The 71,272-nt window shown below is 43.3% G+C and overlaps 4 protein-coding genes across 5 annotated transcripts; 2 read left to right on the top strand and 2 right to left on the bottom strand.

The window, feature by feature from the left end:
* Positions 1–2,811: 2,811 nt before the first annotated feature.
* On the bottom strand, positions 2,812–6,021 carry LOC139415339 (ADP-ribosylation factor 6). Of its 2 annotated transcripts, none has more exons than XM_071163404.1 (2): positions 5,702–6,021; positions 2,812–5,528 (listed from the first exon to the last, which is right to left on the bottom strand). In XM_071163404.1, the coding sequence occupies exon 2, from the start codon at positions 4,722–4,724 to the stop codon at positions 4,197–4,199; it is 528 nt and encodes a 175-aa protein (XP_071019505.1). In that variant the 5' UTR covers positions 4,725–5,528; positions 5,702–6,021; the 3' UTR covers positions 2,812–4,196. The 2 variants fall into 2 exon arrangements, with proteins under 2 accessions (XP_071019505.1, XP_071019506.1); XM_071163405.1 differs by having other exon boundaries at positions 2,812–5,522.
* A 10,178-nt stretch (positions 6,022–16,199) lies between these two features.
* Positions 16,200–30,469, top strand: LOC139415338 (pre-mRNA-processing factor 39-like). The gene is made up of 15 exons (XM_071163403.1): positions 16,200–16,351; positions 21,529–21,677; positions 21,933–22,487; positions 22,636–22,761; positions 22,982–23,100; positions 24,095–24,262; positions 24,464–24,647; positions 25,153–25,260; positions 25,609–25,773; positions 26,255–26,381; positions 28,563–28,831; positions 28,981–29,165; positions 29,312–29,386; positions 29,546–29,648; positions 29,873–30,469. Exons 1-15 carry the CDS (start codon positions 16,339–16,341, stop codon positions 29,963–29,965), a joined length of 2,439 nt encoding a protein of 812 aa, XP_071019504.1. The 5' UTR covers positions 16,200–16,338; the 3' UTR covers positions 29,966–30,469.
* A 2,279-nt stretch (positions 30,470–32,748) lies between these two features.
* On the top strand, positions 32,749–34,896 carry LOC139415656 (ubiquitin-like FUBI-ribosomal protein eS30 fusion protein). The gene is made up of 5 exons (XM_071163769.1): positions 32,749–32,846; positions 33,518–33,599; positions 33,768–33,912; positions 34,409–34,464; positions 34,664–34,896. Exons 2-5 carry the CDS (start codon positions 33,525–33,527, stop codon positions 34,787–34,789), a joined length of 402 nt encoding a protein of 133 aa, XP_071019870.1. The 5' UTR covers positions 32,749–32,846; positions 33,518–33,524; the 3' UTR covers positions 34,790–34,896.
* Positions 34,897–36,565: 1,669 nt separating this feature from the next.
* On the bottom strand, positions 36,566–42,502 carry LOC139415336 (peptidyl-prolyl cis-trans isomerase FKBP3-like). The gene is made up of 7 exons (XM_071163402.1): positions 42,315–42,502; positions 38,529–38,630; positions 38,321–38,419; positions 37,991–38,126; positions 37,778–37,845; positions 37,409–37,506; positions 36,566–37,106 (listed from the first exon to the last, which is right to left on the bottom strand). The coding sequence occupies exons 1-7, from the start codon at positions 42,417–42,419 to the stop codon at positions 37,052–37,054; spliced, it is 663 nt and encodes a 220-aa protein (XP_071019503.1). The 5' UTR covers positions 42,420–42,502; the 3' UTR covers positions 36,566–37,051.
* Between the last annotated feature and the right edge of the window lie 28,770 nt (positions 42,503–71,272).

Raw genomic sequence — 71,272 nt, 5'->3', positions numbered from 1 at the left:
ATAAATCCTTCTCTCCTCTATTATTCTGACATTTCACATTCTTAAAAGAAAGTGGTGATCCTAACTGATCTAAGACAGGGAACGTTTACAAGGATTAAATGTCAGGAATTGTGAAACTTACAGATGTATTTGGCTAAGGTGTATGTAAACTTCCGACTTCAACTGTACATGCCTCAAATAACTTTCACTTCTAAACCCATCTTTAAGACATTAGAGGAAAGTGAGTTATTCAATAGTAGTTCCCCTAATCTTGCTGTAAAAAAATGTAGAACCAGAAAAGCAGGGAATATAGCTTCAATGTGTAAATGTGGCAGGTTTGTAACTAACTACATGTGTCTGCTAGCTTCACGAAGAGGTCTTTATCATGAAGGTCTAAGTCTTAAAGTTCAAAAGCCATACTGAACGCAGCAGAACACAAACGGTTGAGTTTAACGTGTGGCCACAGGTGAGAATGACAGCAGAGGATGTTCGCTATTGGTCGGTGCTATCCGGGATCCTTGGGATGTCCCAACACTGATGTTACCCCATTTGAAGTTGAAATGTAAAATGGTCAAGTCTAGGGGTTAAGATTAGGGTTTAGGATATGGACGTCCCAAGAATCCCAGATAGCACTAACTGTTAGCTAGCTATTGGCTATTTATTTTAGATCTGCCAGAGTGCAGTGACAGCTGTAGAGAGGCTTCTGAGCCTCTCTAATTAAACACTACATGGCTGAGTCTCCATAGTCTAGAATGGCTTCTTCTCCTCATCTCCTCTCTGTCTTTGCTGATGTGAGATGGACTGGTGAAAGCAGTGTCCCGCTCAGCATTCAACATGGTGCTTCTCCAATGTTTTCTGATTATTTCCAATGAAAATGAAGGTACAGAGAGGAAAAACGGAGCATAAGCCACATTAGTCGATTGAAACACAGCCCGAGTTCAACTCCCCTCGCTGTGTATGCTGCAATCTCTAGTTTGCATACCAAGCAAATGGAGACACTGCTTATTCAAACATTTGCCATACAGCGAGAGTGGAGATGTTTGACTTTTGTCTCTAGAATTGAGTTGCGTTTAAAGACCGTTGTAAAAGCATCCGTGGTGAAAGCAGATTTGATTTGATCTTTTATTGAACTAGGCAAGTCAGTTAAGAACAAATGCTTATCTTACAATGACGGCCTAACCCGGACGACGCTGGGCCAATTGTGCGCCGCCCTATGGCACTCCCGATCAAGGCTGGTTGTGATAAAACCCAGGATCGAACCAGGGTCTGTAGTGACACCTCTAGCACTGTGATGCGGTGCCTTTGAACCATCCCAAGTGGCGCAGCGGTCTTGAGGAGATAGCAGGCAGCTCCATTTGACCTCCCTGGTGTGGATTTCAGTCTAACTACACGTCCTTCGTCCAGCCTGCCCGGGTCACAGGGAAGTTGATTTCAACACAGCGATAGCCAGGTCAAACTCCAAACCAACAGACGCAGAACAAACAACACATTAGCCAACACTGTAGCCATGCCTCCATTTCATCAGAGAAAGGCATTCCTTCACAGAGACCCATAAGGGCTGGGCACTAGCTGCTGGATTATTGTGTGGTAATACATTTGCACAAACTGCATACGAAATGGCAAATATGTAATACCTTAACCTGCTCATCGTTTTTTCCCCTTTATCATAAAGGTCCCACTGAACGTTCATATACGCGCTCATCTATAAGCGCTAAACTGAAGCTTAACATTTGGCTGACTGCACGCTCTGGAACAACTGTGCCCCACCTCAAACAACGATCACACTGACATGCATGTCTCCCTCGAGCATTTTCTGCCTTCAGTCACTGATGTCATACCAATACTTCACCCTCCCTCTCTGTTTTTGGGGATGAACTTGTCCATAGACACTTATCTAATGTCAGTTTTCTTATTCCCCCACTCTAATGGTTAATGTTAGGATTTGGGAGCGGGTAAACTGATCCTAGATCTGTACCTAAGGGCATAGTCTACCCAGGGCAAGCTGCCAGCCAGGCTGGCTGGGGCCTTTTGTGTGGCTGACACCCCCTACGGGTCACATGAGCATGAAGGATGACATCACTCTCCAACCGAGACGCCAAGCAGGTTCTCATTGGTGTGAACACAAACGCATTACGGTACACTTGCCAAAACAGTAACTTACTTTGAGCAACTAAGGGCATGTTCAAATGTGACCAACCTTTTTCCCTTGCCTTATGTATTATTTACATTTGTGAATGTATACAATGGAAAATGTCAACGTACATACTCAAATTCACTGTGTTTTGTTTGTTCTTGAGGACAAGGCTTTGAGTGACCCATTAAAAAAAAAAAAGATTTTTAAATTTTTTATCTACCATCTCTGTACACAAGTAGACAGGTGTCAGTCAGTTCCATCCAGTCAATGTCTCTCAATCTGTGGCCATTTGAGGCTAATGGACAAGGTGGTGGGGTTCAATCTGTCAGCAGTCTTCTACGTTCAAACCAACACCAACTTAAGGACTAACTTTCTTCAACTTCAAGTGTGAAAATGTATTTTAGAAACGGAGTTTGACTATAACCCCTTACAAATTCACAAAAGAAAAACAGCTTGGGCATGATTTGCTTACACATCCCTAAATGTCAAAAAGCACTTTGGGTTAAATACACCAGAGACTCCTACTACAGTATTCTAATGGACTATGGGATACATAGAGGCCTTGAAAGTAAGGTCTAAGCTACCTGACAATCACAACCCGAAACCAGAGATCTCATCACTTATTCAAAGCCTGTGACTCATGCCATGAAAGAGCACAACGGAAACACACCAAACAGACTTCACAGTTCACACAACAATTTTTTTAACAGCCAAATTTTACTTCCTCTTTCGTGACATTCAAATAGTTTAAGCATGTACATGTTAACCAACTTGTGTTGCAGGCATCATATTGAAAAAGCTCCACTTCCATGTTGATCTGGATATCTTTATTATTTAGTCAGCATAGCAAATTGAACAAAAAAATAAAACAAAGCATTTATCTATACTGACCAGAAAGTACAGTCTTGCCTGAAACGAGCTGTACAGCTGATGTGAATGAGCAGCGCAAAGGCCCCAGTTACTGGAGAGCAGAGCACCATTGAAGTGGTATGGTGGTGGTGGTGGTGGGGGGGGGGGGGGGGGTTGAAAAGTAAACTTACTGGGGTCCAAGAGTCATTCAAGAGTGCACTTTTAGTCAAGGGGCCTATAGTATGTGTCTTCCCATCCTCTCATGGATAGGGTAGTCCCCCCCCACCTACAGTGCAGACTCAGCTATGAGTGTGCATTCCGCCATGCTGTCAGTCTGTTGGCGCACCTATAAACTCAGGGCTTCGCAAAAGCCAGCCAGAACTGCAAATGGAAGCGCTTGGAAGAAGAGGCAAAACGAGATCAGTGGTAAAAGATTCTGATCCGAAAACAGAACAAAAATACAACAATATCCATCCATGTCAGTTTCCATATATTCCAGCATCCATATAGTGTCTTTTTAGAAAACTTCCCTAGCAGACATCATGGATGGAATCACTGTTTAAGGAGTTACGTAGAAACACATTTTCTTCAATCTCAGCAATTTTTGGGATATTTTTTTTTTAAACAATCAATCAACAGTGAAAAAAGTACTTCTTCATTAGGTCCTTACATGTCCATAATACACCATCTTAATTCTTTAAAAAAAAAACATGGTGGCAGTTGAACTGATATGCTGATGCTGCCCCTTTGTTTCCAGCACAGATATGAATGGGTAACATCCTCAAAAGGGGCGTTTCCCATCTTTTGGGTGGAAGTTGGGACATGAGAATACTGTATGAAAAGGCTGTCTAATGTATCTATAGAACCCTGCCATCCCCCAAAACATCATACAAGAGATTTTGTTTTTGAATACACATCTTTCAAAGCTTCTGAAAGTAAAGTATTGAGTGACAAGAACGTGAGCGAAGTATATTACAGAGCCAAGGCGGGAAAAGGTATGAAAGAAAAGCCAGCCAAAACAATAGTATTTTTGTTTATAAAGAAAAATGTGGGTTATAGGGAAGTCATTATCAAAAGAAAAAAAGTAGAATCAAACTTTTCATTTAATCATCTGAGAAGTCATATTATTCATTAATTGCCTCAGCTTGTAATTTTTTTCCATCTCTTGTTCATTTCACTTCTTTTTTGCTTGTTGTAACTAAACAGTCCAGGCTGAACATAGAAGTGATGAACATTAAGATTTGTAATTGGAGGTGAGCCAGGTCAGACCCTCGTATAGTCCATCACCGGTGGTAGCACACGATGGCTGAACGTACCAATTCCTATCCCTGATCCGGGTCAGGCCCAGCTTCTCCTGGATCTCGTGGGGCTTCATGGCGTCGGGCAGGTCCTGCTTATTGGCGAAGATCAGGATGATGGCGTCTCGCATCTCCCGGTCGTTGATGATCCGGTGGAGCTCCTGGCGGGCCTCGTCTATCCGGTCCCTGTCGGCACAGTCCACCACGAAGATGAGACCCTGGGTGCCGGTGTAGTAGTGCCTCCACAGCGGCCGGATCTTGTCCTGGCCCCCCACGTCCCACACGTTGAACTTCACGTTTTTGTAGGTTACCGTCTCAACGTTGAAGCCAACAGTGGGAATGGTGGTGACGGACTGGCCCAGCTTCAGCTTGTAGAGGATGGTGGTCTTGCCAGCAGCATCAAGTCCAAGCATCAATATCCTCATCTCCTTGTTGCCAAAGATCTTTGAGAGCATTTTCCCCATATTGTAAGCTGTGCATGAACATCCACTTCCTTACAAAAAAATCTAAATTGCTTCCCTATGATTTCAAGAGAGCAGAAATTGATATTTTTTTTAAAGTTACAGGTTTCGTTTCTATTGCGGTAGCAGGTTGCCTGACAGCAGACGTCCACGTGACAGTCTATCAGCGGTAGGTTGACACAAGTATACTTTTTTTAAAAGACGGTGGCAGTTACAAACGACTGTTCCAGATACTCTTGTGTCTAGAATGGCGGGCAAGCAATGGACAATTATTCACTGAAAGATACAAATATTCCGTTACCTTAACAGCTGTCGGAAAATAACTAGGAACTATGAGAGGTGTGCAAAGGGAAATTGAAGTGGTTGAGAATTTGACGTCTAGGTGCCGGGAGAGGGTGGGGAAATATTTTCATAATCCACAACACTATAATTCAGTCCTTTTGATTCAAACGATTGGCCTAGCAACCCGATATCATTTGAATCTAAATGTCAGGTCCCAGTGCATACCTTGGTGTTTTCAATAATGTAGAAAGAAATACCAAAAATATAGCCTAATAGTTGCGTTTAAGAAAGTAGGCCCTCTCAAAAGCCCGTAGTAGTTCCGACTTCCTCCTTGTCTGCCGGCTGTCCCCTTGCCCTTATTCCAATCGGCGGATTCAAAATAACGTTTCTATTCGGGAGTTCATTGTACCGGAGACAAATAAGATCACCCACAGTCGTATCTTCGACGGGACAACCAGGTCTAGAATGCTCAAAAGGTAATTGATTCATCCGACTTTCCGTTCTTCCTCTCTCTTCTCTCTCTCCCTGTAACACAAGAGCAATTCAGAAAAGGGAGGGGTGTCAGACAGACAGAGCACAACTTTAATCGGCTACCCTTATGTCAAAAGTGCACTGTTCCAGCCTGAAAATAGCGCGCAATATCATTTAAAACGATTACACAAAAGGCGTCGCGTTGGAAAATGTGATAGGTAGCTTACCTACAACTGCGGCAACCCCCGGTCCCCAGGTTGATTCTCCCCGCTCTTGCCTCTCTCTTACAGTCGTTCAGTCAAAGCGGTGGCGGTGCTGTTACCGGAAAAGGTGCGGACCCAGATCACCCGCCACTTCCTCTCGATTGCTCATGCACTACGCCATTTGGCATGCGCACACCGAGAGACTTCAACAGCAAAACGATCGTATGATAGTTGAAATGGACGCCAGTTGTTGGGTATTATTACGAAAACAGTCCGGTTTAATTTTGTGTTGTGATTATCTGGTTCTGTGTTTACAAATCTAGAAACCAATCTGATCTCCCTTTGTCTACGTCATGTTCCGTGATAATGCGCCTCGTTATGACGTCATGGTTGTTCACTAGACTGTGAGTCTAAATAATGACACAAGTAATGCAAGATTTGTTGCAATGCCCAAATTAAGAGAATCAATGTCAGCTAACTACGTTTCCATCCAGTCTTTAACCGAGTAAAGTCAGACACACACACAAAAAAAAATCACTACAGCAGTGATGGAAAACGATAGGTTTGGTAGTTCATGCAGATTGCAGACAGATCATTTGTTCGTTTGACAAGGATCTTTGTGTTAAAATGAATGATGCGAGAAATGGTGGCAGAAACTTAGTCATGAGATATACAGCACCAGTCAAAAGTTTGAACACACCTGCTCATTCAAGGGTTATTTATTTATTTTCTACATTGTAGAATAGTAGTGAATACATCAAAACTATGAAGTAACACATATGGAGTCATGTAACCAAAAAAGTGTATATTTATATTTGAGATTGTGCAAAGCAGCCACCCTTTGCCTTAATGACAGCTTTGCACACTCTTGGCATTCTCTCAACCAGCTTCATGAGGTAGTCACCTTGAATGCATTACAATTAATAGGTGTGCCTTAATTTGTGGAATTTCTTTAGTTAATGAGTTTGAGCCAATCAGTAGTGTTGTGACAAGGTAGGGGTTGTACACAGAAGATAGCCTTCTGTGGTAAAATGGCAAGAACATCTCCATTAAGCAAAGAGAAATGACCGTCCATCATTACTTTAAAAACATGGTCAGTCAATTTGGAAAATTTCATGACCGTCGAAAGTTTAAGTGCAGTCGCAAAAGCCATATGATGAAACTGGCTCTCATGAGGACTTCGTGGTCAAACTCACCGTCAGTGATTTAAAATTCAAGGCACTTAACCAGCATGGCTACCACAGCATTCCGCAACGATACGCTATCCTATCTGTTTTGCGCTTAGTGGGACTATAATGAGCTTTTCAACAGGGCAATGACCCAACACACCTCCAGGCTGTGTAAGGGCTATTTGACCAAGAAGGAGAGTGATGGAATGCTGAATCAAAATACCTGACCTCAACCCAATCGAGAAGGTTTGGAATGAGTTGGACAGCAGAGTGAAGGGAAAGCAGCCAACAAGTGCTCAGCATATGTGGGAAGGTATTCAAGACTGTTGGAAAAGCATTCCAGGTGAAGCTGGTTGAGAGAATGCCATGAGTGTGCGGCGCTGTCAAGGCAAAGGGTGACTACTTTGAAGAATCTAAAATATATTTTGATTTGTAAAAATAAATTAAACCCTTGAATGAGTAGGTGTCCAAACTTTTGACTGTGTTACGTAGGCCTCTTGGAGGGAATGCAACACCCTGCTACATCTCAACTCCCCGTGCAGTGAATAATGTGATCGTAGATGCGGGGAAGGACGACAGAAGCAGAGAAAAATACAGTTTACAGGGAATTTATTATTCCTAAACACAGTAAAGTGGGGAAAGGGGGCTGGACAGAACCAAAGCAAAGAAAAGTTAGCACCCCCTCTCCTACCTTCACACTTCTTAGCCAACCTTTAGCACCACCTGGTGCCCTAACCAAAGTTCAGGGGGTGGTCTGCCCAAGTCTTACCTAGTGTGCAGAGACAGATTATATACTACTGGTTATGTAGGCCCGCAGGCCTCTTGCCTCAACACTCCCAAGGTGCGTTTCCCTTCCCCCCCGGGAACAAATGAAACAGAATGATTACCAAAACTTTAAGTGAAAAATGTCATTAACCAAAAACACTAAGTCCTATTCGCATACACATACCTCTGAAGGAGCGGCTACAAAAAGATATTAAACCACTTTTACTGCCTGCCGCCACAACAGCCAACACAAGACATAAAAAGAAGCTCTCTTCCAAGACAAAGCAACACTGGCTTTTATCAAGCTGGAGAAGGAGTTAGTAATTGAAGAGACAGCTGAACAGCTTGTTTCGGTTTCATGTCTGTGCGTTGTTGGTGTTTTATATTATGTTTTGCTTATTGATAAATCACTGACTCGCTTTCTGATTCTCAGCACACATCCTTACAAGGTTCAGTTTGCTTCTACCAGAACTTGGTTAGGAGAAGCGAACTTACATACTCCCTTAAAAACACCTTCGCTTGAAGAATGAGGGGGGAAGCAGCAATATTACTATTTGTCCCTCTTGAGACACTGTAGCAACAACATAGCTAGTGACACTTACTCAAATTAGTCAGAATTAAAAGATGAGCTATGCAGAAGTCATTCCACCATTTCCTGGTTGCAAAAAATAGTTTGCTTAATTTCAGTTGGTGACAAAACCGCTGTGAAATATACACTGCTCAAAAAAATTAAGGGAACACTTAAACAACACAATGTAACTCCAAGTCAATCACACTTCTGTGAAATCAAACTGTCCACTTAGGAAGCAACACTGACTGACTAATTTCACATGCTGTTGTGCAAATGGAATAGACAACAGGTGGAAATTATAGGCAATTAGCAAGACACCCCCAATAAAGGAGTGGTTCTGCAGGTGATAACCACAGATCACTTCTCAGTACCTATGCTTCCTGGCTGATGTTTTGGTCACTTTTGAATGCTGGCGGTGCTTTCACTCTAGTGGTAGCATGAGACGGAGTCTACATCCCACACAAGTGGCTCAGGTAGTGCAGCTCATCCAGGATGGCACATCAATGCATCTGTCAGCGTAGTGTCCAGAGCATGGAGGTGCTACCAAGAGACAGGCCAGTACATCAGGAGATGTGGAGGAGGCCAACAACCCAGCAGCAGGACCGCTACCTCCGCCTTTGTGCAAGGAGGAGCAGGAGGAGCACTGCCAGAGCCCTGCAAAATGACCTCCAGCAGGCCACAAATGTGCATGTGTCTGCTCAAACGGTCAGAAACAGACTCCATGAGGGTGGTATGAGGGCCCGACGTCCACAGGTGGGGGTTGTGCTTACAGCCCAACAACGTGCAGGACGTTTGGCATTTGCTAGAGAACACCAAGATTGGCAAATTCGCCACTGGCGCCCTGTGCTCTTCACAGATGAATGCAGGTTCACACTGAGCACATGTGACAGTCATGAGACGCCGTGGAGAACGTTCTGCTGCCTGCAACATCCTCCAGCATGACCAGTTTGGCGGTGGGTCAGTCATGGTGTGGGGTGGCATTTCTTTGGGGGGCCGCGCAGCCCTCCATGTGCTCGCCAGAGGTAGCCTGACTGCCATTAGGTACCGAGATGAGATCCTCAGACCCCGTGTGAGACCAAATGCTGGTGCGGTTGGCCCTGGGTTCTTCCTAATGCAAGACAATGCTAGACCTCATGTGGCTGGAGTGTGTCAGCAGTTCCTGCAAGAAGAAGGCATTGATGCTATGGACCGCCCGTTCCCCAGACCTGAATCCAATTGAGCACATCTGGGACATCATGTCTCGCTCCATCCACCAACGCCACGTTGCACCACAGACTGTCCAGGAGTTGGTGGATGCTTTAGTCCAGGTCTGGGAGGAGATCCCTCAGGAGACCGTCCGTCACCTCATCAGGAGCATGCCCAGGCGTTGTAGGGAGGTCATACAGGCACATGGAGGCCACACACACTACTGAGCTTCATTTCAACTTGTTTTAAGGACATTACATCAAAGTTGGATCAGCCTGTAGTGTGGTTTTCCACTTTAATTTTGAGTGTGACTCCAAATCCAGACCTCCATGGGTTGATAAATTTGATTTCCATTGATCATTTTTGTGTGATTTTGTTGTCAGCACATTCAACTATGTAAAGAAAAAAGTATTTAATAATAATATTTAATTCATTCAGATCTAGGATCTGTTATTTTAGTGTTCCCTTTATTTTTTTTGAGCAGTGTATTTTCCACAACCCAAAAAATATTGTATTTTTAGCTTTTGCAAACTGGTGTACAAAACCGAAAGTAAAAGATGCAGAAACTAAACTTAAGAACGGGAAGCATAGAAATAAAACAGATCTACTACTTCTTAGACTCACTTTCAATGAGAATGACAGATAACGCATTTCCATGTGAAGTTGGTCAGGTCGCCCAAAATGTTTTTGCAGCTCAAGACATTGTAACTTGAAAGTTTTTTCCAAAATGTTTGCAATTTTATATCCAAGATGTTTGGTACAGTATTTCCCAAGTGAAAAACTATATGAAAATTAGTAATCTCGATGAATGACAAACACTTAATTGAAGAATCCAGTCCATAGCCCACTCCTACTTGTAGTACTGTTGACCAATCTCTGACGAAAAGGCGTATACTACAGAAATTGTCTGAATATTTTTTGTGCGCACCACCAGCCAAAAAACAAACACCCGAACACCAAAACTAACAAAAAAGGTCAATTTTGTCACAACATACAGTTCCTTTGGAAAGTCAACCATATTTAGTTACGTTAGACTTATTCTAAAATTGATTTAATTGTTTTTTTCCCCCCCAATCTACACAAAATACGGCATAATGAAAGGTTTTTAGAAAAACGTTTTATAAAATAAAATAATCCTGAATTTCGTGGTATCCAATTGGTAGTTAGTCTTGCCTCATCGTTGCAACTCCCGTACGAATTTGGGAGAGGCGAAGGTCGAGAGCCGTGCGTCCTCCGAAACACAACCCAACCAAGCCGCACTGCTTCTTGACACAATGCCCTCGTCACCCGGAAGGCAGCCACACCAGGGTCGGAGGAAACACCGTACACCTGGCGACCGTGTCAGCGTGCACTGTGCCTGGCCCGCCACAGGAGTCGCTATTGCGCGATGGGACAAGGATATCCCTGCCGGCCAAACCCTCCCCTAACCCGGACGACGCTGGGCCAATTGTCTCCCGGTCTGGACTCAAACCCAGAATCTGTAGTGGCACAGTTGGCACTGTGATGCAGTGCCTTAGACCACCGCGCCACTCAGGAGGCCATTTTTAAAAATCTTTGCAAATTTATTACAAATAAAAAATGGTAATATACTCAGTACTTTGTTGAAGCAACTTTTGATGTGGTATTCGCTGGCAGTCTTCTTGGGTATGACGCAACAAGTTTGGCACACTTGTATTTGGTGAGTTTCTCCCATTCTTCTTCTCTGCAGATGCTCTCAAACTCTGTCAGGTTGGATAGGGAGCATTGCTGCACAGTTACTTTCAGGTATCTCCAGAGATGTTAGATCAGGTTCAAGTCCGGGCTCTGGCTGGGTCACTCAAGGACATTCAGAGACTTGTCCCGAAGCCACTCCTGTGTTGTCTTGGCTGTGTGCTTAGGGTCATTGTCCTGTTGGAAGGTGAACCCTTACTCCAGTCTGAGGTCCTGATTGCTCTGGAGCAGGTTTTCATCAAGATCGCTCTGTATTTTGCTCCGTTTATCTTTTCCTCGATCCTGACTAGTCGCCCAGCCCCTGAAAAACATCCCCACAGCATGATGCATGCCACCACCATGCTTCACTGTAGGGATGGTGCCAGGTTTCCTCCAGACGTGACGGTTGGCATTCAGGCCAAAGAATCTTGTTTCATAGTCTGATAGTCTTTAGGTGCCTTTTGGCAAACTCAAAGCGGGCTGTCATGTGCAGCCTCCTTTTACTGAGGAGTGGCTTCCGTCTGGCCCCTCTACCACAAAGGCCTGATTGGTGGAGTGCTGCAGAGATGGTTGTCCTTTTGGAAGTTTCTCCCATCTCCACAAAAGGAACTCTAGAGCTCTGTCAGAGTGACCATCGGGTTCTTGGTCACCTCCCTGACCAAGGCCCGTCTCCCTTGATTGCTTAGTTTGGCCGGGCGGCCAGCTCTAGAAAGATTTTGGTGGTTCCACACATCTTCCAATTCAGAATGATGGAGGCCCCTGTGTTCTTGGGACCTTCAATGCTGCAGAAATGTTTTGGTACCCTTCCCCAGAGCTGTGCCTTATGTAAATAAGTTATTTGTTTTATTTTTAATACATTCGCTAAAATAAAATAAACAGTGTTTGCTTTGTCATTATGGGGTATTGTGTGTAGATTGCTGAGGTTTTAAAAAATAAGGCTGTAATGTAACAAAATGTGGAAAAATTCAAGGGGTTTGAATACTTTCAGAAGGCGCTGTATGTGTGTCACTTATACTCCCTCTCTGGCCCCTAGGTCACCAGACTGCTGATTATTACGCACACCTCCCTAGGCGTTATTGTGTCGGTTTTATGTCGTTGCCCTGTTTGTGGTTCTTGTTTTGTTCATTTATTCCATGTATTCACTCCCTGAACCTGCTTCCCGACTCTCAGTGTACATTGTTAACAGAATAACGCCTCACCCAAGAGAAGCATCAGGGAGTGTTTTTGTATTTTTGTGTTGGAGATGTTGGGTCTGGGTTCCGCTGCCGGAGCAACCGAGGATGCCATCAGCCTGCTCGTCAGGCTTTCACGCCTCAGCTGGTACATCGGGTGTCAAGACTTGGTTGGCGGGTCAAGCGTCTGTTGCTGACTCTACCGAGGATGCCTCAGCTAGCTCGTCAGGTTTTCAAGACTCGGTAGGCTCGGGAGGTTCCCGCGCTTTGGCAGAGGTGGCCGATCCGTTCCTGATCCCCGGGACGTCCCTGCGGCTGGAGCCGTGCGTCAGGGAGGGGGTACTGTCACGCACATTCCCTCTGGCCTCTAGGTCACCAGACTGCTGATTATTACGCGCACCTGTCACCATCGTCATGCGCACCAGCGCTTATTGATACTCACCTGGACTCCATCACCTCCTTGATTAGCTGCCCTATTTATGTCACTCCATTTGGTTCCTTCCCCAGGCGTTATTGTTTCTGTATCGGTTTAATCCTGGTTCGCTGTTAGTGGTTCTTGTTTTGTTTGTTAATCGTGTTCACGCCTTGAACTTGTTCCCGACTCTCTGCATACATCGTTAGAATGTGTGAACTGTTTTGACTTGGAAGTTTGCTTCCGACTCTGAAATGCATCCACATTTTCTGTGTGTTTGTAGTTACCTACAAACAGACAGAAAATGTGGATGCATTTCAGAGTAGGCTACTGGGTTAATAGCCATGACGATTTTGAGAAATCTTGATGTTACAATTACTGAAATACTTGTCCCTGCTGTGTACCTAAACATTCATTTAACGTAACAAATTGCATATAGTGAAAGGCTTACGTGCAAACTCCCATGCAATTAATTATAAATCCCAATACACATGGTTAGGCTAATTCTGTTTGCATGCTCTGGATTATTTTAAAGGGGCAGTGAAGTTAAAAACATATGTTTTAATGATGTTGTGAATATTATGATAATGCCCTTTTTGTGTAAAAGCTATTTGTGTAAAAAAAAAAAAAAGTGTGGGAATGGAGTTTTTTGCCCAGATCATGACGTCACAATCTGATCTGAATATTCTGACCAATGATCAGTCATCCTTTATATGCATATATGCTCCTACTTTGAAAGGGTAAGCATGTAGGTTTTAGAGTCTAGATCAGGCATCTCCAACAGATAGATCACGAGCTACGATTAGCTTGCAGCCCACCTATGAGGAGCTTGCCATTTTTCATCATAAAGCTCCCTGCTACTATACAATCAAGCCATATTGACATGACCCCACCCCTGGTTAGCCACTATTGCCTTAAAAAGACAAATGTAACGCTGCCAATTCATTTCTACCCGTTTGTTTTGATGTGCACATTTGTCTATCACTCTGTATGTAGCCAATTAGCCACTTTTTAATTTTTTTTTTTATTAACCTTTATTTAACTAGGCAAGTAAGTTAATAATCAATTCTTGTTTACAATGACAGCGAAACCCGGACGATGACCCCGGGTCAATTGTGCACCGCCCTATGGGACTCACAATCACAGCCGGATGTGATGCATCCTGGATCCGAACCAGGAACTGCAGTGATGCCTCTTGTACTGAGATGCAGTGCCTTAGACCACCACGCCACTCGGGAGCCCCAATGATGATAACTGTCTTGTGGGAGATAAAGACTTTTCTCAAAAACCTTCTCAGTTGAACGTTAATGGCAAAGATTCCTTGCCTGACAGAACCATATCATGATTTGAATCAATTGGGTGCCGATTGTTTTGCAAACTCTGCCATGGTATGTTCTGCAGCAGTAGGCCTAACATCGCTAGATGACACATTCCAATCTCGTTAGATTATAGACATTATTTATAACCAGGAACCTGATGCACAATTAAAGGGGAATTACACCAAAAAAAGGCCTAAAATGGTCTAAAATTTCCGTTGTTTCTCTATTAATAATTGTAATATTTAGTGTGAAAAAAGTCCAGGAGAGAAAAACCAGAATGCAGGAAAATACGTAATATAATTTTATGGGGCCCCTTTAGAGTTGTGTATTAACCATTATTTTACCAGGCATATTGACAGAAAATACATATCTTCTACACCAAGGACCCAGGGAAGAGTTGCAGGGTAAAGGAGAAGAGAAGAATGTGCCTATTTGAAAGCAATAAAAAAAAAATGGTGTAGCGACTGCACTTGAAGAAACATTGAAAATTCTTGAAATGTTCCAAATTGACTGACCTTCATATCTTAAAGTAATGATGGACTGTCATTTCTATTTGCTTATTTGAGTTGTTCTTGTCATAATATGGACTTAGCCCTATTTGGTAAAAGACCATCTTCCGTATACCAACTCTCGTGCTACCGCACGACAAGCGGTACCGGAGCGCTAAGACTTCTGAACATCTAATCAAATGGCTACCCAGACTATTTGCATTGTTCCCCCTCTTTTACACTGCTGCTACTCTGTTATTATCTTTGCATAGTCACTTTAATAACTCTAACCACATGTACATATTGCCACATTTACCTCGACTAACCGGTGCCCCTGCACACTGACTCTGTACCGGTACCACCTGTAAATAGCCTCGCTATTGTTATTTTCCTGCTGCTCTTTAATTATTTGTTACTTTAATTATTATTATTATTTTTAGGTATTGTTCTTAACTGCATTATTGGTTAAGGGCTTGTAAGTAAGCATTTCACTGTAAGGTCTACACCTGTGACAAATAAAATTGGATTTGAGTCGTGCATGGCCACACAGTCGTGGGTGAACAGGGAGTACAGGAAGGGTCTAAGCATCTACCCCTGAGGGGCCCCAGTGTTGAGGATCAGCATAGCAGATGTGTTGTTGCCTAGTCTTACCTCCTGGGGGCGGACTGTCAGGAAGTCCATGATCCAGGTGCAGAGGGAGGTGTTTATTCCCAGCGTCCTTAGCTTAGTGATGAGCTTTGTGGGCACTATGGTGTTTAACGCTGAGCTGGAGTCAATGAATAGCATTCTCACATAGGTGTTCCTTTTGTCCAGGTGGGAAAGGGTAGTGTGGAGTGCGATTGAGATGGCATCATCTGTGGATCTGTTGGGGCGGTATGCAAATTGGTGTGGGTCTAGGGTTTCCGGGATGATGGTGTTGATGTGAGACATGACCAGCCTTTCAAAGCACTTCATGTTTACTGACGTGAGTGCTACGGGGTGGTAGTCACTTAGGCAGGTTACCTTCGCTTTCTTGGTAACAGGGACTATGGTGGTCTGCTTGAAACATGTAGGTCAGGGAGAGGTTAAATGTCAGTGAATACACTCGCTCGCTTAAGTTGGATTTTCTTCTATTATTTCGAATCTAGACCTTAGTCAAATCTATGCTCCTATTCCAATTCTTCTACAGTTCAATGATAAATTAATGTTTGTATTTTAAATCATGTAAAATAGTGGCAACAAAGCCAATGACAAATAGGTATATTATTATCTTATTCTTATTCACCATTTTGCATAAATCCGTGACTGCAGCCTCTACTGGCTACGTTTGTTGGATTCATTACGAAGTAGCCAGACAAACACAAGTCGACAGATATACAGTGTAAACATTCTTGGTTACTTTGGGCTTGTTCGACATTGGAGCCGACTGACTACTCAACAAAGAACATTGTATCATATATAACTACTCTTTATTTTTTGTAGATCAGTCAGTCACAATTTAGCCATGATACATTACGGTTTTGATCCTCTCGAACACAGCCATTATCTTAGTGGATCCACCCCCCTACAGTACGCATGGGTCGTCACTAGTTACTACAGCCACAAATATATTATGGCTAAACTCCGCCTCTTTCTACAATGAATATTTTTAAAATCTGATTTTAAACATAACATGAAATACACTGCTAACCTTATACCTGACCGAAATCTTAAACCAAAAGCAAATATTTACGATATAGCCATTTTGACTTTGTGGTAACTATTGAGAGCGTTACGCATGCGCACATTCTGTCTGCCCTTCCGAAGCCTCCTCAAAGTTGTTGCTGGAGAATGAGAGTAGAAACGCGGCTACATGTTGTTGGTTAGATACGTTTAAAGTAACAGAAATACACATTTGTCTAAACTGAATTTCATGGAAGATACTGGTAAGTTGGAAAAAAATATTTATACATGTTTTCCCCTGAACTTGTTAACACTCCGCTTGCTGTAATGTGAAGATGGTGGTGGACGTGTGCGGTCTGGCTAGCTAGCAGCTAACGTCGTTAGGCCCAAACCGAGGCAGGGTTGAAGACATCACTACGCTGTGGTACTGTTTAAGACTTTCAGCCAATTATTGGATTAAAATTAAACGGTCGCCTTTCCCTACTATCATTACAATGACACACAGCATATGTGAACTTTACTAACGTCTTATTTTCGAGGATATACAGTCAGTGGGTAAGTTAGGTATTTAGATCCGTTTGAATTAACTAGCTACGGTTAGTTAGGTTACTAAGCCAACTTCACTGGTGTGTTTACCGCGTCGTGCTTCAATGGGGTCTGGCTAGCTATCATTACAAGTGGGCTAGTTAGATATTTTGGTCGTTGTTGATTGAGCAATTAAAATGTTTAGTTAGATATGATAGCTGACGTTACTATACGCCATCACGCGCGCCTGTGCTAGCTAACATGCTAGCTATGTTCCTTAACACGGAAGTACGCATGCTTGCACAAGTCGATGAGACTGAAGAAGTCAGGAGCTGCGGTCGGTGGGGATTCTTTGGTTTACAACTACTTGAATAAAGTTGAGCATGATTTGAAGGGTTCAGGTTACTAATCTGGAGTATGTATGACATTTTATTTTGTTATATATATATATATATGTATGTATGTATGTGTAAACTGAAAACGAGTAACAAAATAATTAGATGTTTAGGCAGGGTTATAGGTTCCTGTGGCATCTCTAGTCTAGTAATGCACTAAGTGTTATTTATATATATATTACACACACAGTGTGTATTACACATATATATATTACACACACTGTTTTAGTGCATTACTAGACTAGAGATGCCACAGGAACCTATAACCCTGCCTAAACATCAAATTGTTTGATCAAAGACGCAATAGTCTTTACAGGCCAGAATGTTGAATACAAATATATATCGTACTTAACCGGTTGTACATGCTCTTGGTCCTTTTTGGTGGTATGACGTGGAGATAATGTTGTTTACCCAAATTTTTGCGTTACTGTGCATTCGAGAAGTGTTCAGGCCCCTTCACCTTTTCCAGATTTTACAGTGTTATTCTAAAATTGAATTTGTTTTCTCATCATTATACACACCCTGTAATGCCAATGCGAAAGTAGGTTTTGGGTAATTTTAGGAACCAAAAAATACCTTTATTTCAGACCCTTTGCTATGAGACTTGAAATTGTGCTCAGGTGAATCCCGTTTCCATTGATCATCCATGAGATGTTTCTACAACTTGACTGAAGTTCACCTGTGGTTCATTTAATTGATTGGACATGATTTGGATAGGCACTCAAATGTCAATATAAGGTCCCACAGTTGACGGTGCATGTCAGAGCAAAAACCAAGCCATGAGTTCAAAGGAATTATCTGTAGAGCTTCAAGACAGGATTTAGTCAAGACATAGATCTGCGGAAGGGTACCAAAAATGTTCTGCAGCATTGAATGTCTCCAAGTGCAGTTGCTTTCATCATTGTCAAATGGAAGAAGTTTGGAACCAGCAAGACTCTTCTTAGAGCTGGCCGGCCAGTCAAACTGAGCAATTGGGGGAGTCGGGCCTTGGTATTGGGGGGGTGACCAAAACCCTGATGGTCACTCTGACCGCGCTCCAGAGTTCCTCTGGCGATGGGAGCATTTTCCAGAAGGACAACCATCTCTGCAGCACTCCACCAATCAGGCCTTTATGGTAGAGGGGCCAGACGGAAGACATTCCTCAGTAAAAGGAGGCTGCACATGACAGCCCGCTTTGAGTTTGCCAAAAGGCACCTAAAGACTCTGACCATGAGAAACAAGATCCTTAGGGCTGAATGCCAACCGTCACGTCTGGAGGAAACCTGGCACCATCCCTATGGTGAAGCATGGTGGTGGCAGCATCATGTTGTGGGGATGCTTTTCAGCAGCAGAGGCTAGGAGACGAGTCGGGATAGAGGAACAGAGTTGGGTGAAGGTTCACCTTCCAACAGGACAACGACCCTAAGCACACAGCCAAGCCAACACAGGAGTGGCTTCGGGACAAGTCTCTGAATGTCCTTGAGTGGCCCAGCCAGAGCCTGCACTTGAACCTGATCGAACATCTCTGAAGAAACCTGAAAGTAGCTGTGCAGCGACGCTCCTCATCCAACCTGACAGAGCTTGAGAGGATCTGCAGAGAAGAATGGGAGAAACTCCCTAAATACGGGTGTGCCGAGATTGTAGCGTCATACCCAAGAAGATTAAAGCCTGTAATCGCTGACAACGGTGCTTCAACAAAGTACTGATTAAAGGATCTGAATACTTATGTAAATGTAACTTCAGTTAATTTTTTTGCCAACATTTATAATCTGTTTTTTGTGTGTGTAGATTGGGGGGGACTATTTAATCGATTTTTAGAATAAGGATGTGAAAAAAGTGAAGGGATCTGAATACTTTCCGACTGCATTGAAGGTTCGGTAGCTTGTATTTTCAATCTCTTGAGGCATTGCACGTGATGCACAATTTATGTATACAATAGACAAATGTAGGGGACTGAAGCATGTTTCCTCGCAATCAGCTGGAAGATTTGGCATTCCTGTCTGTGGTTTGGTTAGACTCAACCATATTGTGCAGGTGCTTGTATAAGTGCGAATTTCATTTGTATAAAAAATTCTAAAACGGAAATAAAAACCTATATACAGATCAGCGTACTGAAAGTCATGTTGATTACACTTCCCTGTAGATATTTTGTACCATATTTACCTCTATGTTGCCGAAATCAGGGGACAACAAGTAAAGTTGGAATTAAGTTTGTTCAGCATTCTTACTTGTAATGGACTGTTCAGGGATGCTGAGCCTACATGTTAGTATTTCACTCTTGAATTCTAAAGGAGGCTACCCATAATCCAGTCATGTCAATGTGATCTTTGGCGTTGCTTTTTATGTCAACACTGTCTGGATCCACTTCTTACTCCAAGTGCTGGGTGACCATATCGTATTATCTAAAATTCATGTGTTCGAGCGTTTTTGCAAGTATCAAAGTTTTCATTTTCCCACCTTAATCATTTTTGTCTCCTTCGCTCCTTCTGTGCTGTAGGCACCTTTACACAGACACCAAGCCCCTGCCACACACAACGACAAAAGATAACTTCTTCCTCTCTGACAACGAACAGTTTAAACTCGCTATTTGAGTTTTGGTCCAACAGAATTGGTCATATGGACTCCGAAACACTTGGACATTATTTTACTGTAATAGTTGAGAATCCTTTCTAACAATACTTTTTTTTTTTTTGTCTCAACTCCCGAAATGTAGAACAGAGAACATGGTTGTGGAAAGTGTATGCTCAGTTTCTGTCTCACAACGTACTGCTAGAAGCATTTTAGCCACATACTTATGTGCTAGATGTCTTGTCTGTGTTTTTTAAAAGTGCAATGAGCATAAGATGCATTTATACATTAAGACATTGGCAACTCGTTCTCATTCTGAGAACATATTTTTATACAGATAGGCCACTTGATCTCAGTGTCTAAACAAAGTGAACAGGCTAAGTTGTTAGTGATGGACAGGTGTATTCGTAAGTTTAACTATTCTACCTTGTTGGCAAGCAAGTAGATCCAAGTTGGCTAGACTTTAAATATAAAGTTTAGCTGGTTACTCACTTGAGTGTTTATGGGACCTGTGTTCATTTTCTATAATGCCTGCTGCAAGAAGTTGGTGATCATTAGTGGCTGTGCGTGGTTCTGGTTAAATTTGTAACAAAAATGGCATTTTCATAGACTTTAAAGCCAGATCAGTGATTATTGCAAAAAGCAGATCCAATTTATTTTGTTAAAATAATTACAATATTAGTGAGTCTTATGGTTGTGGAAAGACTATTTAGCCAAGGTATAATTTTACAAGCCCTGAATTAGTTACATTATTCCTGCCTGTTTGAAATGCAGTGTATTGACCTTACCATTGTATTAACCTGTCTAGGTTCTGCTAGCGGAACCCCTCGCCAACAGCCAATGAAATTGCAGGGCGCCAAATACAAATCAACAGAAATCTCAGAAATCACATTTCCCAAACATACAAGTATTAGGCACCATTTTAACGATAAAATTATTGTTAATCCAGCCACAGTGTCTGATTTAAAAAAAATGCTTTACAGCGAAAGCTCCACAAACGATTGTTAAGTCACCACCAACTCACAGAAAAACCCAGCCATTTTTCCAGCCAAAGAGAGGAGTCACAAAAAGCAGAAATAGAGAAAATTAATCATTAACCTTTGATCTTCATCAGATGACACTCATAGGACTTCATGTTACACAATAATGTATGTTTTGTTCAGTAAAGTTCATATTTATATCCAACAATCTTATTTTACATTGGCGTGTTACGTTCAGTAGTTCTAAAACATGCAGTGATATTGCAGCGAGCCACATGAATTCACAGAAATACTCATCATAAATGTTGATAAATTCAAGTGTTATGCATGGAACTTTAGATACACTTCTCCTTAATGCAACCGCTGTGTCAGATTTCAAAAAAACTTTACGGAAAAAGCATCATCTGAGAACGGCGCTCAGAGCCCAAACCAGTCAGAGAAATATCCGCCATGTTGGGTAGTCAAAAGTATTCCATAAATAGCATTATAAATATTCACTTACTTTTGATGATCTTCATCAGAATGCACTCCCAGGAATCGGTTCCACAATAAATGCTTGTTTTGTTCGATAATGTCAATTTTTGTCCAAAGAGCTACTTTTGTTAGCACGTTTGGTAAACAAATCCAAAGCCATGAAGCGTGTTCCCTAGTTGCAGACAAAATGTCAAAGTTCCGTTACTGTCCGTAGAAACATGTCAAACTTCAATAATATTCCAACCGAAGAATTCCTTTGTCTTTAGAAAAGCAAAGGAACGCAGCTACCTCTCATGTGAAATGCACATGACCAGCACTTGACTGCTGGCAGACCTCTTACTCATTCCTCTCTTTCGGAGGATTTAGTATGGACATTTTCTGGGATTTAATGAAACATGGGACCAGCCATATCACCCAGTCATACGTGATTCCACATCAATTTTCTGTAATACTAACTAATAATTACTGTCCCTTCTCGATCTTGTGATATTGACGTGCAATATGTTTTCCTCTCCCCAGACCTGCACCTCTCAGACGAGCCCATGACGGGGATGTTGGACACAGACAGCCCTGAGAGTGTGGAGTCCCCAGCCATGGAGGGCAACGGAGAGGACTTCCTCCCTGACCTGCCTGTCCTCACGCATGCTGCTGAATGGACCATGGATCAGGTCAGTGTGGGAAATGCACGTGGGGTTTGACCTCTTTTTGCCCTGGACGTAGTTGTAATGACAAGGCCAATGTATCCCTTTTGTTATTATTCTGTACAACAACATGGCAAATGCTATTTTGTCTGCCTGCATTACTAGTAGGTCTAAACACCAACACTTTCATCTTTCAACAGTGGTGCTCTCTCAAACATGAGGCAGTCCCTTGCCTATTTTCTTAGTTGCTTGTTGGTAATAATTTCCTTCCCCCTTGACCAGGATCCCCATAACCTCACCACGGTTATCCACGACTCGGACTCAGAGTCAGATCAGTCGTCGCCAGAGGTAATAGAGCAGCACCAGGTCCAGCAGTCTGATCTAGGATCTGTTGAACAGGCGGTGCAGCACTTCCAGCTAGCGAGCGCTGAACTCTTCCAAGAGGAGCGTCAGGAGCATGAGGATTCAGATGAGCAGTCTCGTTCTCCACAGGCAGAACAACAGAATCAAATGGAGGCATCGTCAGACGAGAGTCAGGATGGACACAACAACACAGCCACAGAGCCTTTGATACAGAGCGAGAAGTTGTCTGACGCTGGAGAACAGCAACAAGATCCAGTCCAAGCCCAGCCACCAATGGTTGCAGAAGATAGTAGCCCAGCTAACATGGAACTTGAAGAATCCAAAGAGACAGAGCAGGTGGAACCTGTTGAGGAACCAGCTGTCCCTACAGAGCCTCTTATCCCTTCTGAGTATGAGAAGCTGGCTAAAGGGTGTGAGGAGAACCCTGAAGACTTCAATGGTTGGGTCTACCTGCTGCAGTATGTGGAGCAAGAGGTGAGTGTGGAAAAGTCCTGGAATTTTTATGTTGACCCTTGCTTGTAATTGTGACTAGGTTTTATCTGCTGTATTGAATACTACATGTAAACATTGAGGTTTTTCTGTCAGGAAGCAAGTTGGAAATGTAATTTTTTTGCCGCCTCAGAATCATCTTGGTGTGGTGAGGAAGGCGTTTGATGCGTTTTTCTTGCGCTACCCCTACTGCTACGGCTACTGGAAGAAGTTAGCTGACACTGAGAAGAAACATGGCAATGCACAGGTGGCAGAGGAGGTAAGTCTCTTTGTGGCTGGGCTCATGTAGTGGTGTTTAATTGTGTAAATGGACATCTTCTCCTCCTATCCTCTGTCCTGATCTGAAAGGGCTTGACAGGGTTAGGGGCTGGAGCTTTGTGCTGTCTACTGTTTGGGTCCTTGCTGTGACAGTCATTCATTCAGTAATTTTCACACTGGTTGTCTCATTCTCCAACGTTGTTTTTGCCTCCTATCCCCAGGTGTACCGGCGGGGTGTGCATGCCATCCCCCTCAGTGTGGACCTGTGGCTCCACTACCTGTCCTTCATCAAGGACAACGCTGACCCTGAAGACCCAGAGACACCGTCACGCATTAGAGCGTGAGTAAAAAGCTTTGTCCTCACTGAAAAGTGAAACGCCGGGGGCCTCCCGGGTGGCGCAGTGGTCTAGGGCACTGCATCGCAGCGCTAGCTGTGCCACCAGAGACTCTGGGTTCGCGCCCAGGCTCTGTCGCAGCCGGCCGCGACTGGGAGGTCCGTGGGGCGACGCACAATTGGCCTAGCGTCGTCCGGGTTAGGGAGGGTTTGGCCGGTAGGGATATCCTTGTCTCATCGCGCACCTGTGACTCCTCCGGGCGCAGTGCACGCTAACCAAGGTCGCCAGGTGCACAGTCTTTCCTTCCTTCCTTCCTCCGCGGCTGGCTTCCGGGTTGGATGCGCACTGTGTTAAGAAGCAGCGCGGCTTGGTTGTGTTTTGGAGGACGCATGACTTTCGACCTTTGTCTCTCCCGAGCCCGTACAGGAGTTGAGACGAGAGTAACTACTAATAATTGGATACTACAAAAATTGAGGACAAAAGGGGGGTAAAATATATAAAAATAATAAAAATATTTAAAAAAAACACACCTGTGTGTGAGAGAACCTTGTGACACTTCCAAAACCAAGTGTTTTACAGGTCATAGTGTATTGTTAACAGGGTTCGGGAGTAATTTGTTTTCCAAGAAAGAACTAATCAGATGCTTTTGAATAATATTATTAATATTCAAAAAATATGTTTGCAGAAAAAATGTATTGACACCTTTTTTGTTTTCTCAACGATCTTCAATTCAGCATTGAAAAAAAGTGCACGTTTAATTTTGTTCCACCTGAGCTAGTCTGACCACAAGTCAAAGACCACTATGATGACAGGCATGGATCCTTTTTGTCTTCTTCTAATGCCTTTTTAAAGGGACAGCCATCAGATTACGTTACTAAGCTTGGGTAACCCAACAGTTACATTACTGATAAATGTGGACAGGTAACTAACGGATTACATTTAGAAAGTAACCTACCCAACTCTGATCGTTAATCATGTCGTCTGTGTCCTATCCTACAGTGCGTATGAGCATGCTGTGTTGGCAGCAGGGACAGACTTCCGCTCTGACCGTCTGTGGGAGGCCTACATCAACTGGGAGACGGAGCAGGAGAGATTGGCCAACGTCACGGCCATCTACGATCGTATCCTGGGCATACCCACCCAGCTCTACTCACAGCACCTCCAGAGGTATGACTAGTCAGCTCATTCATAATGGGTTTTGATAAACCGTCCATGAGGGTTATGGTCAACATCTCAGGTAGTTGGTAGCTCATAGAAATCAAACACAGACATTAGTTCTAACCTTGTCAGCCACACTTACTTTCAGGGGCACTATTTTCTGGTAGTACTTTTTGTTCTCTTAGTGATGTACTGATTGTCATTCTTCAGGTTCAAAGAGCATGTGCAGAACAACAACCCCAAACACTTCCTGTCAGAGGAGGAGTTTGTCCAGCTCAGGGTGGAGCTAGCCAAAGCCAATGCAGTCACAGTCAATGAGGATGGAGAGGAAGCAACACCTGCAGAGCCTGAGGGACTCCCAGCCGGCACCGAGGACCTCCCAGATCCTGCTAAGGTACGACTCTGCTGCCTCACCTTCAGGGGGGTTGATGTACCACAACATACCAGAGAGTTAGGAAGGAGGCCCTTGTCTCTTTATCATCACCCATGGAGACATCATCCATGGGGTGAAACACAAATCTGTGCAGGTGTCTTTCCGTCAGCAGCCAAGCCAATGAGTACGTGGGCATCATCCAGTCAGGGATTTGGAATGGACAAATCGTGGCTGGCTGGCCTAGTCGAGTGGCCCCTCCTCGTCCTCTCCAGTCCCCAGCACCAGGACTGGCCTACAGACAGGGTGGATATGGTACATATCCTGCCCCGGGGTGGGCCTCGTTCCCTGGGTAGGCCACCTTCGACAGGCAGAGCCCCTGCTTGTCTCTGGCTCTCTTTCAGTCTCAGGGTGATGTAAATAACCTTGGCAGCTGGACATGCAGTTTGCACATCAGTGGAGAATGAGATGGTTACGAGATTGTGTTTTAAAGTCAAGCAGTTAACGTTGAGTGTCTTGTTATGTTTAGAGAGTGACGGAGATTGAGAACATGCGCCACAAGGTGATCGAGTCGCGTCAGGAGGTGTTCAACCAAAACGAGCAGGAGGTCAGCAAGCGCTGGGCCTTCGAGGAGGGGGTGAGTACTGACATCTGTCTTTAATGATCAGAATATCATCGAATTGTATTTCATATTGTTAAAAGGAATAGTTCACCTCAAAGTTTTCATACCTCTAAAGTGGGCTTTGTCAAGCTGGGTGGAGATGGAATTGGATGGTGCCACTCTTTCCCATTCATTTGGGATTGAGGCCTACAGATGTCTACACAATAGATGGAATACGAGGTATGAAAATATTTGACAAATGTTGATTTTTGGGGTGAACTATCCCTCAATTTCCTTCCATTGTTAATAACGTTACTTTTGAAATGGTTGTACATTTTGGTCCGCTGCCATTTTGAATGCCGTGTTTCCCTTTTCCCCTCGTAGATAAAACGGCCCTACTTCCACGTTAAAGCCCTGGAGAAGACCCAGCTCAGCAACTGGAAGGAGTATCTGGAATTTGAGATCGAGAATGGCACTCCCGAACGCGTGGTCGTTTTGTTCGAACGCTGCCTCATCGCCTGTGCTCTCTACGAGGACTTCTGGATGAAGGTAACCCAACCATAACCTTTGACCTTCAACCCCACCTCAAAAATAATGACCCCCGCACTTCCCCTATCAACGATTGCATCACTTCCTGACAACAGTAAATCGTCCTGAACATCTCTTCTTTGCGTGTAACGTTGATCTGTTAACCACTGTATCTGTTGTATTAGGGGATGGCCAGCTTTGCCACACAAGATTTGACTCCAGCATTTGCCAACTACTACGTTGCATCTTCTCCGTCTCCCACTACCTTACAGAAACTTATCTTATTGGTTCCATGAAGGTGCTGATGGGTTTACAAAGAACATTTCTAAAAACACGATCTTGTCAATGAAGAAATTCACTGGTTGAGCAAACCGGAAATAAGTGTTTTAAAATGTTGTTGTCACCTTCCCTTCCTCGTCTTCTCTCCACCTCCTGCTCTCCATCCACCCCGTCCTCCCCTCTTTCTCCAACCCTCCTCTCTTTCTCTTGCTTCACACTGAAGTACGCAAAATATCTAGAGAGCTACAGCATTGAGGGAGTGAGACATGTGTACAAGAAGGCGTGTACCATCCACCTATCCAAGAAGCCCAACATTCACCTGCTGTGGGCTGCGTTCGAGGAGCAGCAGGGTGAGTGGTGTTTCTAGTTCCCACTTAACTGTGACGGTTATGGAGTTTTGGGTAAGGATTAATTGTCAAGAAAATGACCATGGTTGTCAATTTTGTTAAATGGTTTTGAGCTTGTAAAGCACCATAATGCATCAATGAAAATTGGCTACTACATGCATACTTAATGAATGCAACACAGCTTTGGTAACCCCCTCCCTCCCGTCTAAATGAAATGTTTTTGACCTGTTTTTGAGCCTCTCCTCCCGACTGTGCCGTTTTTGCTTGTAAAAGAATATGTACCAACCTTACCCTCTTCCTGTACAGTTGAAGTCGGAAGTTTACATACACTTAGTTTGGAGTCATAAACTCGTTTTTCAACCACTCCACAAATTTCTTGTTAACGAACTATAGTTTTGGCAAGTCGGTTAGGACATTTACTTTGTGCATGACACAAGTCATTTTTCTAACAATTGTTTACAGACACAATGAATAATCTATCACAATTCCAGTGGGTCAGAGGTTTACATACACTAAGTTGACTGTGTCTTTAAACAGCTTGGAAAATTTCAGAAAATGATGTCATGGCTTTAGAAGCTTCTGATAGGCTAATTGACATTTGAGTCAATTGAAGGTGTGGATGTATTTCAAGTCCTACCTTCAAACTCGACAAAATCAAAAGAAATCTGCCAAGATCTCAGAAAATAAATTGTAGACCTCAAGTATGGTTCATCCTTGGGAGCAATTTCCAGAAGCCTGAAGGTACCACGTTCATCTGTACAAACATTAGTATGCAAGTATAAACACCATAAGACCACGCAGCCGTCAAACCTCTCAGGAAGGAGATGCGTTTTGTCTCCTAGAGATGAGCGTACTTTAGTGCGAATCAATCCCAGAACAACAGCAAAGGGACCTTGTGAAGATGCTGCAGGAAACGGGTACAAAAGTATCTATATCCACAGTAAAACGAGTCCTATATCGACATAACCTGAAAGGCCGTTCAGCAAGGATGAAGCCACTGCTCCAAAACCGCCATAAAAAAGCCAGACTACGGTTTACAACTGCACATGGGGTCACAGATCATACTTTTTGGAGAAATGTCCTCCGGTCTGTTGAAACAAAAATAGAGCTTTGGCCATAATGACCATCGTTATGTTTGGAGAGAAAAAAGAGGGAGGCTTGCAAGCCGAAGAACACCGTCCCAACTGTGAAGCACGGGGGTGGCAGCATCATGTTGTGGGGGTGCTTTGCTGCAGGAGGGACTGGTGCACTTCACAAAATAGATGGCATCCCGAGGGAGGAAAATTATGTGGATATATTGAAGCAACATCAAGACATCAGTCAGGAAGTTAAAGCTTGGTCTCAAATGAGTCTTCCAAATGAACAATGACCCCAAGCATACTTCCACAGTTGTGGCAAAATGGCTTAAGGACAACAAAGTCAAGGTATTGGAGTGGCCATCACAAAGCCCTGACCACAATCCTATAGAAAATGTGTGGGCAGAACTGAAAGTGTGTGTGAGCAAGGAGGCCTACAAACCTGACTCCGTTACACCAGCTTTGTCAGGAGGAATGGGCCAAAATTCACCCAATTTATTGTGGGAAGCTTGTGGAAGACTACCCAAAACGTTTGACCCAAGTTAAACAATTTAAAGGCGATGTTACCAAATACCAATTGAGTGTATGTAAACTTCTGACCCACTAGAAATGAAAGCATAAATCATTCTCTCTACTAATTATTCTGACATTACACATTCTTAAAAGAAAGTGTTGATCCTAAGACGGGGAATTTTTACTATAATTAAATGTCAGGAATTGTGGAAACTGAGTTTAAATGTATTTGGCTAAGGTGTATGTAAACTTCCGACTTCAACTGTAAAAAAAAGTATGATTATTAGGTCAACTGTTTATTTGAAAATAAAAATGAATCCCCACCCTATTAAAATGAATGTATTAAGACAATTCTGACAAAACAATTGTGGTTAATGGTGGTTGTCCATAGTTGTTGGTTATATGATTATTGTGCCAGCCCCACGATTCACACACCTCACTTGTCAGACCTTTACCTGATGTGATTTACAGACAAGTGCATTCGACTAACGAGGCTGAGACGATCACGTAATAGAAGTTCAAAAGCCTTGGTAGCCTCTCTATACAGACTAGTAAGAAACATTCAACCCCGTTTTTGTGTTTTGTTTCCCCGCAGGGAACATAGAGGAGGCGCGCGGCATCCTGAAGTCTCTGGAAGAGGTGGTACCGGGCCTGGCCATGGTGCGTCTGCGGCGGGTCAGCCTGGAACGTCGCCACGGCAACTTGGAGGAGGCAGAGGCCCTGCTGAGCGAGGCGATGGCATCGGGGAAGAACGCCAGCGAGACGTCATTCTACGCCGTGAAGCTGGCCCGGCAGCTGCTGAAGGTGCAGAGGAGCCTCACCAAGGCCCGCAAGGTGTTGCTGGAAACCATAGACAAGGACCAGGTAAGATCACAGAGCTAGATGAATGAAATCACTTGTTTCAGGATCTTGATATTGAGATACAGTACATGGTGTCAAAGGGAGTTTGATTCAGAGAAAATGTATTTAGAGAAACCATTTGAGTTCATTAATCTGTGTGTGTGTCTCTCCAGACGAGTCCTAAGCTGTATCTGAACCTGCTAGAGCTGGAGTACAGTGGGGACGTGCAGCAGAATGAGGCTGAAATCTTGGCCTGCTTCGACCGCGCCCTGAGCAGCCCGCTGCCCCTCGACTGCCGCCTCACCTTCTCTCAGCGCAAGGTCGAGTTCCTCGAGGACTTTGGCAGCGACATCAATAAGTCAGTTCACCTACAGTACCTACACCCTCAAACAATGAGTACATTTTCACTGACCAGTGTTCTGAATAGTCAATTAATGACAATGAATCCATATTGCATGCTTGCACTCCTAATCTCAACCATGTACTCTTTTTCCATCCTCACAGGTTAGTGACTGCATACGATGAACACCAGAAGCTTCTGAAAGAACATGAGTCGACAAAGAGGAAAGCAGAGAATGGGTAAGATTTGAATTTGTTCACTTCTCTCGCTGTTTAACATTTACGACATTGAGTACAACACAGTAGGATGCTTCATAGCAGGTTGTGAATCGCCATACCTGAATTGATTTAGTTGGGTGCTCTTGATTGACATGAACCTGTTCCTTCGTGTCCCTGCAGCTCCCAGGAGCCCGAGTCGAAGAGACAGCGTACAGACGACCACCCAGGCTCAGGGCACATGATGCAGGGAGACAACTCTGCCTACAACTACAACTGGTACCAAGTGAGTCCTATGATAGAGCAGAGTCAAACATTGTTATACACACAATTTGTATTGCAAGGTGACAAATGTTATACCATCCCTGACAAAGGCGTTCCATGACAATTGGTTCTCACTAGAATTGTTTTGTTTTTTTAAATGGGAGGACGATAGGGTTGAACTCTATCATCTGGTGACGCTGACAGGAATGCCAACTAACCCTGTCTTTCCTTGCTTTCCTTCTACAGCAACAGTACAATAACTGGGGCCAGCATTCCTGGGGACAGTACAACCAGTATGCCCAGCAGTATAACCAGTACTACCCCCCTCCACCAACATGATGTTTCAAAGACCGATGGACAGAGATCCTTCCGAAGGAAGAAATTCAGAGGAAGCATCCTTTCTACCCAGCCCAACCTCTCAGCTCAGCTTCTCTTTGATTTGTTGTTTATGTCCTTTTGTTTCCATTGGCCATTTGACATATTCATTGTAATCACCATCTCACCATCATTCATTGACTGGCTGTTTTTTGTGTTCTTTACGCATGTGTTGGTAATGCGGACTTCAGCTTATTATTTGTTTTCCCCCCACAGTCAAAATTACGCCAAATTATATGTTTTTAATTTTAGATTGGTTCCTCTTCGATATCTCTGTGTGGGGAAACTAGTTATGTTTGATACAGATTATAGATTCGTATGGAGGTAGTGATACCTGCTGTGCTCCGAGTCCTCCCTCAGGCTCTTCTCTGCTTTCCTAAGATTAAGGGTTTTGTTTTCTGGGACAAGAACAGAAATGAATGAAGATTCTTTTTTTTGACTTAATTTCGTAATAAAGACATTATCCTATTTCTTGTTTTGTTCCCTGAATTAACCATTTTTATACAATATTATTAACACTGCAATTGCAGCGTAACTGTTAAGATTGGACAGCAAATTACCTGTTCCTACCCAATCATAAGTTTCTGTAATTGACATGTACTTACTCCTTGTACACATTTTATAGATGAAAGCATAGCTCATACTCAGCAGACATCAACCATGGACATGGGGTGGTACAGTAGGATGTGGCGTATGCTGGCTTTTGTCCCAAGTCTAACCCACCACTACAAAGCTGATGTAGTTTATGGTCTTAATCAAGCAGTTCTAATTGGATTTTTATGTTCTGGATGGGAGTGACCTCAGCCGGTTCACTACATACATTCAGCCAAAAAAAAAAAGAAACATCCCTTTTTCATGACCCTGTCTTTCAAAGATAATGTGTAAAAATCCAAATAACTTCACAGATCTTCATTGTAAAGGGTTTAATGCTGGTTCAATGAACCATAAACAACAATGAACATGCACCTGTGGACTGGTCGTTAAGACAACAGTTTACAGACGGTAGGCAATTAAGGTCACAGTTATGAAAACTAGAGAGGCCTTTCTACTGACTGAAAAACACCAAAAGAAAGATGCCCAGGGTCCCTGCTCATCTGTGTGAACGTGCCTTAGGCATGCTGCAAGGAGGTATGAGGACTGCAGATGTGGCCAGGGAAATAAATTGCAATGTCTGTACTGTGAGACGTCGAAGACAGGACGGACAGTTGATCGTCCTCGCAGTGGTAGACCACGTAACAGCTGCACAGGATCGGTACATCCGAACATCACACCTGCGAGACAGGATACAGGATGTACAGGATGGCAACAACAACTGCCCGAGTTACACCAGGAATGCACAATCCCTCCATCAGTGCTCAGACAGTCTGCAATAGGCTGAGAGAGGCTGGACTGAGGGCTTGTAGGCCTGTTGTAAGCAGGTCCTCACCAGACATCACCAGCAACAATGTTGCCTATGGGCAAAAACTCACCGTTTCTGGACCAGACAGGGCTGGCAAAAAGTCCTCTTCTCTGACAAGTCTGAGTTTTGTCTCACCCGGGGTGATGGTCGGATTCGCGTTTATCGTTGAAGGAATGATCGTTACGCCGAGGCATGTACTCTGGAGCGGGTTTGATTTGGAGATGGAGGGTCTGTCATGGTCTGGGGCGGTGTGTCACATCATCATCGGACTGAGCTTGTTCTCATTGTAGGCAATCTCAAAGCTATGCGTTACGAGGAAGACATCCTCCTCCCTCATGTGGTACCCTACCTGCAGGCTCATCCTGACATGACCCTCCAGCATGACAATGCCACCAGCCATACTGCTCATTCTGTGTGTGATTTCCTGCAATAAAGGATTGTCAGTGTTCTGCCTTGGCCAGCGAAGAGCCCGGATCTATTGCAGCTGGTGGCCACACCAGATTCTGTTGCTTTTCATTTTGACTCCCCCCTTTGTTCAGGGACACATTATTATATTTATGTTAGTCACATGTCTGTGGAACTTGTTCAGTTTATGTCTCCGTTGTTGAATCTTGTTATGTAAATACAAATATTTACACATGTTAAGTTTGCTGAAAACAAATGCAGTTGACATTGAGAGGACATTTCTCTTTTCGCCGAGTTTAGAAATGAGGAATTGCAGTACTAGAAGGGATTCTAAGAACCGTGTCCCTTATCATGGTCCCAAGGTCATCCATATTGATCAACCATGGTTTGCCAGTGCTGTGATAAGATATAGTTTAAAACATGAATTTGAAGAATTTACCTGCACTGTTAGAAACTGCTAGCCAGACAGTTTTAGAGGAATGATTCCATGCATTTTTTCAAATGAACTGCCAACATTCCATTTGAACAATGCTGTCAATCCACAACCATACACTGGCTCAAATCAGTTAATGATAGGACTTAGACGAGTTGTAAATGCAACAAGTCCTAATGTTGTATCATCTAATAGGACTCACAGCTTTCCAGTAATTGATGGTCTGTTCCCTATATTTTAGAGGCTACTTATGCAGAAAATTTGTTTAAGACCCGTATAAACTCTGTAATTATGACTTAGGTTGACTAATATTCCATTACACCATTTCTGATACATCACATGCCTTTTACTTTTCTTCACAATTAAAAGCATGCCTCTCTCTATTGCCATTCATTCCCAACTAGACCAGTTTGGAATTTCTCCCTGACCAAGATGGCTGCCATTCACGCTGCAAACGCAAAATTGAGGGTTTGTGACATGACTCCTCTAGTAATTTAATAGGATCTCCATGGTTCTCTTCTATCGACGTCACACATTGACACATGCGCACCGCCGACGCTCCCTCAGTCCTTTTTTAACATAGTGTTGAACGACTAGCATCAAACGAGGTAAGGCCTGTGCAAAATGAGAGGAAATGTTGAATTTTATACACTTTAGATACAACATAATAGGTCGGAATATTGGTCGTAAGTACTTTACCATCCACGACGAACAATAGTTTTTTTGGATTGCCTTATATTTGGCAATTTTAATAATTTTTCCGAAACCGCATGCCTCGTGGCTAGCGTACGCTAACTAACATGAATCACGTAACTGTCGCTAAGCGAACACGTATGGATGCTTAGCTAGCGAGCTATAATTGTGTAGTATAATACATATGTTTGTATACTCAAACTTATTTTCACATATTTGTCATGTTGCTGATTTGCAAACTTATTGCCGGGCTAACTGTCTTAACTACAACTTAAGCTAACGTTAGCCAGTGAACTTCATCATTCCACAACCTTACTGCGATGCTAGCTAGTTGGCTATTTAACTAGCTAGCATTGCTTGTTCCTGCAAAGTTGTAGTTATTGGTTCCTAAATGGCTATCTATTGATTTGTAGATTTCTACAAATAGTTTGACATATTGCCTGCTTAAGTTGTCTCTTCAATCCTAGCTCAGTCATGATTGCTTTTTAGAGGGGATTCAAGTCACATGTGGACTAATGATGACACCCCACTTCCTGCCTGCTGTTTTCATACTGGAAGCTAACTGGCCATCTCTTCCTATCCACAGCATCAAGATGCAGCTCTTCTTGCGTGCCCAGAACACTCACACCCTTGAGGTGACAGGACAGGAGACTGTCCGAGATGTCAAGGTGAGGCCAAGCTAGGGTGCATCAATGAAAATGTTAATTGTGTAATGCTAACTGGTGTACTGTTTGGAGTCTACAATACCACAGCCACCAATCGTATTCTGCATGCTCTTGTCTGGATTGTTACATGTATGTAAATTGTCTGGATCAAACCATTGTGTGTGGTTTCAGGTTCATGTCCAGAGTCTGGAGGGTCTCCTAGTGGAGGACCAGGTGTTGTTGCTGGCCGGCTCCCCCCTGGAGGATGCTTCCTCTCTGGTGGAATGTGGCATCTCTGAGCACTGCACCCTGGAGGTGGCCGGCAGACTGCTGGGAGGTCAGTTCTCAAAATGATGGCGCATCAAATATGGCCTGATTTTTGAATACTTTGAAAATGCTTCCTTCCCACCTTGAAAGTAATCACACAAGAGGATTGGATTGTTGAAAGAAATAGGATGGACACCTTGCTTTGACTTCTGGTACACTTGTTTTTATTGTCAATTGCACAAACAGTCCAACTGAAACTTGACTTCTGCTTGAACAGAACCTGTCTGAATCTGGGAAGTTCAGGGGGGCTACCACATTGGGGAGCTGTTGTGGGGGGTTAGGTGTCTTGCTCAAGGGCAGAACAATAGATTATTCACCTTGTTGACTCAGATTTGAAAAGGCAACCTTTTGGTTACTGGTGCAATGCTCTAACCGCTAGACCACCTGCTGCACATACAGTTCCAGATCAGTAGTTTACTTAAAGATACTATGAATTTCTATTGTCATTAGTTCCATTGCTGTATGTTCACTCGGAATAATCACTCTTTGGTTTCTCTCTCCACCAGGAAAGGTCCATGGCTCCCTGGCCCGTGCCGGTAAAGTGAGGGGACAGACACCCAAGGTCAGCAGACACTTTCTGCATTTGAAATATATATATTTAGATTGTTAGTTGGCTATGATTTTGTAGTTGATCTTGTGGCAGTTGTAACATTGTCTGGTTGTTTGAAAGTCATCACAGCTCCTGGATTAGTGTCTGCTAAATGTAATGTATTTCTGCAGAGTAGTGACCATAGTAGCACGCTCTCTTTTTATCACTTCAGGTTGACAAACAGGAGAAGAAGAAAAAGAAGACTGGTCGTGCCAAGCGCCGCATCCAGTACAACAGGCGCTTCGTCAATGTTGTGCCCACCTTCGGCAAGAAGAAGGGCCCCAACGCCAACTCCTAAAAACACTGTCCCCCAGGAGAATGCTTGTGATCACACCCTTTCATTTTAACCCACTGAAAGGTTTTCCTCCTGTACAGAATAAAAATTTGGCTTAGACTAAAGAACAACTTGTGTCATTTCTTGGGTGATTATGCATTTTGAGACAGGGTTGCTTGATAATATAATATGGCTGGTAATAGAAAGGATTGTTCGGACAAGTGATTGAGCCTGGCTGCAGTACTGCTGGTTTGCTGTTGTATCTGATAATTGCATCCACCGTGTCCCAAATCTAAATCTGCCCCTGATTAGAGGGAAAACATTTTAAATAAGCAGTTGAACTGGCTTGGAGGTCAATGTGAATTTTCCTGTTCTAGTTACTAATGGTTTATTTGGAAATGTAATATTTTATTAGTTGTTTGTAAAAGCTACATATGGTGTATAGCCAAACTCAACTCGGGACCTTGAAGCCAGTTTCACAGCATTTAAAAAAAAAAAAATGTGTTCCCCTCTAATCGGGACTGATTTAGACTTGAGACAACAGGCGGGTGCAATTCGGGTAGAACAGAACCAGCGGAATCTGGACCTCCATAGGGTAAGAGTTGAAACTGGCTTCAAGGTCCAGAGTTGAGTTTGAGGAGTATACACCGATCCAACGAAATGCTGACAATGTTCGTATATTTGATTTCTTATTGTTGCAAAGTAAATGGCTCAGAAGTATAATACAGGTAGGAACAATATTTACATGTATCAGATAAAGTGTTTAAGTTGTGTAGCATTACTGATGGCTTGGAGAATGACCTGAGCCTGTTGGTATCAGAGCATGAGGTCTTATACCATCTGCCTAACACTAAGGGCTGAACAGCTCATGTGGGGTCCTTGATGCTGCGGGACTTCCTTGGGCACCGTTTCAAGTGGGTGGGAACCTGGGCCGTCTTCACCACCCGCTGGAGGGCCTTGCGGTTGTGGATGGAGCAATTCCCGTACCAGGCCATGATGCTCTCGATGGCGCAGCGGTATTTGGAGAGGACACTGGTTGGCATGCCAAATTTCTTCAGCTGCCTTAGGAAGTAGAGGCGCTGTTGGTCCATGTCAAGTCCTCTGATGTGGACACTAAGGAACATCAAACTGGAACTACCAACACCATGTGATAGTCCAAGAGTTATATATAGTTCTGACAGCTATCCAAAGTGACTTGAGGGTAGACTTCTCGTGTGTAGTATAAATCTTCATACTAAAAATAGTATTTCAAGTATACATTTCCAAAAAGAACTTGGCCATGTTCAGCAGGAGTCAAAGCACAACGTTTGTCAACAGAACCAGTGCTGTTTAAAAATATATATATTGTGGCCCAGATGGCAATTGTATGCTACTACATGAAACTGCCCACCTTCAGGTTAAAAATGACAGGTATGACATCTGATGACATACCATTGGCGCTTTCAAGTTAAGTTGTCACATGCACAAGTGAAATGCCTTTCTTGCAAGCTCTAAACCCAACAATGCATTAATCAATAATGTAATACTCAAAGTAATTTAAATTAGAAATAAGAGGAACAAGAAAGCAAGCATACTATATACAGGGTCATTCAGTTCCAGGAACATATTTACAATGTTCAGTGCAAAAGAAATGCAAGAAATGCGTCTCACTGTACTTGTGCATGTGACATTGAAACTTGATCATACGTCTGATTTCAAGTGCAGGAACTTACTTCCAAACCATTCACTGATGCCCAGTTTTCTTGACCATTCAAACACGTACTGAAGGTGCACAATAAAACAAGATTTCAGATGCATATGTCAATTTAGTCTCCAAAATTGGTTTAATCTTTACAAGAACATTATACATGCAATAAAAACAAACAAAAAAACAGGAATAAAACAGAATATCCTGAGAGGCTTTCCTCTGCGGTGTGTAACTTGTCAGAAAGGATGCCCCGCCTGTACAGTGTTGCCCGGTCGTCACTATCTGGCCATGCTGGAAAGGGCAGAAGTAAAGCACCTACCTAACTCAGCACAAATAACCCTAACCTGGTCCCACGTCTGTTCCTGCTTCAGACAATATGCCAAACATGCCAAGACAATGATAAAGGACTTGGCTTAAGCAGAAAAAGACTTGAAACAACCAGACTAAAAGCTTTAAACGTAAATTAAGACCATATATTACAGGTTCTTCAAAGTTCTGACAATGAAAGCCACTTCTGTCCTTTTGCGCATGGCCATCTGGTGACTACCGCGTTTTCCTCGTCCACGGAGAGAAGTGCGCGCTGGAGTTGGTTTCTGCCGTTAATCCACAGCCACCAGCTCGACCTCGAAGATCAGCTTTGCGTTGGGTGGGATTCTGGTGGTGGGAGAGTTAAGGGAAGCACACAGGAAACAGTTGCATATCGATTCGAAGAGGGCGACATTCATTTTATAGTTCCACTTTAAAAGACTTGGTGGTTAGAAATCCAGCTCAAATTCAATTAGTATCGACAAAGCTACGATAGAGCCATTGTACAGGAGAAGACTCCTCTCGGAGGATTGGCAATTGTCATGACCATCACTGGTGGTGTAAAACATAGCAGAAAGTGAAGCCTCAACTTTAATCTCCTAGTTAAATATTAGCCCATAGTTCCCATGATGTTCCAATGTAAAGGATACTTTGAGTCAGGAAGTCCCTTCTTCCCGTAGGCCCATTCTGGTTCAATCTCCAGTTTGGCCGTCTCACCTTTGCTCATCGTTAGGATGCCTTCATCCCACTGCGGGAGAAAAACATTTCTCATAAGACTTAGTGATAACTGTTGCAATCTATTTTCACAAGGGAAATGGTTGCAATAAGGCACATACATACTTATATATATTAGATTTAACCTTTAACTAGGCAAGTCAGTTAATTGTGCGCCGCCCTATGGGACTCCCAATCACGGTCGGATGTGATACAGCCTGGATTTGAAACCACTGAGATGCAGTGCCTTAGACCGCTGCGTCACTCAGAAGCCCGAAATATAACATCAATCTCCCCTCTCTTACCCCTCTGATGACCCGGCCCAGGCCAACTTTGAAGCTCAGTGGCTTGCTCTGTTTCTTCTTTCTGGCAGCTGGAGAGGGGAGGGCAGAGGAAACAGTAAAATCACTATTGGCATCAATGAGAGAAAGGCAATTGAGGAGAAGGTGTGACAGAGTGACAATATGTGTGTTTGAGACAGAGATAGTCTGCATGTGTGTGTAAGAGAGAACACTTACTTGCAGGGATGTTGGTGTCGAACACCGTGCCGTCCTCCAGGGAGCCAGTGTACCAACAGCTCACATTGTCTCCCTTCTTAGGGAAGTTAGTCTTGTCTCCTTTCTTCAGCACAGACTTGAAGAACTTAGGAGGACCCTGGGAATTGAAATGCATAACACAAGTGACCATTTTAACAATACAATTATTCCGACCGCCAGTGGAGATTGGATGTGGATGTAGTGGAGATGCAGTAACTTCCGAGATTTGTTCCAACTTAAATACAAAATGTAGCACTTTTACCCCAATGCTTATTTCAGCGGGAAAAGCTTTTCAGACATTGGGTCGTTTACCTCGTCCGCGACTTCCACGACTTCTTTGGGCTTGTCGTCAATCTTCACATTTTTCACATGCTCCGTCACATCTTCAATGGGTTCCGACCCTAAAAACCTCTGGTAGTTGCACAAACAAACAAAAAACAATGTTATCATTCATAGTGGACATCTTATCATGCCATATGCTTCTAAAATATGCATCACTCCAGCCATGTTGTCCACCTACCTTGCTCTCAAACAAGTCGTTGTAGGCAATAATCAGTTGCTCTTTCTTTGCCGTTTTTGCAACATTCTTGATATTTCCCATCAGCTTGTGCTCGGCAAGAAACTGGAAAACAAAAAATAATGACGTCAAAGAGGGTAGTTGTGGCATGAAAGCAACACTCAACCCTTTGGTGCAAATTGACGCTCTGGCATTATTCTTTCCTAAAATTGGCCACCAAAAAACAAGCCTGACTCATGGGACACATTGACGTCGATTTAGGTGTTAGCGAGCCCATTCATAGACAAACTACTTTTTGTGTCTATTAATGAAGGTATCTTCTGGACAGGGAAGTTAAGAGCCCGACTGCACTTAAACATTCATAGTTTGTAGTACGCTTTTGGAAACATAAGGAAAATATTTTTCATATCAGCGCAATTTTTTAACATTTTCTTCAAAACAAAAAAGTCCAAACATGAAATTACTAAAAACTTTTAAGGTTTGGGTTCCCACAGACATATTACAGCACGTTTATGCAAAACAGACGGAAGACAGAGGACTAACGCTTTGAACACACCGACAGCGTCCTTGCACTAAGTAGTACGCGCTACAGAGGGGTCGAACTACCTGCCATCCAGGAACTCTATACCAGGCGGTGTAAGAGGAAGGCCCTAAAAATGGTCAAAGACACAAGTCATAAACTGTTTGCTGTGCTACCGTACGGCAAACGGTACCGGAGGGCTAAGTCTGGGACCAAAAGGCTCATGAACAGCTTCTACCCCCAAGCAAACAGTTACCCTTACTATCAGCATTGACCCTTTTTGCAGTAACTCTTGACTCTTGTCTATTATCTATCCTGGTTCCTAGTCACTTTACCCCTACCTATATGTACATATCTACAGAGCATTCAGAAAGTATTCAGACTTTTTCCACATTTTGCTACATTATGTTACAGCCTTATTCTAAAATGTCTTCATTTGTATTTTTCACTCTCTCCAATCTACACACAATACCCCAAAATGACAAAGCAGAAACAGGTCTCTATACATTTTTGCAAAGATAAATAAACTCAGCAAAAAAAGAAAAATCTAAATCAAGAGTAACAGTCAGTATCTGGTGCAGCCACCAGCTGCATTAAGTACTGCAGTGCATCTCCTCCTCATGGACTGCACCAGATTTGTCAGTTCTTGCTGTGGGATGTTACCCCACTCTTCCACCAAGGCACCTGCATGTTCCCGGACATTTCTGGGGGGAATGGCCCTAGCCCTCACCCTCCGATCCAACAAGTCCCAGACGTGCTCAATGGGATTGAGATCTGGGCTCTTCGCTGGCCATGGCAGAACACTGACATTCCTGTCTTGCAGGAAATCACACACAGAACGAGAAGTATGGCTAGTGGCATTGTCATGCTGGAGGGTCATGTCAGGATGAGCCTGCAGGAAGGGTACCACATGAGGGAGGAGGATGTCTTCCCCGTAACGCACAGAATTGAGATTGCCTGCAATGACATCAAGCTCAGTTCGATGATGTTGTGACACACCACCCCAGACCATGACGGACCCTCCACCTCCAAATCGATCCCGCTCCAGAGTACAGGTCTCGGTGTAACGCTCATTCTTTTGACGATAAACGCATAAATCACCCCTGGTGAGACAAAACCGCGACTCGTCAGTGAAGAGGACTTTTTGCCAGTCCTGTCTGATCCAGCGACGGTGGGTTTGTGCCCGTAGGCGACGTTGTTGCCGGTGATGTCTGGTGAGGACCTGCCCTACAACAGGCTTACAAGCCCTCAGTCCAGCCTCTCTCAGCCTATTGCAGACAGTCTGAGCACTGATGGAGGGATTGTGCATTCCTGGTGTAACTCGAGCAGTTGTTGTTGCCATCCTGTACCTGTCCCGCAGGTGTGATGTTCGGATGTACCGATCCTGTGCAGGTGTTATTACATGTGGTCTGCCACTGTGGTGCTGTCTTAAGCATCTCACAGTACAGGCATTGGAAGTTATTGCCCTGGCCACATCTGGGACCCTGGGCATCTTTCTATTGGTGTTTTTCAGAATCAGTAGAAAGGCCTCATTCGTGTCCTAAGTTTCCATAACTGTGACCTTAATTGCCTACCGTCTGTAAGCTGTTAGTGTCTTAACGACCGCTCCACTGGTGCATGTTCATACATTGTTTATGGTTCATTGAACAAGCATGGCTTAGGGTTTAAACCCTTTACAATGAAGATCTGTGAAGTTTTTGGGATTCTTACGAATGATCTTTGAAAGACAGGGTCCTGAAAAAGGGATGTTTTTGTTGTTGTTGCTGAGTTAATAATAAAAAACGTAAATATCACATTTACATAAGCATGCAGACCCTTTACTCAGTACGTTTGGCAGCAGTTACAGCCTCGAGTCTTCTTGGGTATGACACTGTAAGCTTGGCACACCTGTATTTGGGGAGTTTCTCCCATTCTTCTCTGCAGATCCTCTCAAGCTGTCAGGTTGGATGGGGAGCGTCGCTACACAGCTATTTTCAGATCTATCCAGAGATGCTCAATCGGGTTCAAGTCCACACTCTGGCTGGGCCACTAAAGGACATTGAGACACTTCCCGAAGCCACTCCTGTGTTGTCTTGGCTGTGTGCCTAGGTTCGTTGTCCTGTTGGACGGTGAACCTTCACCCAAGTCTGAAATCCTGAGCGCTCTGGAGGTTTTCATCAAGGATCTCTCTGTACTTTGCTCTGTTCATCTTTCCCTCCATTCTGACTAGTCTCCCAGGAAGAGTCTTGGTGGTTCCAGACTTCTTCCATTTAAGAATGATAGAGGTCACTGTGTTCTTGGGGACCTTCAATGCTGCATACATTTTTTGGTAAGCTTCCCCAGATCTGTGCCTCAACACAATCCTGTCTCAGAGCTCAACGGACAATTCTTTCTATCTCATGGCTTGGTTTTCGCTCTGACATTCACTGTCAACTGTGGGACCTTATATAGACAGTGCCTTTCCAAATCATGTCCAATAAATTGAATTGACCACAGGTGGACTCCAATCAAGTTGTAGAAACAGGATACACCGGGGGTCAATCTCGAGTCTCATAGCAAAGGGTCTGAATACTTATATAAATAGGTAAAAAATATATATTACAATTCTAAAAACCTGTTTTCTCTTTATTGCTATGGGGTATTGTGCGTAGATTGAGGAGGAAAAATATATTTAATACATTTTACAATAAGGCTGTAACTTAACAAAATGTGGAAAAAGTAAAGGAGTCTGAATACTTTCCGAATGCACTGTACCTACCTAAATATACCCTATGTATATAGCCAAGCTATCACTCACTGCTCATTGTGTATTTATACCTTGTTTTTTCCCCCAATTATTATTATAAATTATGTTTTAAATATATTCTGCATTGTTGGGGAAGGCCTATACGTAAGCATATTACTGTTTAGCCTACACCTTGATTTGAGGTGTTTGCCAGACTAACCCAAAACACCATCTCTGATTCGTAGCTTGTTGTTTACGGTCTGGTGCAACAACGCATTTGCTACCGGTTGGCCCAACGGCGAATAATATATTCAAAGTTAAATAAGTAGTCGTATCAAAACAACTTGACACAAGCATGGTGATATACAGAACGAATGGGACTAAACATGCATGCCATTTTGAACTGTTACATGCTAGGCTAACAAGCTAGCATCAAGCTAAATTGGCAGTGGTGCACCAATGCGGAGGTAACTGATATCACCATGCGTGCGCACTAAAAGTGAGCAATGGCGTTTTAGTTAGCGCTGTTAAATCAATGCATGCATTGATCAAACATAAAACATACCGAGTGGGCCGCATTGTCCTGAATGAACTTAATAACGTCTTTTTTGGATAGATCATCACTTTTGAGCTGCTCATCGCTCCACTCTCTGGTCAATTCAGCCGCCATTTTACAAGGCGCACTGCTGAACTTTCACCTCGGTTGTGGGAGGACCGGAGGCGCAATCTCTTTGGGACACTTTTCACGCCACTTCGATACAAAGTGATTTTCGTAGCAGGTTAGGAGAGCATTTTCGCTAACCCTAACACCAACCATAACCTCCGTCTCATAACCTGCTGCTTAAATTCTCCTAACCTGCAACAAAACAGTATTATTTTTGCGGTTTGGCTTGCCTTGGTGCAGGGAGATCATCATCATTAGTGCTCTGCTTAATAAATATATTTTACAGGACCAGAAAATAATTATGTAGACTTTGATTGCAAAATCTGACAAAGAAATCTGACATTAGATGCAGTTCTTTGTATTTTTTCATTAAAAAAAAATGAAAATACAAAGTGCATATTCATGTTGAATATTGCAACTTGATAAAGTGCATTTAATGAAACCACCTGTAAGAAAATTGCAAGTGATAATGTGGTCAATTATATATATGGACATGTTCTTCCAAGACCGTGCATGGGGTTGCAATTTATTGTAAATCAAATTCCTTCCGATGCCACCTTGTGGTAGAGATGTGTGAGAGAAACCATATCAGTCCTTTTCCCGGCTTTGCCTGTGTTCTGAACTCATTCTTCCACAACTGAAGTGTAATAAAGAGTCCCACCTTAGTCTGTGTAATCAGTGAATCCCTTACAAAAATTTTGGTGGTAAATCTTTGTATAGCAGTTAATAAGTTGTATTCCGTCAAGAGGCAAAGCTATAGACAGACAACAGTTTTTTTTATTCATCTTTTGTAAAAAAACAAAAATAGACAAACGTTAGTGACTACTTTTGCATTGACTCCTTCCTACTACAGTTTGTAGCTGAAATAATAGTCGAGAAACCATGAACACATTACCTGAGGTTTATAAATACCTGGTTTAGGCCTGACTGATATAACACGTGTGTCTGTCTACTGATGAAAGTATAAAATGATATGAACATAGGAGTGAGAACTATCAACAAACTGATTAAACAGCATGATCATTACACAGCTGGGTGGTGAGGAGTATTTATGTCTGTAATAAAGCCCTTTGAGGGGAATAACTCATTCTGATTGGCTGGGCTTCCAAGTGGGTGGGCCTATGTCCTGCTAGGCCTATGCACCCCCCTGCCCAGTAATGTGAAATCCATAGATTAGGGATTCATGTATTTATTTAAATTGACTGATATCCTTATATGAACTGTAACTCAGTAAAGTCTTTGAAATAATTGCATGATGCGTTTATATTTTTGTTCAGTATACATCGACTGGCAAAAAAACAATAACAACAACCAGGGATTTAATGAATGCAAAGAAATGTAAACACAGCTTTAAAGCGTCAATAAAATATACGGTCAACAACAATATACTTTGTTAGCCTGGCTACCAAGATATCTTGTTTATTATAGCATATATACACACTACATAACCAAAAGTATGTGAACATCTGCTTGTCGAGCATCTCATTCCAAAATCATGGGCATTGATATGGAGTTGGTCCTGCTATAACAGCCTCCACTCTTCTGGGAAGGCTTTCCAGTAGATGTTGGAACATTGCTACGGGGACTTGCTTCCATTCAGCCATAAGAGCTTTAGTGAGGTGGGGCACTGATGTTGGACGATTAGGCCTGGCTCGCAGTCGCCGCTCCAATTAAGCCCAAAGATGTTCGATGGGGTTGAGGTCAGGTCTCTGTGCAGACCAGTCAAGTTCTTCCACACCGATCTCGACCAACCATTTCTGTATGGACATCACTTTGTGCATGGGGGCATTGTCATGCTGAAACAGGAAAGGGCGTTCCCAAAACTGTTGCCACAAAGTTTGAAGCACAGCATTGTCTAAAATGTAATTGTATGCTGTAGCGTTAAGGTTTCCCTTCACTGGAACTAAGGGGCCTAGCCCGAACCATAAAAAGCAGCCCTAGACCATTATTGCTCGTCCACCAAACTTTACAGTTGGCACTATGCATTGGGGCAGGTAGCGTTCTCCTGGCATCTGCCAAACCCAGATTCGTCCGTCGGACTGCCAGATGATGAAGCATGATTCATCACTCCAGAGAACGCGTTTCCACTGCTCCAGAGACCAATGGTGGCGAGCTTTTCACCACTCCAGCCAAAGCTTGGCATTGCACATGATGATCTTATGTTTGTGAGCGGCTGCTCGGCCATATTTTTCAGGCTTGTTTGGCATATACTGTCGGAAGGGACAGCATCCTCTGAATGGAACAAGGCGTTCATCCACTGTAACATGAGGACCAGGATCTTACAGAATTTTCACCCTTCCGTATAACCGTGATACCAGACCCAGGCAATGTGAAAGAGACAAACTAGCTTTCAATCACCCGCGAGTGAATACGCTTTTCAGATCAGCGCAGAGCCACGGGTGTGCACATCTCTTTGCTAGTTAGCCAGTTATTAGCTGGATGATAGATAAGTATTGGTCAGCAATGGGGAGTTACTGCTTCTTACAAGAGCACACAACGTCTAGGCTACATTTCAAGCTGTCTTTGAAAAGTCAGTCAGGTAAAAAGCTTGTCTTAATTAAAGGGGCAGGGTTGTATTTTGAGAAAAGCATGAATATGCAAATAAGTCAATAGGCAGAGGGGTAGCTTACATTGTCGAATTCTCTGTGTGGTAATAATAATACACTATTTTTTGTGGTTTCTTACAACACAATGAAATGCAATTTACAGTCACCTATTTGGCCAATGGTGTTACAGACCAAGTAAACAATAATGAATTCATGTCTGGCCCTACATAATGTAAATACTTTTTTTAATTAAAGTCTCATGCAATGTAGGCCTGCATTGAACACGTCATTATTGTAGCTATTGTAGGCTATATCATAGAAATCAGAAGCTATTTCCATGTGAAAATGTTCTGGGATTTGCTCCATTGTTTTTGTTGGTAGGCCTACATTATGCTCAAATAGTCACAATAGCCTATTGACTACTGTCTAAAACTGTAAGGGTACAGCCTCAGTGTTCACTGCTAATTAGAATTAGAGTGAACATTGGTCGCAGCCCCTCCCTTTTGCCCTCAGAACAGCCTCAATTCGCCGGGCAAGTTGGCTGGATGTACTTTAGGTGATGGACCATTCGTTAAAAACCTAGCAGCATTGCAGTTCTTGACACAAACAGGTGAGCCCGGGCACCTACTTCCATACCCCGTTCAAAGGCACTTAAAAATGTGTCTTGCCCATTCACCATCTGAATGGCACACATACACAATCCACATGCCTCAATTGTCTTCTCGTAGATTCGCTTCTCATACAGTACATTCTCACACTGCACAATGCATAAGGCAGATTGGTGGATAAATGGACTCAGAGGGGCATAGAGAGGGACAATGAGGGTGGAACAGAGAGATGGGGTGAGGGACAGGGGGAAGGAAAAAGTGAGACAAATGGAGAGAGCGCGGAAGAGAGAGAAATGACAGACGAGATATACAGTAACCTCCATAATTATTGGAACAGTGAAGCATTTTTTCTTCTTTTGGCTCTATTCTCCAAAAGTTTGGAGAATATCATCCATAACGGGTGAACCGGTTAGAAATTACTGAACGTTTTGTACATAGTCCCCCCATTTTAGGGCACCAAAAGAATTGGGACAAATTCTAATTCAAATTGGCAGTAATAAAGCCTCTCTTGAAAAAGCCAAAACTTGACCCAGAAAATATAAAAAACTATCGGCCTATATCGAATCTTCCATTCCTCTCAAAAATGTTAGAAAAAGCTGTTGCGCAGCAACTCACTGCCTTCCTGAAGACAAAAATGTATACGAAATGCTTCAGTCTGGTTTTAGACCCCATCATAGCACTGAGACTGCACTTGTGAAGGTGGTAAATAACCTTTTAATGGCATCAGACCGAGGCTCTGCATCTGTCCTCGTGCTCCTAGACCTTAGTGCTGATTTTGATACCATCGATCACCACATTCTTTTGGAGAGATTGGAAACCCAAATTGTTCTACACGGACAAGTTCTGGCATGGTTTAGATCTTATCTGTCGGAAAGATATCAGTTTGTCTCTGTGAATGGTTTGTCCTCTGACAAATCAACTGTACATTTCGGTGTTCCTCAAGGTTCCGTTTTAGGACCACTATTGTTTTCACTATATATTTTACCTCTTGGGGATGTCATTCGAAAACATAATGCTAACTTTCCCTGCCATGCGGATGACACACAGCTGTACATTTCAATGAAACATGGTGAATGCCCCAAAATTGCCCTCGCTAGAAGCCTGTGTTTCAGATATAAGGAAGTGGATGGCTGCAAACATTCTACTACTCGGACAAAACAGAGATGCTTGTTCTAGGTCCCAAGAAACAAAGAGATCTTAATTGAATCTGACAATTAATCTTGATGGTTGTACAGTCGTCTCAAATAAAACTGTGAAGGACCTCAGCGTTACTCTGGACCCTGATCTCTCTTTTGCCGAACATATCAAGACTGTTTCAAGGACAGCTTTTCCATCTACGTAATATTGCAAAAATCAGAAACTTTCTGTCCAAAAATGATGCAGAAAAATAAATCCATGCTTTTGTTACTTCTAGGTTAGACTACTGCAATGCTCTACTTTCTGGCTACCCGGATAAAGCACTAAAAAAACTCCAGTTAGTGCTAAATACGGCTGCTAAAATCTTGACTAGAACCAAAACATTTGATCATATTACTCCAGTGCTAGCCTCCCTACACTGGCTTCCTGTTAAGGCAAGGGCTGATTTCAAGGTTTTACTGCTAACCTACAAAACATTACATGGGCTTGCTCCTACCTATCTTTCTGATTTGGTCCTGCCGTACATACCTACACGTACGCTACGGTCGCAAGACGCAGGCCTCATAATTGTCCCTAGAATTTCTAAGCAAACAACTGGAGGCAGGGCTTTCTCCTATAGAGCTCCATTTTTATGGAATGGTCTGCCTACCCATGTGAGAGACGCAGACTCGGTCTCAACCTTTAAGTCTTTACTGAAGACTCATCTCTTCAGTGGGTCATATGATTGAGTGTAGTCTGGCCCAGGAGTGTGAAGGTGAACGGAAAGGCTCTGGAGCAACGATCTGCCCTTGCTGTCTCATGCCTGGCCTGTTCCCCTCTCTCCACTGGGATTCTCTGCCTCTAACCCTATTACAGGGGCTGAGTCACTGGCTTACTGGTGCTCTTTCATGCCGTCCCTAGGAGGGGTGCGTCACTTAAGTGGGTTGAGTCACTGACGTGATCTTCCTGTCTGGGTTGGCGCCCCCCCCCCCCCCCCCCCCCCCCCTTGGGTTGTGCCGTGGCGGAGATCTTTGTGGGCTATACTCGGCCTTGTCTCAGGATGGCAAGTTGGTGGTTGAAGATATCCAACTAGTGGTGTGGGGGCTGTGCTTTGGCAAAATGGGTGGAGTTATATCCTTCCTGTTTGGCCCTGTCCAGGGGTATCATCGGATGGGGCCACAGTGTCTCTTGACCCCTCCTGTCTCAGCCTCCAGTATTTATGCTGCAGTAGTTTATGTGTCGGGGGGCTAGGGTCAGTTTGTTATATCTGGAGTACATCTCCTGTCTTATCCGGTGTCCTGTGTGAATTTAAGTATGCTCTCTCTAATTATCTCTTTCTCTCTTTCTTTCTCTCTCTCGGAGGACCTGAGCCCTAGGACCATGCCTCAGGACTACCTGGCATGATGACTTCTTGCTGTCCCCAGTCCACCTGGCCGTGCTGCTGCTCCAGTTTCAACTGTTCTGCCTGCGGCTATGGAACCCTGACCTGTTCACCGGACGTGCTACCTGTCCCAGACTTGCTGTTTTCAACTCTCTAGAGACAGCAGGAGTGGTAGAGATACTCTTAATGATCGGCTATGAAAAGCCAACTGACATTTACTCCTGAGGTGCTGACTTGCTGCACCCTCGACAACTACTGTGATTATTATTTTTTGACCATGCTGGTCATTTATAAACATTAGAATATCTTGGCCGTCTTCTGTTATAATCTCCACCTGGCACAGCCAGAAGAGGACTGCCCACCCCTCATAGCCTGGTTCCTCTCTAAGTTTCTTCCTAGGTTTTGGCCTTTCTAGGGAGTTTTTCCTAGCCACCGTGCTTCTACACCTGCATTGTTTGCTGTTTGGTGTTTTAGGCTGGGTTTCTGAAACACAGGGATAAATACCTATTGTAGTGCTGTAGTGCACTGGGGTCTGTGTAAAAGAAAAACAGTGTTTGATGGGAATAATTTGATTAAAATGGAAATTGTTTAGAAAAACGAGTAGACTTAGACAATCTCAAAATAGAAGATTTTGCCTGGGCTCAAATCAGTGTATTGAGTGTTAGCCTACATTCCTGGCAAAGCATGTTCTCAGTGAGTGATCGAAGATGAGTGAGCTGACGTTTAGGAAGCAATGAGAGCCCTAAGGAAGCACATCATAGGAACATTTAGCTAAAGAGGATGTGACAGAGACAGGTTTGCTAGAGCTTGGGTGACATCTGCAGGATCCACAGCACACTCAATAGGACTCACATTTACTCTGGAGTCTCCGTACACTTGAACACTGATCTATGCTCAAATATGACACACAAAATAACGTAAGTCATCTTTCGCAACCACTATTCTCTCTGACTTCAAGCTTTTGTTTTCCGTGTGGCCTATGACCTACTTTTTGTATATGAGGAAAACAGCTAGGCTAAGAGACTTATTTTGTACACATTTGCACTAAAACCAAAACAATCTATTTAGCTGCTTAGCTCTGAGCTCTGGTTACAAATGAAAACCACTCACAAATCTGATTATAACCCTCTATTTTGAGACTAGAAAAGGGCAGATATGTAAGCCTATCTGAACTGCCTAGCCTGTTAGGCGTACCCCTATTTCACCAACTAACATGGCGTTAGCCTATTGCCTTATCAAGGTGTAGGTGTTATATTCTCCTCCATTTTACAACAGTGGTGTACGTTTGACATGTTGCGGAACGGTTTGTGTTGAATGACATGCTTTCCCTAAACGTTCTTGAACAGACTTTGACCTCACTCATGCCATATTGATGGTCTTGTTCATTCAAATGTCTCCATCATGCCACATAACATGTGCCCCGTACAAATGAGTAGGCTTGATGAGAAATTATGTTTATCTTGTGTTGCTGGTGACAGTCCAAGACACATGTCATTGTGGCGGGAGGGACACAGATCCTTGCGCATACAGGCCAAAGTGCTACATTTAGCATACAGCCTCCCGAGCCGTTCTATTTTTATAAACCTCAAGGATAGACCAAATGGATTAGGAAGTTTGAGCACTTTTGTCAGGCGAGCAATCTTTATTTAAAGTGCATTTAAAGACAAATATCTAAATATAGTTGAAGATTGTAAATATGGGAGATTAAAATACATTTCTAACTAAATTATTTCTGTATCCATGCAGATATCAGACATATGCATAATCAGCGAATATCATCCAAAAAATATGGAACAAAACATTTAGTACAGAGTTTAGTAAAAATCAGGCAGTTAACACACTGTTCCCCGGTAGGCCATCATTGTACATAAGAATTTGTTCTTAATTGACTTGCCTCGTTAAATAAAAAAATGGTAATTGGTATGACTTACCCGTCTCGCTGGTTGTGTCATATCAACTTTGACCTTCCTCAATCTTTCGGCCAGAGCTCAGTAAAGCCACCCTAGCTTAGTGGTGGCGCCTGCTAGCTCAACATGCTACAACGGAGAGGGACCACTTACCTTATTAATATGATCAATATGAGTGCAGGTGGCTGTATTTGTTATGATCAGATAGCGTTGAGAAGATAATGAAAAGTAACACTCAATAGCTCTTCCAGGTATTCATTGAATGACTAAACCGAGTGAACTGACATTTCGGCACGCTGGAGATATCAGGGAGTATTATAGCTAAGATTTATAACACTGGAGTTAAGTCTTTATTACCTTCATCAGAGTGAAGCACCAACTATATCCTGCTGGGCACAGACATACATTTTACTTGGCGCTCTTGTACCGCTTGCCATGCGGTAGCAAAGAGAACAGTCTATGACTTGGGCAACTGGAGTTTTGACAATTTTTGGGGCCTTCCTTTGACACCGCCTAGTACAGTGGTTCTTAACCTTGTTGGAGGTACTGAACCCCACCAGTTTCATATGCGCATTCACCGAACCCTTCTTAATTGAAAAAAAAAATCTAATTCAAAACATAGGTATATATTTGACTGGTGCACAAAATGAACCGTGCATCAACATCACTGTGTTCAAAGAACAAAATCATCAAAACATTTTCACACAGATGATCATTTTCACACAAAAACAAAAACATAATAATGAATATTTACTGCAAATCAGTGTGACTTCTGCTGTTGCCTTTCAGAGACCAGTTCAGAAATGCGCGGCTTCACCTTGGCAAGTGCCACTCTCATGTCATTTTCGCAACAAAGTCTGTTCATTTTCTTTGTTTTTATGTCCAGCATCCTCGAAAAGGATTGCTCGCAAAGATATGTTGTAACAAACGGTATGAAAATCTCCAGAGCTTTCTTAGCAATAATAGGGTACGTTACCATTTGTTGACACCAAAACGTTGAAAAGCGTTGTTGTTCTGAAGAGTTGCTGTTGAACCTGGCTCTGCTGAATTTCAATGATTTCATCGAGGTATTCATCATTGACATCTGTTGTCTCAACACTAAACGTGAACGGCTGTCTCACCCATGCTGGATATGACTCTCTTGTAGGGAAGTATCCGTCGAGAGAATTTGCAAGCTCATCTAAGTGCGTGGCAATTGCTTGCTTCAGTTCAGCTGGTACAGAAATGTCTCCGATTCCAGATACATCTTCGATCTTACTTACACAGTCGTCCAGCAGGGGAAAGTTTGCGAAGTTATTGTTCTCTGTTCGTCGTTTCCATAACGGTAGCTTTTTTTGAAAAGCCTTCAGGTTTTCCTCCGCTTCGATGATGTTGACTCCACCGCCCTGCATCTTTTGATTGAGATGATTGAGAGCTGCGAAGATATCGGCCATGTACGCTAAAATGAGAATGAACTCAGAATTTTTGAAGCAATCTGCATGACAATGTTGGTGCTCTTGCAAAAACAGGGCTAATTCCACACGCACGGCAAAAACACGATTCAGCACCTGTCCCCGGGATAACCACCTAACGTTAGAATGGTACAGAAGTACCTCAAATTCAGAGCCCATTTCTTTACACAGCTCACTGAAGATGCGATGCCGCAGAGCACTAGTTCGCACATAGTTCACGCATTCCACTACAATTTTTAATACTTCTGCCAGTTTTGGAGGCAAGGTTTTTGTTGCCAACGCATGCCTGTGCAGAATACAATGTGTAACAATGATGTGTGGTGCATCGGCTTTCACTAGCCTCCGTCCGAACAAACTGCAGAAACCATATCCCACGAAAGATTGTTGTCTTTGAAGAAGTCATCCACAAGTTTCTTCACATCGGCTGCCTTAGTTGTTCTTGTAAGAGGCTTACAAAATAAAAATGATTCCTTTATCACGTCGTCTTTCACATAGCGCACGAATACAGCAAGCTGGCTTAGATTGGAAACGTCTGTGGTCTTGTCGAGTTGAAGGCTGAATTTTGCCGGGCTTGAAATCAGATCTGCAACTACTTGAGCCAAGATGTCTTTGCTCATGTCCTCTATTCTGTCGCTGATGGTGCCATTTGAAAGAGGAATTTGGGATAACTTAACTTCGGCCTCTTTTCCCAGCATGATATTCGCCATCTTCAACGCAGCTGGTTTTATGAGTGTTTCACCAATGGTGTGTGGTTTGCCCTGCTTTGCGATCAGGTAAGCAACTTCGTACATGCTGTGAGGATCGGTTTGTTGATGGGTACAAAGCCGAGAACAGGCAGAGTAGCCTTTTCATCGAATCTGGCTCTCTTCACCTTGAATTCAGCGAGCGTTGTGTTCTTGTATTTTCCATCTCCATGCAGCTTAAGGAAGTGTTCTCTTAGTTTTGCCGGTGCTAGACTAGAATTGCTCAACTTGGCATTGCAAATCATGCAGTTAGGACACTGACTCCCATCACGTTCGGTTATACATGTAAATCCATATTGTACATATTCGTCCAACCACTTTATTTTTTTGCTCGACATAGTAAGTATGAAGGGATTAAAATATTAAGAAAGAAATCACAAGTCGACTACTGAGCGCACCAAATTCCCTGCAGCACAGATAGGCCAAGCGATGTAGCGTGATCACCTGCAGCCAATGATGGCCAAGCGGAGCGTGTCATCACGAATCATATTAATCGAATGTGTGTCTTGACCTCCGCCGAACCCCTGAGACTGACTCACCGAACCCCTGGGGTTCGATCGAACCCAGGTTAAGAACCACTGGCCTAGTATATAGGTCCTGGATGTCAGCAAGCTTGGCCCCAGTGATGTACCGGACCGTACGCACTACCCTTTGTAGCGCCTTGCAGTTGGATGCCAAGCAGTTGCCATACCAAGTGGTTATGCAGCCAATCAAGATGCTCCCGACGGTGCAGCTGTAGAACCTTTTGAGGATCTAAGGAGCCCATTCCAAATCCTGAAGCGGAAGAGGCGTTGTCATGCCTTCTTCACGACTGTGTTGGTGTGTGCAGACCATGATAATCCCTCAGTGATGTGGACACCGAGGAGCTTGAAGCTCTCGACGTGCTCCACCACAGCCACGTCGATGTGGATGAGGGCGTGCTCAGCCCTCCGTTTCCTGTAGTCCACGATTAGCTCCTTTGTCTTGCTGACATTGAGGGAGAGGTTATTGTCTTGGCACCACACTGCCAGGTCACTGACCTCCTCCGTATAGGGCTGTCTCGTCGACGTCGGTGATCAGGCCAACCACCGTCGTGTCGTCAGAAAACTTAATGATGGTGTTGGAGTCGTGTTTGGCCACTCAGTCGTGGGTGAACAGGGACTCCAAGAGGAGACTAAGCATGCACCCCTGAGGTGCCCCGGTGTTGAGGGCCAGCGTGGCGGATATGTGTGCGTCCAATATGGGTCCAATATGTACATTAAAAACACTGTTTGTGTGTCTGTTGATGTCCCTAGCATTGCCAAAATAAATTGAACTGTGACTGGATTAGTCATTCACTAATCAGGGCCTTGATGGGCTTGGCAACAGTAACAAGAGGTGATGTGTAACGAAACTAGGGTGCACGTGACCTGGATAAAATGTTAGATTTTTTTGGGAGAAAGTTTCTTTGTGACCATCAGGTGTCATCCCTGGGACAAACCGAGAACTACGCAAAAACCTCCAGGGGACCATGACACAACGTCCCACAAATGTTCAGGAGACCTTTAGGGGACCATGACACAATAGCCAAAGAAAGTTCTAAAAATGTCCTCTGGGACATCCCCGTGACCAACCGGGAACTAGACAAAACCTCCAGGTGACCATGACACAACGTCCGGATGACTTTAGCCTACCATTTCATGGCGTCCTACCGGCTCATTATTGTTTATAGGGCATACAAGTCTTATAAATGTCACAGGTGTGACGAATGCTCTTAATTACTGTGCCTGATTCTGCCCATGTGCGTTTAAGTGAGAGCTAGTTTATTGCTTGATTCATTGAGTGATGTGATTGGCTCACTGTGCTTCCCCATCCATTTATAACCTTTCTTTTGGTTGTGGTGCGGCTGCCCAGGGAAAGGTGCAGGTGAGAAGAAGCTGTTGTGGTGCGGCTGCCCAGGGAAAGGTGCAGGTGAGAGGGAAGCAGTTGTGGTGGAGCTATGGCAGAGCTGCTTAGGAAGCATTGTTTATTTTGTATGAAATGATGCTTTAAGTTAATGATAATGTTGAAATACTCTCCCTGCACCGAAACCTGTTTTTGTTTGATTTAATTGTTTTGTGGTATGTCCCTCCTCCATTTTCTTTGCTAAGCTAAAGCTATCTTGATCCTTGATCCTGTCTGGAACCCCCCCCCCCCCCCCCCCCCCCCCCCCGAGAGAGTATGCCCCCCTCCCACGCACAAACACTGAGTGTTAATGGAGCAGAGGCTTTCCCTGATCCTGTGCAAAGTGTTAGATCAACAATGCTGCCACACCACCAGCTGTATCAGGGCTTCTCGGTTAACCCAGAACTAAAATCTTGTGTGATTTTTGTTCAGATGCTCGATTTTAAGAATGATTACGGTACCATTTGTTACGTCATCTGTCCACGAGAGATTCAGAAACAGCAGGCCTACTATATCGCTGACAGACCTTAGAGCTCTTTATTCCCTGTCAGAAATGTCCAGTTGATCAACTAGCCCATGTTAGCTAATCAGGTATGCAGACCTTGTATGGCCAGAGTACGTGTCTAGGGGCCTTGACCCCTAGGGGGTCCCCATTGATTTTGTTGCGTTACTCAGGTATATGAACATAAGATATGGCAAAATGTGTAGAATTTGCAGGAAATATGCTTTAAAACTAGAGGGGTGTTAACAGTTTGGGGTTCCATGAGTTGCGAGGTGCGTGTTTGTTATTAAACCGATATATGGCAGTATCCATCTGGACCTTTGCCACCTAGGAAATTTGTGTGACTGGACTTTCTCAAGTGGTACTTGAGTACCCCTGCTATATATAGTGTGCAACTTGTTTTTTATTTTGTTGACAGTTTACTCTCTGTTAGTCAGCACCTTTACCAAATGTTTTGGGTGTGCGTCAGCCCATGGTTTTTACAGCCCAGCAGTAACACTAGATTCAAGATCTTTTAGTTTTTTTTACACCTTACTTGTAGAATGATCTCCAACCCTCTCTAAAGTTGGATGAATTGGCGCCTCTAGGGCAGGGCTGCCCAACCCTCTTCCCGGAGATCTACCATCCTGTGGGTTTTCAGTCCAACCCTAATTTTACACGTACTAATTAGCTGCTCAACAAGACCTTGACTAGCTGAATCAGATCTGCTAAATTAGGATTGGACTGAAAACCTACAGGACAGTAGATCTCCAGGAAGAGGGTTGGGCAATTCAAAAGGCTGATTGATGTGTGTACAGGGCTCATCTGTGAACGAGATGGTGGTCTTAGCATGACTCCCTGTTAAAATAAAGGTTACGTAATGAAAATGGTCTGTCGGTAAACTGCAGTTACTCTATACGGCCACAGGGGGGTAGTATACCCCCACTACGGATCATCGGCGCTCAGCTTCCTGTCGAAACATCATGAATCACACTGCAGATGGATACTTCCACTAAACGAGGCTGACTGGGGTGCCTCAGCCTTGTTGGGCCAAAATGACCATGTTTACCTGAAGCAAGAAAAATGATACCATAAGAACCCTCTGGTGCACTCAGTATAGAGGTAGTAGATTATGAGTATCAAAGGAAAAGGTTTTAAATCCACCATTATAGTCAATTCACCTTAAAAGCCCATTCTTACACCTCACAAATGATGCATAATTAATCAGAGAGAAATACATATTGTTAGTCTTAAAGATAAATGTTGGCTGTGTGGTCCTCTTTATATCAGATACAACCATGCTCTCCACCTGTCACGCCCTGACCGTAGATTCCTTTGTGTGTTTCTATTTCTAGTTTGGTCATGGGTGTGATGTGGGTGGGTATTCTATGTTGTAGGTCTAGGTTTTCTTTTTCTATGTATTTGGCCTGGTATGGTTCTCAATCAGAGGCAGCTGTCTATCGTTGTCTCTGATTGAGAGCCATACTTAGGTAGCCTGTTTTCCCATTTTGAGTTGTGGGTGATTGTTTTCACCATACGGGACTGTTTCGGTTTTCCTTTGTTCTTTTGTTCAGTGTTCAGTTTATTAAAGGCATCATGAACACGTACCACGCTGCACTTTGGTCTACTCCTTCTTCCACCAACGAGAATCGTTACACCACCATTGTGAACATTTGTATGTAAATCGGGTTAGGCTGAACATACATTGACTTTCAGACTGAAGACAGGAGAAACCAACTAAGCCAGCTATGAGACATACCCAACTAGCTTCGCCAGCAGTATAGCATGGAAGCTTTACATACACAACTAGCTTCACCAGCAGTATAGCATGGATGCTTTATATACACAACTAGCTTCACCAGCAGTATAGCATGGAAGCTCTACATACACAACTAGCTTCACCAGCAGTATAGCATGGAAGCTCTACATACACAACTAGCTTCACCAGCAGTATAGCATGGAAGCTTTACATACACAACTAGCTTCACCAGCAGTATAGCATGGAAGCTTTACATACACAACTAGCTTCACCAGCAGTATAGCATGGAAGCTTTTCCTTGAGAGCTGCGTGGGCTTACAGCAAACAACATGGGGAGAGAGTTGTCCAATGCCTATATTTATTTAGATTATTTTTTTTTTTTTTGGGGGGGGGGGGGTCCTATCTGCCTGTGGTGTTAAGTAAAACATACTTTAAAGTACTACTTAAGTGATTTTTGGGGGGTATCTGTACTTTACTTGACTATTCATATTTTTGACAATTTTTACTTTTACTTACCTACATACCTAAAGAAAATAATGTACTTTTTACTCTATATATTTTTCCTGACACGCAAAAGTACTTGTTTTTTTTTGTCTTATTTTATATGTTTAGCAGGACAGGCTATCCATAATTGTAAAAAACAAGAAAAGGATGCTGTGTGCTTTGCTTAATGAAGGGAATTTGAAATTATTTATATTTGACCCCCCCGAAACATGACACCGCCAAGCCGCCCTTCTTAACACCCGCCCGCTTAAACCGGAAGCCAGCCGCACCAATGTGTCAGAGGAAACACCGTTCACCTGACGACTGAGGTCAGTCTGCAGGTGCCAGGCCAACCACAAGGAGTTGCTAGAGAGCAATGAGCCAAGTAAAGCATCAAACCCGGGTGTGTAGTGACGCCTCTAGCACTGCGATACAGTGCCTTAGACCGCTGCGCCACTCGGGAGGCCCTTGAGTCATTTTCCATTAAAGTTTCTTTACTTTTACTCAAGTATGACAATTGGGTACTTTTTCCACCGCTGCTGTCTGCCTGCATGTGCCGTGTGTTTGTGTCATCTCAGGCTTGATAAACACAGATAAAAGGTCCACTTGGTGCTGGTCCCTGGTGGGCAGAGAGACAGGAGCGACTGGATGCTCAGGCTGCTGGGTCTGTCTGTCTGGGAGAGATGAGTCTGTGGTGTACTGGAGCCATGTTCAGCCAAGATGGCTTTCTGAGGTGGAGGCAGCAATAGCCAGATAAAGAGAGCATATTTGAAGGCGATGGGAGAAGGGTGTGTGTGTATAGGGTTGTCATCAGTCCTGTTCATCTCGTGCCAGAGGTAAGCTGCAAATGACTTTCATGTTGTACACATGTTCCGCAGCAGATTGTGTGACGCAAGTCTGGTGTATCTGCAGATAAACTGAATAAAACTATACCCTAAGGTAGGGAATAAGTGGAAGAAGTGTGTAGTATTATTGGATGTTATGTGTAGGATGGTAGTACATGTACACTGCAGGTATGGTGCAATCCTCCTGCTACAAACATTTGTCTCAATCCAGAATTATTTTTGCCCTTCTGTCAATTGATATAGTATGGAAATCGTTTGTTGTTGTAATGGCAAATTGCCTGGACGGCGACATAAATTAACAATGATTTTGATATTTTCAACCACAAGCTGTTTATATATTTACAAATGTATCTTGTTTTGTTTGTATCAGGTTTTTTCCATGGCGAAGTTGTGAGAGTTGTGATCCCTGCTCTAAAGCCAGAAGCACCCTGGGACACGCTTCAATCACACTTCAAATCCACAGACAGAGAGACAGCGAGAGGAGAGGAGGAGAGGAGACAACATGGTCTCAGGGCATTTTGTATTATTCTATATGTACATCTGTAACACTCCATTTAGTTTAATATTTTACTTTACATTAGGTTACATTTTGAATGGAATAGCGGTCGTACAATATCATACGAATTAGATGATGTATAGTATCATACGTCCTACCCAGTTGTACAATAGAATACAAATTGAATGACATGCTGTAACTTATCATAGATCTTGGAGATGTGCAGTATTATACGCCATTCTTTGAGACCAGGTTGCTCGTTGCACTGTAACAACAAAGGAGAATAACGGGGAGAATTTACATTTGGTAGTTAGGAGAACTAACGACAAAGGTTAGGATAATTAACGTGAAAGGTTACGGGAATTAAAACGACAAAGGTCAGGTGAATTTATGTAGCAGGTTAGGTGAAATGGGTTATGTTTAGAGTAAGAGTTAGGGGAAGGGTGAGCTAAAATGCTACAGTTGTCCCCGACGCGACTTGATCACACAACATTTGGATTTCTAGACCCAACCATCCTCCCTGACAAACCTCCCTACTTTAGTTTCTGTCTAAAGTAGCTAGACCATTACGTAAATTATGTTTCGTATGGCTCTGAGGCCAGGCTGGAGGAGAGAGAGGAGACAGAAAACACACCAAGGGCTTTGGCAAATGACACGAATCCTTTCGCCACCTGGTTTTGTGCTTTTCTGAGTTTGTCATTTTTTACATTTTCAGTTGAATGTCTTGGATGGTGGTTCTGCTGATCTCAGTTAAACTCTTAATAAGCCCCATTTAATGGTGTGTAGCTGAGAGATTAGAACTGACTGGGCAGGCGTGGCAGCTCTAGGGCTTTTCTCCCGCTTGGTAATGGTTAAAGAAATGGAAAAAGGCCAGGGTCCAGAGGGCCTCTGCCTTGCATCATGGGTCAGTGGGAGTGAGTAATGCAGAATCCCAAATCGAACCCGTGCCTCTAACCACGCCCTAGACACAGTGGCGGCCGAGCGAGGTCAACAAAGCAGCATGACAGAAATATGATGCAAAGTTTTCGAATTTACCGGTAGTTTCTTTGAGAATATATACTGTGTAAAGTAATCTGTGGATTTGAACAACAGCATAAATACACCTATTTCACTTTAGCATGTCAAAAACCGAATGACCACTGCTGCATGTGCTGCCTCTGTTTTGAACAGCTTAGATAATCCTATTTAGAATGAGTGCTATCTAGCTGCTTACTAAAGGTAGAGAACCGGTTCATTTACAAAAAGAATTGAGCAAACTACAATATTTCATAAATGTGACTCTTTTAGCCCACACAACATGTCACGAGAGTAGAACCTGGTGACATGTAGATCAGATCCGTGATGAGAAGGTTCTAGCTAGTGTATACCTCTGTCCTTCCAGTCTTGTCGGTTGTAGCTGTCCGGTTTCTCAGGTCCCAGGCTCCCATGACTCTTGATTATTTATTTACAACTTCAGTACAACTCGCTTTTCGCTTTAGCGCCACCTGTACCTGATAGAGCAGACCTAGTCTCACGCTGTCTGGCGTGAGAGACTCATCGGGAGGGAGACGAGAGCAGACCCAGAAGTTCTGACTGAACACGCATTTGAGCTCCCCACGACGGGTCCATTTACTTTTTGTGCTTTTTTAATTTATCTTCGGAAATCCTGCGATTTCATTGGAGCAGTTCTCCCTAACGGTAAATAGCTGGCAAAACAATCCACGTAATGTTTGCACGGCTTATGTGCCCCACGGAGATGGAGCTGCTGCTGCTGCTGGCTGTCACCGAGGGGCAGCGTATTAAGTAACTGAACAGCTTGTGTTTTTTTTAAAGTACACATTTAGCACACTTTTATGAGCATTTCTAACATAATCCATGAATGATATAATATGTTAATTTTTTGACCGATCAAAAGTGGGGCGCCCCCCCACCCCTAACTCCCTGATGGGCTGACCGCCGCTGCCTAGACATTATGTGGTGGTCTGAGAGGATCCGACATGTAGGTCCTATGAGCGTTGTGTTCATAGCTAGCTCCACCTCCATCCATCGCCTTCATGATAGGAAAAAGGTGCCAGGAGTGAATTTGGAATTCAGTCTAACATAGAGAATAGGTTGTCATTTTTGAACTGGGCCTATGAGTCATTGTCTGCATGAGGCTGAAGAGGTTGTTCTCACAGACGAGGTCTGGTGGGGGATGGAGCACGTGGACACTCTTAAAGGCGATGGCTTCATGACTTCATGGCCCAGGGCATCTGATTAGCCTGAAAGTGACTGAACTGCATTATGACCCGGAACAGAGGAACAGAAGAGCGCTGCTAGGCAAGGGGGTTCATCGACTTTATGAATGTCTGTCATTTTAGCCGTATTAGCAAGAGTAGGGGGAGAAATATGAACAGGACTTTCAGCAGGTCTTTACTGTTGTTTCCTACTGAGAGAAACATGAATCTGAAGGGTCATGGTGCGGTCGTATGGCTCGTTAGGGCCAGAGGAGTGATGGAAAAGAAGGAAGTAAGAAAGAAAAGGGAGCAACAAGTTTCACGGTAACTGTGACGAGAAGGAGCAGAGCACGTACAGAGGTAGATTCAACCAAAAAAGTACAAAAACACTTTCAAAAAGAAAACAAATACAATTACTTTTGAAATGATCTTTTGAGTGCCTCAACAATACAAAAAGCTATTTAATTGAAAAACTTTTTATATATATATATAATTACTTGAGCTACTTGGGGATCTATTGATGGAAACCTGAAACACAGTGTGAGTTAGATTAAAATATACTATTGTGTGTTTCTACAATGGAATCTAACAGTTATTGTGTGATCAGTGGATGAGAAAATAGTTTGAATGGGTCTTGATTGGGCCAGAAACAAGATCCAGTAATTACATACAAATAACTGGAACAGACCTCAAACCTTCCTTGATTAAAACAAAAATGTAAAAAACAAAATGACCTTGTGTGTGTGCCTTCGCGTCTGTGTGTGTTGTCATTCTTTCCCTTTCTCACTCACTCTCTTCCACTGTGTAAGGCATAGAGTATTTGTTTTGCTTTGGCTGTCATTAGAGGCAAGCTATGATGCAGAGGCAACAAGCCACAGTAGCTCCCTGCTACAGTAGCTCCCTGCTACAGTAGCTCCCTGCATCAGCAGCAACATCCGTTTGTTATGCACAAACTAAAAGATAGCTAAATGTTGCTCTCTGGTGGCTTGAGTAGGAATTCCTCTGAACGTTGCCACACTTCACATCCCCCCCTCCATAAAGTAAGTACCTCTAATGCTGCTATAAGCAAGGGAAAGACAAGGTCATGGTACGCTTTCTGATTCTGTAAATTCAATTGAATCGGTGACAAAAGAACGCATTTTACGCTTGAATGGCCGAAGATTGAAATGAAATGAGAATTGAGTTTTGAATACTCCGTGATATAAAGAGGACCTGAATGGAGAGCCTTTTCGGGCTGGAAGCTCTCCTTGCTCATAATTGTGCTTCTTAGAGGTTATACCTCTTCAGAAACCCCAAGGCAACACGAGAGCGACACGTTTGAATGGAAGTGAATACTGTGAATTGTCATATATGGACCAAGCGGACTTGTAATGTCGACACGACAAACAGACAAAGGTTGACTGGACCTTCAGCTGCTTTCTGGTATTTTGTTGCACTGGCGTCTGGGTTGAGATGCCTTTCAAAATATACTGAACAAAAACATAAGGGCAACAATGCAACAATTCCATTGATTTTACTGAGGAAATCAGTCAATTTAAATAAATTCATTAGGCCACAATCTATGGATTTCACATGACTGGGAATACAGAATGGGCCTCGCCATGGGCCTCAGGATCTCGTCGCGGTATTTCTATGCATTCAAATTGCCATCAGTAAAATGCACTCGTGTCGGTTGTTCGTAGCTTATGTCTGCCCATACCATAACCCGCTGCCACCATGGGGCACTCTGTTCACAACATTGACATCAGCAAAATGATCGGCCACACATGGTCTGTGATTGTGAGGCGGGTTGGATGTACTGCCAATTTCTTTAAAACAACGTTGGAGGCGACTTATGGTAGAGAAAGGAACATTCCATTTTCTGGCAACAGCTCTGGTTGATATTCCTGCAGTCAGCATGCCAATTGCACACTCCCTCAAAACTGGAGACATCTGTGGCATTGTGTTGTGACAAAACTGCACATTTTAGAGTGGGCTTTTATTGGCTCCAGCACAAGGTGCACCTGTGTAATGATCATGCTTAATCAGCTTCTTGATATGCCACACATTTTAGGTGGATGGATTATCTTGGCAAAAGATACATATTTGTGCACAAAATTTGAGAGAAATTTGCTTTTTTATAAGGAACATTTCAGGGATCTTTTATTTCAGCTCATAAATCATAGGACCATCATGTTGCGTTTATATTTTTGTTCTGTGTAAGTAAAACCACTGGGCACAGATGTCAATTCGACACCTATTCCACGTTGGTTCAACAGAATTTCAGTGGGAAGGGATTGAATAAAGGAAATGCCCACCGAGCACACACTAGTCGAATCAACATCTATTCCACGTCATTTCAAAGAAATGACACTGAACCAATGAGGAATAGACGTTGAATTGACGTCTGTGCCCAGTGGGTAGTCGTATAAAGCTATACACAAACATCGGGATATTATGTAGGCGTACTGAACACAGGTGAAATCATTCCTGTCCTTGAACTGCTTACAGCCTTCTACATTGGTGCAGAACATACACAAGAAAGAAGAGATTGAATGGGAATACGTTCAATGGGAATTAATTCCTTGATATTTATTGACTATCACACAGGTGAAAGCAGTTATTTTTTTGTGAACTGCTTAAATTGTTTCTATTAAGCTCATAGTCTGCTAACTATGTGATTCCCACCTGCATTTTCACTACCTAACTGCATTCTCCTGGGTCAGATCTTTAAAGGTTTGGTACCTGTTTTGGGGTTGTTTGGGGTACTTTTGGGTACCTGTTTGGGGTACTTTGGGGTAGTTGTTTGAGGTTGTTTGGTGCACTTTAAGATTGTTTGGGGTACTTTTGGGTACCTGTTAGGCGTTGTTTGACGCTGCCGGGAGGCCAGCTACCAACCCCAATCCACAACTTGGGGCTGGCCTCCGGACTACTATCCACGCCAAAAACCCTCATACCAAACTCTATCAACTACACTGCTCCTTTCGTCAGATAGCGAGAAGCCAAACTTGTGAATTACCACTTAAAACTACTCTCTAGATTGGATTGAGTCACTCTCCACAATGGCGTAATAATTGAATCTGCGTTACTAAGCTATTCATGTCAGTGGCACCAAGTTTTCTTCTCTTCGAACTCACACTCAGATATGACACATAAAGTTCTCTGACGATTTTGCTGAAGTTTGTTTTTTCCAATCACAAAAAGTATATAAATATTCATCAACACAGTACCTGCAGAACGTTTAGCAAAAAGTAGAAATCTGTTTCACTTCAACCAAACCTGTTCTGAAGTTTTGTTGAAAGATTGGACAGGAATTCATGACATGAACCGGAATTGCATTTCAGAGCGATTTCTCACACACACACACACACACACGCACACACACACACACACACACACACACACACACACACACACACACACGCGCTGAGAGGAGAGGATCCTATGTAATTGAAAATAGGTTTCTGTTCTGGGGATGGCAAGCCATCTCATACCTTTCAGTTCCATCTCACAGCTGGGATGCTGCCAGCTTTTGTGTGGTTCTCATGTAAAATATATTGTGGCTGGTGGGTGCAAGGCTTCATAACTGCTTCATAAGTGCACAGCATGAGTGTAAAAAATGCAAAGGTTCAAATGGATGAAATACCTACCAGAGGTTGCATCTTACACTTGAACAGACAGATGGCCTCACAGTTGCCCAAAGAACAAGTGTTGTGTGTGTGTGTGTGTGTGTGTGTGTGTGTGTGTGTGTGTGTGTGTGTGTGTGTGAGAGAGAGAGAGAGAGAGAGAGAGAGAGAGAGATGGAGAGGTGGTGAGAGAGAGAGGTGGTGGTGGGGGGACAAGTACTTGGGGTCTGTGTCAAGGGCACAGACCCCCGACCATTCATGTGACATTAAAGCCAAACAGCCATCGCCCAGTTGACCTGTCACTGTTTATATTCTATTGAAATGTATACCTGCCCTGTTCTATGTGTATCAGTCCACCAGCACTCCAGGTTGCTGCAGAGTTTGATCTCACCTGTGTTTGAAGCCTGCTGCAGATGGACAGAGCGCCATGTGGCTAACATGAAAGACCTTTCTCACACAAACATTAATGCTCGCACGAACACACACACACGCACACTCACGCACGCACGCACGCACGCACACACACACACACAGCTTTGTGTCCAGCCTATACTATGGACAGCACACTTGAAATATGAAAAACACACACAGACACTCCAATCCCCTGCTGTGCTAACACCCCTCTCTCAGGACTCCATTCATCCCAATTACTAGGGGAAAAGTGAGAGACAAGTTAGAGAGGAGCTCTAAATTTATGTTTTACGGATGAACTGGAAAAAAGCACAATCTGGCCCCAGGGTCTGTGTTGTTATGGGTGTGTATGTGTGTCTCTTTTAAGAGGCTTTTTGATGTGTCTACTGCAAATGTGGCATCAATGAAGACCACCGGAGAGGCAAGGATGGTTTCAAGTTTATCTGCAAGAGAACAGCACCGATGGACAGAGAGAGTAAAGCATTGAAGGAGAGAGAGAGAGAGAGAGAGAGAGAGAGAGAGAGAGAGAGAGAGAGAGAGAGAGAGAGAGAGAGAGAGAGAGAGAGAGAGAGAGAGAGAGAGAGAGAGAGAGAGAGAGAGAGAGAGAGAGAGAGAGAAAGGAAGTGGGAGAAAGCTATACAAATACACAAATAAAGAGATGAATGAGGAGAAATACAGAGAGTGAAAGAAACCGACTTGGTGGTGCCATCAGTGCTTCACTGCCCACAAACATGCAGACAGTGATAGACTGGACAGTCCATTTGAAGACCGGTCACACTAAAATAAACATTCTGTTCGTTTAGAGGCAAACAAAGGGAAGCCTACTCTCCCAGCCCACCTAAGACTCTCAACACTAAAGAAGCATTGGATGGTAACATTGCCAATGAGCAGACCTTAGAGATTGAGTATAAAATGGCATGTTGCTCTTTGCTAAGAAGCAATTTTTGTTTATTTTGGACCATTTTAATTGAAAACAATCACAGGAAGGTATTTAGTTGTTACCCAGAAATGATTTGATATTGAGATAAAAAAAAATAAAAAAACATTGGACCGACAGCAATTGGACCGACTTTCTAGATCCAGCAATTGAAAGTCGTATTTGAGAAACCTTAACCAAACCTTAACCCTTACCTTAACCATCAGGATTTACTGCCTAACCTTAAGATTTTGGTGTTGATGCCTAAACTTATCCCAAACTTAACTTTAAACACATTTTCAGTTTGGGAAACATGGATGAAAGTCTAATTCTGACGTGAGACTGTGAGAGCTGGTTGATCCTTGGATAGATTGGTATCGTTTTTGCCCTGAACTCCTGTAAACAACCTTTTTCCGCCTCAAACCACTTCCGTCGCTTGCAGAGAGTATCCATGTAACACGATGTAAGTCAGCATTGTACTGCCTCTGCTCATAGGACCAGGCTTTTGTGGGGCAGACGGTAAGGCGCTTACCTCTTCACCATAGGAGCCACGGTTCGAATCCCTGTTGCAGCTCTCTTTCTGTCCTTGCTATACTGTCACATCCTAACTCAGCCTAAGTTCTTGTCTCTGGCCTCTCCTGCAGGGTCAGGACGAAAGGAGGAGGAGGAGCAGTGTGTGTTTGTGTGTGTGTCTGCGTGCATGCGTGTGTTTGAGTTTGTGTGTATATGTTATTGCCCATGCTCTGTACACTCTTCTAAAAAAAAACTTAAAAGGGTTCTTCGGCTGTTTCCACAGGAGAACCCATTGAAGAACCCTTTTTGGTTGCAGGTAGAACGCTTTTGAGTTCCATATAGAACCCTTTCTACACAAAAGGGTTCTCCTATGGGGACAACCGAAAGAACCCTGTACGACTATAAAGAGAAGCAGAGAGACCGAGAGATAGAGCTCTGCTTTTAAACCTCTGACCCTGACACCATGATGGTGTATTCAGCCAAAGAAGCCAGCAGCTCATCCTTAATTATTTCTAACTGATGGGCCAATCCATCAAGAGGAGAGAGGGAAGGGGGGAGGGAGAGAGAGAAGGAGGAGTGAGGGAGGGAGAGGGAAGTGGAGAAAGGAGAGCCTCTCTGGTCGAACAAAAGAGGTTCAGTGAGGTTCAACACAGACACTAAGTGGTGCTCTCAGGGCTCCTCTCTCAGGGCTCCTCTCTCTCTCTCTCTCTCTCTCTCTCTCTCTCTCTCTCTCTCTCTCTCTCTCTCTCTCTCTCTCTCTCTCTCTCTCTCTCTCTCTCTCTCTCTCTCTCTCTCTCTCTCTCTCTCTCTCTCTCTCTTACTCTCTCTCTCTCATCTCTCCTCTGGAAATAAGGCCCTCAGACGCAGAAAACTTCAACTGAAACTGGCTGCACTTTTCTACAAACGATTTCTGGTCTATATAGTGCAGCTGAATGCTACATTTTTATTGAGCTACAGTCACTGCCTATTCAAAGTCAACATTACAGCAATTGACAGTCTAACAAAGCTAAACCCTGACCTATATCTGTCCAGTACAGTAATCATTTTGAGATGGAGATACTATTACAAATAGAGGACTTCAATTCAGATCCCATGGTTAAATTCAGATTTATATGACATCGGGCCTCATCAAAACTCTCACACCCCTTTACACCATCACAGACACAGAGCACTCATTCTTATCCTCCGTGGAGAGATAGACAGAGAGAGAGACTGAAAGATTAACAGAGAGAATCATAGAGATAAAAAGACAGATAGAAGAGACAGAAAGACTGAAAGATAGAGCGTGAGAGGGGGCGAGAGAGACAACTAGACAGAGAGAAAGATAGACAGAAGGAGATAGTGAGAGAGAGCGAGAGAGAGAGAGACGAAGAGGGAGACAGACATGGAGATAAAGAAAAAGACAGAGAGAGAGAGAGACATATAGACAGACTTAGACAGAAAGAGTGATGGAGAGAAAAAGACAGAGCGATAGACATAGAGACAGAGAGATAGACACAGAGACAGAGAGATAGATACAGAGACAGAGAGATAGACACAGAGACAGAGAGATAGACACAGACAGAGAGATAGAGACAGATAGACACAGACAGAGACAGAGAGATAGACACAGAGACAGAGAGATAGACACAGAGACAGAGATAGACACAGAAAAAGTGATAGACACAGAGACAGAGCGATAGACACAGAGACAGAGAGATAGACACAGAGACAGAACGAGCGATGGAGTGATTGAGGTAGAGTAAGAGGGAAGGATGTCCTCTCCTCCCCAGTCAGTCCCAGAGCCTGACTGAGATATATTCCTACCAGCACCATTAGCTGACGTCTCCAGATAACAAAGGAAGGATTAATCAGTATTCAGCAAGTGCCTCCGGCCTGTGCTGCCTGGGCTGCTCCACACCTTTATCACAGGGCCGCTGTGGCCTTCCTCTAAAGGTAAGGTTAAAACGCAGATTATGCACACCTCCTCTAATGAACCTTATCTCTCTTCCCCAAATACTTATCTCTTTATTCTTCTCCTTTCTCTGCCTCACGTGCATGGATGCAGGCAGGGAAGCATGTGCTCTCTCTCTCTCTCTCTCTCTCTCTCTCTCTCTCTCTCTCTCTCTCTCCTTTACTTGCTCTCTATTCTCCTCTCAATGATCTCAATGACATGATCTCAGCACATCTTCTGGTTGGAAACATGCTGTGAAAGTGATGCTTGAGCTGCAGGAGACAGTGTTACACAAACTATATCTTTAAGATGACAATATTAGACATTGTGCACTGACAACCACATACTTGATTAAGTGATGCATCTCGGTTTTCTCCACTTGTTCATATGTGATGTGTTATACGAAATACCCCATTTTAATTTTCTACACACCCCAGACCTATACCACATCACCAGGCTTCAGCAGATCCGTTCTACCAAGCAGTGCCATGCTATCTCTCAGCACCCTCTCTCTCGCCAGCATAGATCCAAAACCACCATTTTAAATCTGACTCACAGTACACGAACCCAAAACCACTCTTCCCCTCCCTACCTTCCCACATCCCTCCTCTCCTCCCTCCTGCCCCAGCTACCATGATGAATGTGTCACAGCACACAAACCCAAAACCATCTCTCCTCTCCTCTCCTCCCCCTCTCCCCTTGATCTACACTCCCTCTCTTCCCTTTCCACCCTCCTCATCCCTCTATCTCTCCTGCCCCAGCTACCATGATGAATCTGTATCACAGCACAAACCAAAAACCATCCCTATCTTCCCCCTCCCGCCTCTTTCCTTTCCTTCCTCCCTCATCCCTCCATCTTTGCCAGCACCAGCCACCATAATGAATCTGTATAACTGTACAAACCGTTTAAACCCAAACCGACCCCTCCTCTTCTCCCTCCCAATCCCTCCATCTCTCCAGTCCCAGACTCATTTGATTTCCTGTCTAATCTGGGGCTGTGATCTGTGTTTGGTTGGGCTGCTGGTGTGCAGAGAAGTGATTGCTGTGCTCTGCTGAGTGCAGGCTATGAGATAGTGGAGAAGACACCCCAGAGACCATGCTGCTACTGCCACCACTACTGCTACCAGGATGCTGCTGCATACACACAATCCTGCTCTCTCTAATGGCAAGCCAATGACTGTTGTGCCAGCTACAAGACTCCCTCTCTTCTTTGTGTCTCTCTCTCTCTCTTTCTCTCTCTCTCATTCTCTCTCACTCTCTGACCCTTTCTCTCTTTCTCTGTCTCTTTCATCCGCTCCAATGATACAGGACTTTCTCTCTCTGTCTTTCTCCTTTCTCTCTCTCTCTCTCTCTCTGTCTCTCTCTCTCAGCCACCATGCTTTTTCAATTTGATGTGGGATTTAGTTCCCTCAACTTTAGCCGAGCTTGGCGTTGCCAATTACCACGGCATGTTGCGTTCGCATTTTCAATTTCAAATTTTTACTCACAGAAAAGTAAACCTAAATATGTGTGGATGTATATTACACAGAGATCATGGAATCTCACTCCCTCGGTGTCAGAGTGAGGAACCCGAAATTTTACGTCTGTCGGAAAGCAGAGCTAACCTTCTTCCTCCAAGACGCATTTTTAAGTAACTGTCCAGTGAAAATGATCATAACCAAATAATGTACTTGACTCATCCTATACTCGTATTCGTGGCCAAAGCATAAAAAACATAAAAAGCATTCAAAAACATAAATAAATAAAAAAAAGTGTAAAAAAAAGTTTGCTACTTTCTCATAGAGGAAGATGTCATCCTCTGAGGATGAGCTGTCCAATCAGCGGTCAACTCGCATGAATAAGTTTAATGACCGGTATACGCCCACACCATTCCAGCACAGAAAAGCTGATTTTTAACATACTTCATTACCATTTCACTGATATTGCAATTCATTATATGTCATATGTCATAGAAAACTGGAAACACTGCTACATTTCTCAGGTGAATCAATTCAACATAACCAGAACCACCCTGTCTACAGTAGCTACTGACTGGGAGTACCTAGTGAGAGACCTAATCTTTGTTTGTGAAGGCCTTAGGTCACTAAAGAACATTTTAAAGTCTTGGACAATTACAGTACAAAAGTAGTTTAATGTACAGTGTAGCATAATACAGTATAGTACAGTAGAGTACAGTGTAGCATAATACAGTATAGTACAGTAGAGTACAGTGTAGCATAATACAGTATAGTACAGTAGAGTACAGTGTAGCATAATACAGTATAGTACAGTACAGCGTAGCATAATATAGTATAGTACAGTACAGTGTAGCATGGTATAGTACAGTAGAGTACAGTGTAGCATAACACAGTATAGTACAGTATAGTACAGTGTAGCATAATGCAGTATAGTACAGTAGAGTACAGTGTAGCATAATACAGTATAGTACAGTACAGCGTAGCATAATACAGTATAGTACAGTAGAGTACAGTGTAGCATAATACAGTATAGTACAGTAGAGTACAGTGTAGCATAATACAGTATAGTACAGTAGAGTACAGTTTAGCACAATACAGTATAGTACAGTAGAGTACAGTGTAGCATAATGCAGTATAGTACAGTAGAGTACAGTGTAGCATAATATAGTATAGTACAGTAGAGTACAGTGTAGCATAATACAGTATTGTACAGTAGAGTACAGTGTAGCATAATATAGTATAGTACAGTACAGTGTAGCATGGTATAGTATAGTGCAGTAGAGTACAGTGTAGCATAATATAGTATAGTACAGTAAAGTACAGTGTAGCATAATATAGTATAGTACAGTACAGTGTAGCATAATATAGTATAGTACAGTACAGTGTAGCATGGTATAGTATAGTGCAGTAGAGTACAGTGTAGCATAATATAGTATAGTACAGTAGAGTACAGTGTAGCATAATACAGTATAGTACAGTAAAGTACAGTGTAGCATAATATAGTATAGTACAGTACAGTGTAGCATAATATAGTATAGTACAGTACAGTGTAGCATGGTATAGTATAGTACAGTAGAGTACAGTGTAGCATAACACAGTATAGTACAGTATAGTACAGTGTGGCATAATATAGTATAGTGCAGTACAGTGTCGCATAATGCAGTATAGTACAGTAGAGTACAGTGTAGCATAATATAGTATAGTACAGTAGAGTACAGTGTAGCATAATATAGTATAGTACAGTAGAGTACAGTGTAGCATAATACAGTATAGTACAGTAGAGTACAGTGTAGCATAATACAGTATAGTACAGTACAGTGTAGCATAATACAGTATAGTACAGTAGAGTACAGTGTAGCATAATATAGTATAGTACAGTAGAGTACAGTGTAGCATAATACAGTATAGCATAATATAATATAGTACAGTAAAGTACAGTATTGTACAGTAGAGTACAGTAGAGTACAGTGTAGCATAATATAGTATAGTACAGTAGAGTACAGTGTAGCATAATACAGTATAGTACAGTAGAGTACAGTGTAGCATAATATAGTATAGTACAGTACAGTACAGTGTAGCATAATATAGTATAGTACAGTACAGTGTAGCAT

The sequence above is a fragment of the Oncorhynchus clarkii genome, chromosome 8, assembly GCF_045791955.1.
Source record: "Oncorhynchus clarkii lewisi isolate Uvic-CL-2024 chromosome 8, UVic_Ocla_1.0, whole genome shotgun sequence".
NCBI classification, from domain to species: domain Eukaryota; kingdom Metazoa; phylum Chordata; class Actinopteri; order Salmoniformes; family Salmonidae; genus Oncorhynchus; species Oncorhynchus clarkii.
The sequence above is the reverse complement of the archived record's forward strand: the minus strand, read 5'-3'. Positions and strand labels throughout refer to the sequence as shown.

What these genes read in the sequence shown, in the direction of transcription:
- LOC139415338 (XM_071163403.1), top strand. An exon ending in TGCAGTATGTGGAGCAAGAG is followed by an intron (nt 22,488 to 22,635) that starts GTGAGTGTGGAA and finishes TTGCCGCCTCAG; the next exon opens with AATCATCTTGGTGTGGTGAG. An exon ending in TGCGTTCGAGGAGCAGCAGG is followed by an intron (nt 26,382 to 28,562) that starts GTGAGTGGTGTT and finishes GTTTCCCCGCAG; the next exon opens with GGAACATAGAGGAGGCGCGC.
- LOC139415339 (XM_071163404.1), bottom strand. Translation starts at nt 4,724, where the DNA reads ATGGGGAAAATGCTCTCAAAGATCTTTGGCAACAAGGAGATGAGGATA.
- LOC139415656 (XM_071163769.1), top strand. Translation starts at nt 33,525, where the DNA reads ATGCAGCTCTTCTTGCGTGCCCAGAACACTCACACCCTTGAGGTGACA. An exon ending in GGCCGGCAGACTGCTGGGAG is followed by an intron (nt 33,913 to 34,408) that starts GTCAGTTCTCAA and finishes TCTCTCCACCAG; the next exon opens with GAAAGGTCCATGGCTCCCTG. An exon ending in TGAGGGGACAGACACCCAAG is followed by an intron (nt 34,465 to 34,663) that starts GTCAGCAGACAC and finishes TTATCACTTCAG; the next exon opens with GTTGACAAACAGGAGAAGAA.
- LOC139415336 (XM_071163402.1), bottom strand. Translation starts at nt 42,419, where the DNA reads ATGGCGGCTGAATTGACCAGAGAGTGGAGCGATGAGCAGCTCAAAAGT. An exon ending in ACGACTTGTTTGAGAGCAAG is followed by an intron (nt 38,420 to 38,528) that starts GTAGGTGGACAA and finishes TGCAACTACCAG; the next exon opens with AGGTTTTTAGGGTCGGAACC. An exon ending in TGGGCCGGGTCATCAGAGGG is followed by an intron (nt 37,507 to 37,777) that starts GTAAGAGAGGGG and finishes TTTCTCCCGCAG; the next exon opens with TGGGATGAAGGCATCCTAAC.